We start from the raw sequence: 72089 nt of genomic DNA, 5'->3' as shown, positions 1-72089 counted from the left end.
TTGATGGCAAAGTAATGTCTCTACTTCTTAATATGCTGTCTAGGTTGGTCAGAAATTTTCTTCCAAGGAGCAAGCATCTTTTAATTTCATGGCTGCAATCACCATCTGCAGTGATTTTGGAGCCCAGAAAAATAAAGTCAGCCACTGTTTCCATTGTTTCCCCATCTATTTGCAATGAAGTGATGGGACAAGATGCCATGATCTTAGTTTTCTGAATGTTGAGCTTTGAGCCAACTTTTTCACTCTCCTTTCACTTTCATCAAGAGGCTCTTTAGTTCTTCTTTGCTTTCTGCCATAAGGATGTCATCTGCCTATCTGAGATTATTGATATTTCTCCTGGCAATCTTGATTCCAGCTTGTGCTTCATCCAGCCCAGCATTACTCATGATGTACTCTTCATATAAGTTAAATAAACGGGGTGACAATATACAGCCTTGATGTACTCCTTTTCCTATTTGGAACCAGTCTGTTGTTCCATGTCCAGTTCTAACTGTTGCTTCCTGACCTGCATACAGATTTCTCAAGAGGCAGGTCAGGTGATCTGGTATTCCCATCTGTTTAAGAATTTTCCACAGTTTGTGGTGATTCACACAATCAAAGGCTTTGGCATAATCAATAAAGCAGAAATAGATGCTTTACTGGAACTCTCTTGCTTTTTTGATGATCCAACAGATGTTGGCAATTTGATCTCTGGTTCTTCTGCCTTTTCTAAATCCAGCTTGAACATCTGGAAGTTCACGGTTCATGTACTGTTGAATCCTGGCTTGGAGAATTTTGAGCATTATTTTACTAGCATGTGAGATGAGTGCAGTTGTGCGCGTTCTTTGGCATTGCCTTTGTTTGGGATTGGAATGAAAACTGACCTTTTCCAGTCTTCTGGCCACTGCTGAGTTTTCCAAATTTGCTGATATATTGAGTGCAGCACTTTCACAGCATCATCTTTTAGGATTTGAAATAGTGTAGCTGCAATTCCATCACTTCCACTATCTTTGTTCATAGTGATGCTTCCTAATATCCACTTGATCCAAATGAAGAAGAGGAAACAAAGATTAATACAAAAATGAAGAGAATATCAGTAATTTCCAAGACAATATTAAGCATATAAAATGCATGAAATTAGACACCCAGGAGGAGAGAATGGGGTATACAATATTATTAATATAGTTATCTAAATATTTCTAAAATTAGTTAAAAATATGAAAGACAAATCACTTACAGATCCAGGAAGTTTAGCCAACACAAAATAGGATGAATTTAAAGAAAACCACATCTGAGCGTTTCATAGTCAAATTATGATAAACCAAAAATAAAGATATTATATTGAAGGCAACAAGGAAATAAGGCACATTACATAGAGCAAAAACCAATGAGATATTACCGTCAACTCCTCACCAAAAGCAATTGAAACCAAAAGAAAAAGCAACCACATCTTTAAAGTGCTGAAAAAAACTGTAAACCCAAAATTCAATATCCAGTGAAGATACTCTTCCAAATGAGGGTGATATAAAGGTATTTTAAGATAAACTGTTACCAGAATATCTAAGCTACAAGAAATGTTAAAGAAAATTCTTAAGAATGAGGAACTATGCCAGGTGGAAACTCAGATCTACAGGGAAAAATGAAAATCATCAGAAATGGTAAATATAAAGGTAAAATTTTAAAATATTATCTTTCTCCCATGTCTTAATATTTTTAAAAGATATTGACTGTTTAAAGGGAAAATATTGCATTGTTGAGTTTATAACTTATGTAAACATAAACCACATTATAATAATAACACAAAGAGTGATGGGTATATGAAATTCTGACTTTTAGGGTATTTATTTTTTACATGTATTTTTTACATACAATATTTACTCTAAATATACTGTGATAAGATTAAAATGCATAGTCTAATCCTTAGAACAGCTACCAAAATGACTTCAGAATGTATAATTAAAAATCTAATAAAAGAATTTAAAAATTAAAAAAAAAGAATTAACCCTAAGGAAAGCTTTTAATGAGAAGGTATTTCTTAGTCTATTTGCATTTCATGCAATATTGATACTTGTGCATGCATTCGGGCTGTCATGTCTGATTCTTTGTGACCCTTTGGTCTATAGCCTGCCAGGTTCCTCTATCCATGGGATTTTCTAGGCAAGAATAACGGAGTGGATTGCCATTTCATCCTTCAGGGGATCTTCTTGACTCAGGGATTGAATCTATGTATCCTGAATACTGATGCAGTTAGGTTTAAATCTGTATCTTGATAGTTCTTACATATATTTTTTTGTTTCTGTGATCTTCCTTATTGTCACCTTTTGAATTACTTCAATAATTCATACTAGATGAAAAAACAAGGCAGAACTTTATGTGGCCTTCAAGAACCACACTTAAATATAAAGATGTATGGTGGTGGTATAGTTGTTAAGTTGTGTCTGACTGTATCCTGCCAGGCTCCTCTGTCCATGTATATATATCAAAAGTAAAAGAATGTAAAATTTATACAGTGCAAATGGTAAGCATAAGAAAGCTGAAGTGATTATAGTAATATCAGACAAAATAGAATTCAAGAAAGAGAAATTATTGGTGAAAAAAGGGACATTTATCTTGGTTGAATATAGTAACATCCTCTGTCAGTTAAGTGAGAGAGAAACTAAATAAAACATCAGTTTTCTGAAAACATTATCAACTAACATGACTCTATTAATATTTTATAACACTTCACTCAAAAACTGAAGAAAACTCATTGTTTTCTTGTGCACATGGAACCTTAAGCAAGATAGACCATATGCTGGACCTTAAAATAAGTTTCAATAAATATAAAAATAGTTACATATTACAGAGAATTTTCTCCAAGCACAATAGTACTAAAATATAAATTAGTTTAAAAAAAGTATCTAGAAATATCTTTAAATGGTTTAAAATTAAGCAGCTTACTTGTAAATTATCCTAGAGCCAAAGAAGAAATTACCAGGGGATTTATAAAATAAATCCACTGGGCGATGGACACCCAGAACACCAACATGTTGTCAGTGATACCAGTGAAGGAGAAGAAACTCCTGGATGTCAAAATAGGGGAGCTGGATATTGATAGAAGATTTCTCCCCTAAAGTCGTTGTTGGAGCATTTCAAAGAAGTCATTACAAGTATGCCATTGAAAGAAAAGAAGCATCACTGCAGTTTCTATGGTGCTGGAAACTTATATGCTTTTCAGATGTGCCCTTCTTAGAAGGAACTCAAACATGAGTGGTCATGCAAGTATTAATACAACTGAAGAGAGCCCAGTGTAGAGTGCAACTCTGCATTCCTGACCATGACATTTTTTGCTTGGCACCCTTCCTTGAGCAACACAATGGTGTAAATCTTTTCACATGCTAATTGAGAATTAATGTCCATTAAAAAATGACTAGTACATGTAAAAGGAAAAAAAGAAAATAAATCTACCTGGAAGACAATGAAAACACGACAGAGCAACATATGTGGGAAGCGGCTAGTGTAGAGTGTACATGGAAATGTATAAATTTGAATATACAAGAAAAGAAAGTCTTTTTTATACAAAGAAGCAGAACTAAAAAATATTGATCTTAATTTTTACCTTATGAAGCTAAAAAAGAAGAGAAAATTAAACCTAAAGTAGAAGAAAGAAAATAATAAAGAGCAAAAATCAATAAAATAGCACAAACAGTAGAAAAACTTAAAAAAAATCTGATTCTTTGAAAAGTTTGATAAAATAGATAACTCTGTTGTAGATCAATGAACAAATAAAAGGTCAAATACAACTTATAAGTATCAGAAATGAAAGTAGGGATATTATTATAAACCCTGCACACATTAAAATGATACTCAAAGAATGTTATGAATAACTTTATGCTAATGAAACTGACAAGTTGGATGATATGAATTGAAAAAAAATTGCCAAAGCTGACATGAAAAGATATTTATGACTACATTTATAAAAGAAATTGAATGTATAATAAAAGTACTTCTTTGCAAAGAAAATTCCCAGATCACAAGTTCTTGTTGATGAATTCTGTGAAATATTTAAGAAGGAAATAGCATTAATCTCACAAAACTCTTCCAGAAAATGAAGGGAGAATCCTTCCTAATTTATTTTATGAGGCCAGAACAATCCAGTTTCCAAAATCTGACAAAGGCTCTATAAGAACAGAAAATAACAAACTAATATTCTTCATGAATACAGACCAAAAAAATTTTTTTGCCATGATATTACTAAACATAGCAATACAGATAGATAGATAGGTAGATAGATAGATAGATAGATAGATAAAGATAATACACCTCATTTTATTCTGCTTCACAGATGTGGGTATTTCTTTCTTTCTTTCTTTTTTTTTTTTTTTTACAAATTGAAGGTTTTAGGCAATTCTGCATTTTTCCCAACAGTATTAGTTCATTTCATGTCTCTGTGTCACACTTTGGTAATTTTCAAAATATTTCAAACTTTCTCATTATTTTTTGTTATCATGATTTGTGGTAAATGATCTTTGATGTTATTACAACTGTAAAATTCAAATGATGAAACAAAATTAGTACTCCCTTCATAAGAGCTTCCCTGATGGCTTACTCCTTGGAAGGAAAGTTATGACCAACCTAGAGAGCATATTAAAAAGCAGAGACATTACTTTGCAAACAAAGGTCCGTCTAGTCAAGGCTATGGTTTTTCCAGTAGTCATGTATGGATGTGAGAGTTGGACGGTGAAGAAAGCTGAGCACCAAAGAATTGATGCTTTTGAACTGTGGTGTTGGAGAAGACTCTTGAGAGTCCCTTGGACTGCAAGGAGATCCAACCAGTCCATCCTAAATGAGATCCGTCCTCGGTGTTCATTGGAAGGACCGACGTTGAAGCTGAAACTCCAATACTTTGGCCACCTCATGCGAAGAGGTGGAAAAGACCCTGATGCTGGGAAGGATTGGGGGTAGGAAGAGAAGGGGACGACAGAGGATGAGATGACTGGATGGCATCACCGACTCAATGGACATGAGTTTGGGTAAACTCCAGGAGCTGGTGATGGACAGGAAGGCCTGGTGTGCTGCAATTCATGGGGTCACAAAGAGTTGGACACAACTGAGTGACTGAAATGAACTGAACTGAACTGAACTGATAGCTCAGTTGGTAAAGAATCTGCCTGCAATGCAGGAGACCCCGGTTTGATTCCTGGGTCGGGAAGATCGGCTGGAGAAGGGATAGGCTACCCACTCCAGTATTCTTGGGCTTCCCTTGTGGCTCAGCTGGTAAAAAATCCACCTGCAGTGCGAGAGACCTGGGTTCGATCCCTGGGTTGGGAAGATCCTCTGAAGAAGGGAAAGGCTACCTACTCCAGTATTCTGACTTGGAGAATTCTATGGACTGTATAGCCCATAGGGTCACAAAGAGTCGGACACAACTGAATGACTTCCACTCACTCAAGAGATTAAATGAAATAATGCTTATGAAATACCTGGAATAGAGCCTGGCATATAATAAATGCTCAAAAAACATATTTTATCATCCTTTTGTCAGCTCTGAAATGGCTCTCCTTAGTTCATGCCCTAATAACCGAGTTTTGGTGTTCACATGTACATTTGCTCAAAATGCAGCTTTTATAGATTGGCTTTAATGAAAGACAAATAACAGAAGTTCTCTCTCTCCAGCCTGAGAGTTTTAAGTTTCTTTCCCAGGCAGTGACGAACCTGATATCTACATTCATAAATTAATTTTGTCTGTTCCAAACTTTAATAGAAATTTAAGTATACAGAATACAATCATTTTTGCCTGGCTACTTTCTGTTGGCATAATGTTTTTAAGATTCATTCATGTTATATGCACTTTTTGTTTGCTCCTTTTTGTTGCTGAATAGTATTCCATTTAGTAAAAATTATTATAATTTTTTACTTTCTTCTTTAAATGGATATTTTAGTTGTTTCCAGTTTGAGGCTATTGGAATAAAGCTGCAACGAACATTACTATAAAAATATAGTTTTGTTTCTCTTGGGTAAATATATAGAAGTGGAATTGCAAGTCATTGTGTAATTGTGTATTTGACTTTACAAAAAAATAGCCAAATAGTCACCTAAAGTGGTTGTAAAATGTTATGCTCCTACCTGCAATATATGAGAGATACAATCATTCTATGCCTTCACCAACATTTGGTATTTTCTTTTTACTTTTTTCTTTAACTTAAAGCACCATTCCGTTGTGGTTCTATTGTGAGCACAATGGTATATCAGAAAGTTTGAACCTTTAGGTGGTTTAAATTTGTGTTTCCCTGTTGACTCATGATGTTATGTACCTTTCCATGTGCAGGCTGGCCCCCCTTTTTTTCATTAATTTATTTTTTATCGAAGGATAATTGCTTTATGGAATTTTGTTGTTTTCTGTCAAACCTCAACATAAGTCACCCATAAGTATACATATATCCCCTCCCTTTTGAAACTCCCTCTCATTTCGCCCCATCCCACCCCTCTAGGTTTATACAGACCCCCTGTTTGAGTTTCCTGAGCCATACAGCAAATTCCCATTGGCTATTTTACATATGGTAATGAAAATTTCCTTGTTACTCTTTCCATACATCTCACCCTCTCCTCCCCTCTCCTCATGTCCGTAAGTCTATTCTTTATGTCTGTTTCTCCACTGTTGCCCTGTAAATAAATTCTTCAGTACCATTTCTCTAGATTCTGTATATATGTATTAGAATACGGTATTTATCTTTCTCTTTCTGACTCACTTCACTCTGTATAATAGGTTCTAGGTTCATCCACTTCATTAGAACTGACTCAAATGTGTTCCTTTTATGGTTGAGTAATATTCCATTGTATATATATACCACAACTTCTTTATCCTTTCATCTATCTATGGACATCTAGGTTGCTTCCATATTCTAGCTATCATAAATAGTGCTACAATGAACAATGGGATACATGTGTCTTTTTCAATTTTGATTTCCTTAGGGTATATGCCTAGGAGTGTGTCCTATGGTGGTTTTATTCCTAGTTTTTTAAGAAATCTCCATACAGTCTTCCATAGTGGCTGTTATCAATTTACATTCCCACCAACAGTGCAAGAGTGTTCCCTTTTCTCCATACCCTTTCCAGCATTTATTGTTTGTAGACTTTTTGATGAGGGTCATTCTGACTGGTGTGAGGTGATATCTCGTTGTAATTTTGATTTGCATTTCTCTAATAATGAGCGATATTGAGCATCTTTTCATGTGTTTGTTAGCCATCTGTATGTCTTCTTTGGAGAAGACACGTTCTTTCCCACGTTTTGATTGTTCGTTGTTTGTTTTTCCGGCACTGAGTTGTATGAGTTGTTTGTTTTTTTGTATGGATTGTTTGTTTTTCTGGCATTGAGTTGTATGAGCTGCTTGTATATTTTGGACATTAATCCTTCGTCAGTTGTTTCATTTGCTATTATTTTCTCCCATTCTGAGGGTTTTCTTTTCACCTCACTTATAGTTTCCTTTGCTGTGCAAAAGCTTTTAAGCTTAATCAGGTCCCACTTGTTTACTTTTGTTTTTATTTCCGTTACTCTAGGAGGTGCATCATAGAGGATCTTGTGTTGATTTATGTCATCGAGTGTTCTGCCTATGTTTTCCTCTAAGAGTTTTGTAGTTTCTGGTCTTACCTTTAGGTCTTCAATCCATGTTGAGTTTATCTTTGTGTATGGTGTTAGGAAGTGTTCTAGTTTCATTCTTTTACATGTAGCTGTCCAGTTTTCCCAGCACCACTTATTGAAGAGACTGTCTTTGTCCCACTGTATATTCTTGCCTCCTTTGTCAAAAATAGGTTATCCATAGGTGCATGGGTTTATTTCTGGGCTTTCTGTGTTCTTCCATTGGCCTATGTTTCTGTTTTTGTGCCAGTACCATACTGTTGATGACTGTAGCTTTGTAGTAAACATGAAGTTAGGAAGCTTGATTCCTCCAGCTCCATTCTTCTTTCTCAAGACTGCTTTGGCTATTCAGGGTCTTTTGTGTTTCCATATGAACTGTGCAAATTTTTGTTCTAGTTCTGTGAAAAATGCCATTGGTAATTTGATAGGGATAGCATTGAATCTGTAAATTGCGTTTGGCAGTATAGTCATTTTCAAAATATTGATTCTTCCTACCCAGGAACATGGAATATCTCTCTATCTGTTTAAGTATTTTTTTCATGAGTGTCTTATAATTTTCTGTGTACAATTCTTTTGTCTCCTTAGGTAAGTTTATTCCTAGATATCTAATTCTATTTGTTGCAATGGTGAATGGGATTGATTCCTTGATTTCTCTTTCTTATTTTTCATTGTTAGTATATAGAAATGTAAGTGATTTCTGTGTATTGATTTTGTATCCTGCAACTTTGCTAAATTCACTGATTAGCTCTAGTAATTTTCTGATACTATCTTTAGGGTTTTCTATGTACAGTATCATGTCATCTGCAAACAGTGAGAGCTTTACTTCTTCTGATCTGGATTCCTTTTATTTCCTTTTCTTCTCTGCTTGCTGTAGCTAGGACTTCCAGAACTATGCTGAATAATAGTTGTGAAAGTGGACAGCCTTTTCTTGTTCCTGATCTCAGAGGGAATGCTTTCAGTTTTTCACCATTAAGAATAATGTTTGCTGTAGGCTTCTAGTATATGGCGTTTACTATGTTGAGGTAGGTGCCTTCTAGGCCCATTTTTTGAAGAGTTTTAATCATTAATAGGTGCTGAATTTTGTCAAAGGCTTTTTCTGCATCTATTAAGATGATCATATGGTTTTTATCTTTCAATTTGTTGATATGGTGTATCACATTGATTGATTTCCATATATTGAAGAATCCGTGCATCCTGGTATAAACCCAACTTGGTCATGGTGTATGAGCTTTTTGATGTGTTGCTGAATTCTGTTTGCTAAAAATTTTGAGGATTTTTGGATCTATGTTCATCAGTGATATTGCCTGTAGTTTTCTTTTTTGTGTGTTGTCTTTGTCTGATTTTGGTATCAGGGTGAGGGTGGCCTTGTAGTATGAATTTGGAAGTGTTCCTTCCTCTGGAATTTTTTGAAAGAGTTTGAGAAGGATAGGCATTAGTTCATCTCTAAATGTTTGATAGAATTCTCCTGTGAAGCCATCTGGTCCTGGGCTTTTGTTTTTTGGGAGATTTTTGAACACAGCTCCAATTTCAGTGCTTGTGATTGGGTTATTCAAAATTTCTATTTCTTCTTGGTTCAGTCTTGGGAGATTAAACTTTTCTAAGAATCTGTCCATTTCTTCCAGGTTATCTATTTTATTGCCAAATAGTTATTTATAATAGTTTCTTATCATCCTTTGTATTTCTGCATTGTCTGTTGTAACCTCTCCTTTTCCATTTATAATTCTGTTGATTTGATTCTTCTCTCTTTTTTCTTGATGAGTCTGGCTAAGAGTTTGTCAATTTTGTTTATCTTCTCAAAGAACCAGATTTTACTTTTATTAATCTTTCATTTCTTTTTCATTTATTTCTGCTCAGATCTTTATGATTTCTTTCCTTCTACTAATTTTTTTTCCCCGCTTTCTCCAGCTGCTTTAGGTGTAAAGTTAGGTTGTCTATTCGATGTTTTTCTTGCTTCTTGGGGTAGGATTGTATTGTTATAAACTTCCCTCTTAGAACTGTTTTGCTGCATCTCATAGGTTTTGGGTTGTCATGTTTTCATTGTGATTTGTTTCTAGATATTTTTTGATTTCCCTTTTGATTTCTTCAGTAACCTGTTGGTTATTTAGAAATGTGTTGTTTAATCTCCATGTGTTTGAGTTTCTTTCAGTTTTTTTCTTGTAATTGATATCTAGTCTCATAGCATTGTGGTCGGAGAAGATGCTTGATATGATTTCAAGTTTCTTAAATTTACTACGGTTTGATTTGTGACACAAGATGTGGTCTATCCTGGAGAATGTTCCATGTGCACTTGAGAAGAAGGTGTATTCTTTTGAATTTGGATGGAATGTTCTGAAGATATCAATGAGATCCATCTCATCTAATGTGTCATTTAAGAATTGTGTTTCCTTATTAATTTTCTGTTTTGATGATCAGTCCATTGGTGTGAGTGGGGTGTTAAAGTCTCCTACTATTATTGTGTTACTGTCAGTTTCTCCTTTTATGTCTGTTAGTGTTTGTCTTATGTATTGAGGTGCTCCTATGTTGAGTACATAGATATTTACAATTGTTATGTCTTCCTCTTGGATTGATCCCTTGATCATTATGTAGTGTCCTTCCTTATTTCTTGTAATCTTCTTTATTTTAAAGTCTATTTTGTCTGATATGAGGATTACGACTTCAGCTTTCTTTTGTTTCCCATTTGCATGGAGTATATTTTTCCATCCTCTCACTTTCAGTTTATATGTGTCTTGAGGTCTGAAGTGGGTTTCTTGTAGACAGCATATATATGGGTCTTATTTTTTTGTATCCATTTAGCCAGTCTGTGTCTTTTGGTTGGAGCATTTAATCCATTTACATATAAAGTAATTATTGATGTATATGTTCCTATTGCCATTTTCTAATTGCTTGGGGTTGATTTTGTAGATCTTTTTTCTTCTTTTGTATTTCTTGACTATATACGTCCATTTAACATTTGTTGTAAAGCTGGTTTGGTGGTACTGAATTCTCTTAACTTTTGCTTGTTTGAAAAGCTTTTGATTTCTCCATCAATTTTGAATGAGATCCTTGCCAGGTACAGCAATCTTGGTTGTAGATTTTTCCCTTTCAATACTTGAAATATATCCTGCCATTCCCTTCTGGTCTGCAGAGTTTCTGCTGATAGATCAGCTGTTAAGTGCATGGGGTTTCCCTTGTATGTTACTTGTTGCTTCTCCCTTGTTGCTTTTAATATTCTTTCTTTGTGTTTAGTCTTTGTTAGTTTGATTAGTATGTGTCTTGCCATGTTTCTCCTTGGGTTTACCCTGTAAGGGACTCTTTGTGCCTCTTGGACTTGATTGGCTATTTCCTTTTCCATATTGCAAAAATTTTCAACTATAATCTCTTCAAAAATTTTCTCATACCCTTTATTTTTCTCTTCTTCTTCTGGGACCCCTATTTGAATGTTGATCCATCTGATTTTGTCCCAGAGGTTTCTGAGACTATCCTCAGCTCTTTTCATTCTTTTTACTTTATTCTGCTCTTTGGAAGTTGTTTCCAACATTTTATCTTCCAGTTCACTGATTCGTTCTTCTGCTTTAGATATTCTGCTATTGATTCCTTCTAGAGTATTTTTAATTTCAGTAATTGTGTTGTTTGTCTCTGTATGCTTATTCTTTAATTCTTCTAGGTCTTTGTTAATTGATTCTTGCATTTTCTCCATTTTGTTTTCAAAGTTTTTGATCATCTTTACTATCATTATTCTGAATTCTTTTTCAGGTAACTTTCCTATTTCCTCTTCCTTTATTTGGACTTCTGTGTTTCTAGTTTGTTCCTTCATTTGTTCAGTATTTCTCTGCTTTTTCATTTTTTTAAAAGTTATTGTGTTTGAGTTATCCTTTTCCCAGGCTTCAAGGAAAGTTGAATTATATCCTTGAAGAAGGATGAATTCTTTCTTCCTTTTGGTTTCTGCCCTCCTAAGGTTGATCCAATGGTTTGTGTGAGCTTCATATAGGGTGAGATTTGTGCTGAGTTTTTGTTTGTTTTTCCTCTGATGCACAAGGGTGAATGAGGTGGTATACTGTCTGCTGATGACTGAGTTTGTATTTTTGTTTTGTTTGTTGTTTAGATGAGGTGTCCCACACAGGGTGCTACTGGTGGTTGGATGATGCCAGGTCTTGTATTTAACTGGTTTCCTTTGTGTGAGTTCTCACTATTTGATACTCCCTGGAGTTAGTTCTCTGGTAGTCTAGGGTCTTGGATTCCGTGCTCCCACTCCGAAGGCTCAGGGTTTAATCTTTGGTCAGGAACAAAGATTCCACAAGTGGTTTGTTATGGCATTAAGGGAGAGTAAAACAAATATCCAAAAACGAGAAACCAAAGATGAACCCCAGACCAATGGCAGTTACTAAATCAGGCAAATAATAACTAAAATAATGGAATATATACATATACATATACGCCCATGAGCAAAGTGAAAACTGTCCAACAAAAATAAAGTACAGTAGATTGATCTGGCAAACAAAGGAAATCAAAAATTATATTTACCAGTTAAGAACAAAACTAACTTAAGCACAAACTGGAAAACAAAACTAAAGCAAGGTACCAAGTAGGGAGTAAAGCAATGAAAATAACAAATATGTTGAGAGGAAAGGAAAGAAAGAAAAGAAAGAAATAATACATATGCAAAGTTAAATAGAGGTAGACAATGAAGATTTATATACATTAAAGATTAAGAGCAAGGAGAAAAGAACAGTAGGGAAGGCAAACGTAAAAAATAAATGCAGGAAAAATATCATAGGTTTAAAAAAATTAAAATTATAGAAAAGAGAAAAAAATGGAAAAAGAAAGAAAAAAGTGAAAATAAACCAAAAAGAAAACTCCACAGAACTGAAAAAGCCCAATGTAGAGGCAGAGGTTTATAACAACAGTAAAAAGTGTGACTGAATATACACATATATGTATACACCCATAAGCAAAATCGAAACAAAAATTAAGTACAATAGATTGACCTGGAGAACAAAGGAAACCAAAAATTATATCTAGCAGAAGAAAACTAATTAAAGGACAAACTAGAAAGCAAAACTAAAGCAAGCTGCGAATAAAGCAATGAAAAGAAAACTAACAAATATTTTGAAATGAAAGGAGAAAGAAAAGAAAGAAAGAATAGACATGCAAAGTTAAATAGAGGTAAATAAAGAATATTTATATACATTAAAGATTAACTGCAAGGGAAAAAGAACAGTAGGAAAAGCAAACAAAGGAATAAATGTATAAAAAATAATAATAGGTTTAAAAAATTAAAATTAAATAAAACAGAAAAGAAAAAAACAGAGGAAAACTCCATAGAACTGCAAAAGCCCAACAATGAAGCAGAGGTTTATGACAACAATAAAAAATGTGACTGAGGAAAAAGAAAAAAAAAGTTCAATAGCTTAATTGGATTTCTTAGTGCCAATAAAATCATCAACTACAACAGGGGAAGGGGGAGGAAAAAAAGAATGAAAAAAATCCAAAAGAATCTACAGAACAAGTTATAAAATCAGAATAATAAATGCTTTTCTTGAGTCCTTGTTGTCAGAGCCCTTTTCCACGTTAGGAATCACAGTCCACCTTACCTCCCTAGGATGCCTTCCAACACTGTGCTGATCTCTGGACCTGCTGCAGGGGCAGCTCAGATTCTAATCTGGTCCTACTCCTGTGTGTTCTTGCCTCCAATGTTCACAGCTATCAGAGCTAGTGTGTTTTCTTTTGCGGTAGCTCTCAATGTCCTTTTATATATTCCATAGACACAGAGTCTGCCTAGTTGATCATGTGGATTTAATCTGCAGCTTGTACAGCTGGTTGGAAGGTTTTGGGTCTTCTTTCTTAGCCACACTGCCTCTGGGTTTCGATTGTGGTTTCATTTCCACTCTGCATGTGGATTGTCCACTGGGGTTTAGCTCCTGAGGCTGCCCTGGAGGGCTGGGTTTGCCCTTGTGAGGGCCAGGTGTGGAAGTGGTGCAGCTGCTTGAGTCACAGGGGTTCTGGCAGCACCAGGTACTCAGGGGGATTGGCGGCTAGGGTAGTAGGAAATACAGTGCTCTAGAAGGTATGGCAAGCAGTATTGGCCAATACACTCCAGTATTCTTGCCTGGAGAACCTTCTCTCTGACAGAGAAGCCTGGCAGGCCACAGTCTACAGGGTCACAGAGTCCGGACAGGACCAAAGCGACCCTGCGCGTGCATAAACACAAGATTTGTTTTGCCTGTGGCAGCTCCGCCCCAGTAAGAGCTGAGCTTTAAGGTGGCTCAGCTGCTTGGTTTGTGGGGACCTTGGTGGCTCCAAATGTGCAAGGACACAGACTGCCTCTGCGGCAGGGGTTATGGACCTATCATCGTCTTTTTTCAAGCGTCTTGTACCTGGTGATCAGAAGGCTTCTTTGCCCAGTCTTTCTCCGTAGCTCTGCTTGTTCAGGCATTTGGAGGGATCCCTTGCGGGGTCCTTCTCTGTTGTTCCACAAGTCAGGCACATAGAGGGGGCCCCCCTGCCTGGGATCCTACTGTGTAGATTGGCATATCAGGCACTTAAAGGGGCACCCTGGATGGGGTCCTACTCTGTAGTTTAGTGCGTCAGGCATTTGATGGGCCAAGCTCTCTATTGTTCAGCTGCTGATGCTGGTGTGTGGAGAGAGAGAGGCTATGGTGATGGCTCCACCCCCTACACGTGACTTAGCATTATCGCCTTGCTTCCATGGCTGCCTGGCTTTCCTTCACAGCATTTCCCACCACGATCTCCTCCCTCACATCCCCTCGATCTGTCTCTCCACAGTCAACAGTAGCCCTCGCCCTGGGATTGCTCCACAATCCCTAAACTCCAGCTCCTAGCTGCTGCTCCTTCCAGGAGACCTGCATTCCGGACTGTGGTATGTATGGCTGTGGCAAGGACTGTCAGATTCTCATTCCATTTGCTGCTGCTGCTGCTAAGTCACTTCAGTCTGTCTGACTCTGTGCGACTCTATGGACAGCAGCCCACCAGGCTCCTCTGTCCACGGGATTATCCAGGCAAGAATACTGGAGTGGGTTGCCATTTCCTTCTCTGCTCATTCCATTTAGGCTTCTACAGATCAGTTGTTTTACTCTCAGCCTTAAATGTTTCTCCTCTGACTCAGACAATTGCCCCGCTGTGGGGATCGGGCACCTGCTTCAGTTCCCCCACCCACCGAGGGCAGGTCCAGTCCTACTAACACTCCTGTTTTACCCCTAATTCCTTCAACCTACTGAGTTTTGCATGGTTCTATATATTCTTTTCCACTGGTAAGGTACTCCTGTCCACTCTCAGATGGTGTTCTGCATGCCCTTCTGTGTCTGAAGCTGTATTTCTGATGTATCTGTGGAGAGAGATGTACTCCACTTCCACCTACTCCTCTGCCATCTTGTTCTCCCCTCGTTTGCTGACCTTTGAATAACTTATTTTGTGAGGTAACTACGCAACTCTTTTGACATTTAATTTGGCTGTTTTCTTTTATTGTTGATTTTGGGCATTCATCATATATTCTGCATGATTCCTTTGTTAGCTATATGTATTTTTAATACTTTTCCCAGTCTCTCGCTGATATTTTCATTTTTATAAATTTTTATTAGTTCAACTAATGACTGCTTTTATTTTATGATTATTGCTTTTATGTCCTCTCTTAAGAAATCTTTGCCCATCTCAAAATTGTAAATATATTCTTCAATGTTTTCATTTAGAAGCTTTGTGGTTTTAGGTTTATGTCACATCTCTGTGCTCCTGGGCTATGGTTAGTCGCTCAGTCATGTCCAACTCTTTGCAGCCCCTTGGACTGTAGCCCACCCAGCTCATCTGTCCATAGGGGTTCTCCAGGCAAGAATACTGGAGGGGATTGCCATGCCCTCCTCCAGGGGATCTTCTCAACCCAAGGACTGAACCCAGGTCTCCTGCATTGCAAGCAGATTCTTTACAGTCTGAGCCACCAGGGAAGCCCAAAATACTGCAGTGGGTAGACTATCCCTTCTCCAGGGTATCTTCCCAACCCAGGAAGCAAACAGGGTCTCCTACATTGCAGATGGATTCTTTACCAGCTGAGCTACCAGGGAAATCCGTCACACCTCTGATCATCTACAATTAATCTGTGTGTATGTTGTGAGGTAGGGTTCAAGGTCAGTTGTTTATCCAATTGTTCCAGCACAGTTTGTTGAAAGGACTTTTTCCCCTCATTGAATTGCCTTGAAAATATTTTCAAAATTCAGTTGACATGTGAGTTTATTCTGGTTTTTCATCAGCTCATCTATCTTTATGCCAATGCTACATTTTCTTGATTACTGTAACTTTATAGGAGGGCTGCAGTCAATGAGTCTATACATCAACTTTTTTATTTTTAAAATTGTTTTGGTTTTTTTTTTTTTTTTTTTTTTTTTTTTTTTTATATTTTATTTTTTTTATTTTTTTTTATTTTTTATTTTTTTATAAATTTATTTATTTTACTTGGGGGCTAATTACTTTACAATATTGTAATAGTTTTTGCCATACATTGACAAGAATCAGCCATGGGTTTACATGTGTTCCCCTTCCCGAACCCCCCACCCACCTCCCTCCCCCTCCCATCCCTCTGGATCATCCCACTGCCCCGGCCCCAAGCCCTTGTCACATGCATCGAACATGGAATGGTGCTCTGTTTCACATATGACAATACACACGTTTTTATAGCTCATTTTTATTACCATAATTTCAGAATCCAAATGCTAATTTCTAATAAAGTGGAATTTTTAGTGGGATTGCATTGTTTTTAGATCAAGTTGGGAATTGTTGACATGTTAACAATAATGAGGCTTTCAATCTTTGAATATGATGTATACCTCAATTTATTTAGGTCTGTCATTATTTTTGAAAAATTCTCAGCTTCAAATGGACTTCCCAGGTGGCACTAGTGGTAAAGAACCCACTTGCCAGTGCAAGAGACATAAGAGACACAGGTTCTATCCCTGAGTGGGGAGGATCCCCTGGAGAAGGAAATGGCAACCTACTCCAGTATGCTTGCTTGGAAAATCCCATGGACAGAGGAGCCTGGTGGGCTAAAGTTCATGGGGTTGCAAAGGGTTGGACACGACTGAAGTGACTTAGCACATACAGCATACACTTCAAATATTTCTTCTGTTCCTTTCTCTCTTTCTTCCCCTTCTGTTGTTCCTGCTGTATGTATGTTACTTCTTTCATAATTGGTTCTTGAATAATATGTTTCCTTCCTTCTTTCTTTCTTTCTTTTTTTAATTGTTGTTCTTTTTCCCTTTGACTTTTCAGTTTTGGAAATTTCTATTGACATATCTGCAGTCTCACTGATTTTTTTCTTTGACATTTTGTGGTCTAATGATGAGCCCATCAGAAACATAATTCCTTTATTTTATGGTATTTTTTATTTTTAGCATTTCCTTTGATTCTTTCCATGATTTTCCATCTCTGTGCTTACATTATCCATGCATTCTTGTGCACTGCTCACTTTTTCCATGAAAGCTCTAAGCATATTAATTATTGTTATTTCAAATTCTTGTTCTGATAATTCAAAAATCCCTATCATGACTGAGTCTTGTTCTGGTGCATGCTTTGCCATTTCATATTGTGTTTTTTTGCATTTTAGCATGCCTTATCAATTTTTGTTGATAGATGTGATGAATTGAGATAAATTGTCCCTGTAAGATTTATGTTTATTTGGATAGGAATTAGGCTGCGTTCACTGTTACGTAGCTGTAGATGTTAGAAGCTAAATTTTCCTCTAGTGTCCTTGATTTTTGTCTCCTTTGTTGCCTTTGGGTTTCTCTAGAGACTCCTTTTTAAATAGAGTCTGAGACTCACAATTTTTTCAGCTGTAATCTTCTGTTGTTATATAAGAGTCCAATTGATGTGGTTGTAAGATGATGGTGGGGTGGGGGGAGGGAGGCATATAGTTCTATGATTAGGTCTCAGCTTTTTAGTGAGCCTACGTTCTTTGGTGATGACCTCCATAAGTGCTTTTCAGCTTGTTTTTCCTCCTTAGGTGAGACAAGAAGACTAGAGGTGTCTAGAGTTGGATATTTTCCCCTTCTGCCAGGTAAGTTACACTCTCATAAAACTCACGCTCATTAGGCTCTGAGAAAATAATTTTCTTTGAGGGCAGGCTTTTAATAGGGAGAACAGAATTCTCTGGGTGCTTCCTTCCCTTCTGACAAAAGCATGAAGGAATTGTTCTTCCATCTTCACTCTACAAACCTAGTGGGGCTTCTGGATAAAACTTTTAAAATGTCAGGGCATCCCTAAGACTGGGCCACCCGTTTTTTTAATTCTCAAGCTCATCCACATTGAGCCTCTAGCAGTTTGCCAGCAACAGTCTAAGTGTTTAAAGTCTAACCAGTACTGGCTCCAGGAGCAGACTTCTGCTTCTGTTAAGCTGTGTTTGCCTGTCTTTACATTTTTCAGGTTGGCAGCTTGCCCCATGACCTCAATTCTCTGATGGATCTAATAAGAGTTGTTGATTTTCAGTTTATTCAGCTTTTTGCTTGTTGTGATGACTTCTAAGCTTTTTATGTTTTGGATCAGAACCCAAAAGTTTTTTTTCATTTGCCTAGAAATATTTAAATTTAAATTTATCTTACAATACTTTGAACTTTTCAGGGTAGGTGTCTTGCACATATCTTGTTCAATTTGTTCCTAAATAATTTATGTTTTTGATATTTTTAAAATTCATTTCCAATTGCATACTCTGGTACACTAAAGCACAGTTATTTTTAAAAATTTTGAATCTTGATCTTGTAACTTGAGACTTTAATAAATTGACTTTTTACTTCTAGTAGTTAATTTGTGCATTCCTTCCAATTTTCTAAATATATAATCATGCCTTCCTTAATGAGAAAGTTTTAATTTTTCCCTTCCAACTTTTAATTTTTTGGTTTCTTTCTGTTGACTTACTAAACTGACTAGGACATCCAGTATAATATTGAAGGAAAATACTGATAGATTACATTTTGTCTAATTTCTACCCTTAGGGCTAAAGCATCCAATAATTCATTGTTAAGAATAATGTTAGCTACAAGATTTTTGTAGATCCTTTTTATTAAATTAAGTTACCTCCCTAATTACTGAGAATATCTTGTTTTTAAATCATGAATAAATTTGGAATTTGTCAAACTATTCTTTGCATTTTTGAAATGATATTATGATTTTTCTTCTTTATTCCCTTAAAGTGATGCATTACATTGATTGATTGTGAATGGTAAACCAATCTTGAAATCCTGGGATAAACCCTACTTACTCATCATGTACAGGCAGACCTCAGAGATATGGCAGGTTAAGTTCCACAGAACAGCAATGTAGCGAATATTGCAATAAGAAAAGTCACAGGAATTTTTTGGTTTCCCAGAGCATATAAAAGTTACATTTACACTGTACTGTAGGCTATTAAGTGTGCAGTAGCATTATGTCTGAAAAACAATGTACACACATTAGTTAAAAAATAAATTATAACTGCTGCTGCTGTTGCTAAGTCGCTTCAGTCATATCCGACTCTGTGAGACCCCATAGACGGCAGCCCACCAGGCTCCCCTGTCCCTGGGATTCTCCAGGCAAGAAAACTGGAGTGGGTTGCCATTTCCTTCTCCAATGCATGAAAGTGAAAAGTGAAAATGAAGTCGTTCAGTCGTGTCTGACTCTTAGTGATCCCATGGACTGCAGCCTACCAGGCTCCTCCATCCATGGGAGTTTCCAGGCAAGAGTACTGGAGTGGGTTGCCATTGCCTTCTCCAAAATTATCACTAAAAAATGCTAATCATCATCTAAAGAGAAGAGAATATCTAAAAACTACACTGACTAATAAATTTCACAAGTTCTTCAAGGAGAAGATACTAGATACCAGATATCAGAGGAGCTGAATTAGGTTTGTAGTTACATCAGTGCTTTTGATACTAGTTTTCAATAACTGCTATAACAAATTGCCACAATATACCAGCTTAAAATAACAATTATTTATTATTTCATGGTTTGTGTAGGTCTGAAGTCCAGGTGGGCTAAACTAGGTTCTCTATTTAGGTTTTCACAAGGTTGAAATCAAGGTGTCAGAAAGCTTGGGATCTTATCAGGAGATTCTGGGGGAGAATCTGATTCAAGGCTCATTTCAGGTTGTTGGCAGAATTCAGTTCCATACGGTTGTAAACTGAGGTCCCCAATTCGCAGCTGCCTGTTGTCTGGGATTGTTCTCAGTTTTTAGAGTTCATTTCTACATTCCCTCCTTCATGGCTTCCACCATCTTTGAAACCAGCAAGCAGTCTTGTGTTGATTCCTTCTTGTGTGTTGAATCTCTCTGACATCCTCCTGTGACTTCCTCTTCTGTTATCACTCAGGAAGCCTCTCCACTTTAGAAACTATTATCTTATTGGGTCATGTCCAACAGATAATCTCCCAATCTTAAGGTCAAATAACTTGAAACTGTAATTACATCAGCAAAATCCTTCACAGCAGTACTGTATCTAGGTTAGTGTCTAATTACCAGTGAACAGAAACCTTGGAACAGTGTCTTTAGAATTCTGCCTGCCATACTTTTGGTTCTGGTCACTTAAATATTTCTGCACAAGGTAAAGTAGAGGAGATGGAAATCATTATAGAAATAAGGGCAGTGCTGACTACATTTAACACTCAATTTTGGTTTTCATTTTTTAAAACATTCTCTTGCCAAATATAGAGAGCAATCACAAGGAAAGGGATATTTTAATTAAACATCCTTTGAGATGGGCACTTTTTCCTTCTCTTTTTCATGACTCTCCTTTTTAACATGTGTGCTAAGTTGTTTCAGTCGTGTCTGACTCTGTGTGACCCTATGGACTGTACCCCACCAGGCTCCTCTGTCCATGGGGATTCTCCAAGCAAGAAATCTGGAGTGGGTTGCCATGCCCTCCTCCAGGGGATCTCCCCAACCCAGAGATTGAACCCATGTCTCTTATGTCTCCTGCATTGGCAGGTGGGTTCTTGACCACTGGAGCCACCTGGGAAGCTATAATTGACATATAACATTGTGCAAGTTTAAAGTGCATAACATATTGATTTGGTGCCTTTATATTGCAATATGGTTGCCACTGTAGCTTAGCTAAAGCCTCTATTACTTCATATAATTATCATTTCTTCTAACTGTGGGAAAAACTAATATCTAGTCTCTTAACGAGTTTAACATTTATAATACAGTTTTGTTTTCTGTAATTTCTGTACTGTGTATTAGACCTCCAGGGCTAGTTGCAGATATATATCCTTAAACCATGTCTTTCTCAGTCCTCTATCCCCTAACCTTTAGTAAACACTATTCTGTTCTCTGTTTTTTAATTTTGTGTTTTAGTTTCCACATATAGGTCATATCGTGTAGTATTTATCTTTCTGTGACTTATTTCACTTAGCATAATGTCCTTGAGGTCCATCCATGTTGTCACAATGGCAGTATTTACTTTTATTTCCCTTGGCTGAATAATATTATATTGTATGCATACATACCACATTTTCTTTATCCATCCATCCACTGATGGACACTTAGGTTGACTCCTTTAATACTAATTACACAGGTTTTCAATATAGCCAACTTGAATCACTAATTCAATCAGTATTCAAATTTTATTGCAAACTCTAATCTCTCTGTATATACACTGTGATGGCTGCAGTACACAGGGCCTAGCAAGCTGTGATAAATGCCTCATTGTTTTCTGCTCAGAGTCTCACAGGCTCAAGTTTATTGTGCTTTCTGGCCTCACTTCACATGTGAAGGTTCTGAGGAAGTGTTTGTTTCCAAGCTCATTAATATTGGCTAAATGCAGTTCCTTGTGGCTGTAAGACTGAGATCCCTATTTCTTTTGGGGATGTAGCCAGGAACTTGTCTCAGATGTCATCATTTTGCTCCATCCATCTTCAAACCAATGATGGTGCATTAAATCCTTCTCAGGCTTCAAATTTTTCTGACTTTCTGTTGCATTTCTTGACTCTAGCTAGACAAAGTGCTTTGTATTGAAAGGTTTATGGGATTGGGCCCAACCAGATAATCCATGATAATCCTTCTATTTTAAGTCTATAATCTTAATAATTTAAATCTCTTTTGCTATGTACCATAACACAGTTGCAGGGTCCAGGTGTTAAGGCATGAACATTTGGGAAAGTGATGAAAAATGAAGCTGGCAAGAAAACTTGAGGTGTGAAGCATAAATGTCTTGCTAAGAAGTCTACAAGTTATTCTCTAGACTAGGCAGTACTATGTCATTGAAGGATTTTGATCTCTAAGAAAAATTACTTGGGGTACTATGTAGAGGTTAGATTGGGGGAAAACTAGAGACAGGGATCCAGTTTGCAAATTATTGCATAATTCAGTTAAGAAAAGCTAAAGATTTGGACCATTTCTTTTGAGGGGCAAGGGCCTTGTTTACTTTCTACCTGGTACATTTCTCAGTCAAGCTTCAGATCTCACAGTCAATATAATATCCTTAAGGAAAATTCTTTAAGGGCGCCCAGGTGTCCTCTCCATTAATCCTTTACATTAGTACTCTCCACTCTTTATGGCAATTACTTATTTAATTATTTAGCTGTGTATCTTTCTTGCTAGGTATCCTTTTTCTGTCTTCCATGCTTCTCTTTTAGGTCTGAGAAAGCAGGTGTTGATTCTGACCCATTCTCTTCTGATTGGCACTCAGTTTTACATATATGTGTATATGAAGTTATTAATTAATTTGATTTTCAGCTTGGGCATCTGGGTATAGCCTAGATCATGAACTGTGGCAGAAAATATACTCATGTTATGCTTCATCCTTCCTCCTAATAGATAACATTGGGTTTCCCTTAATTTCATTGCCTAAACACGTCTGAACTTTGCACAAACTTTCAAACCATCTAAAAACTACATGTCCCAAGTGATGATATTAACCTCTATGATGTACTTTTTTTCCCATCTAGCATATATCTTTTTAAATCAGTTGCCTTTTGACATGGTGTGTGTGTGTGTGTAAGACCATCATATTGTTTTATGTGAAATGAGTTGGTGCACATTAATGAAGAGTTTAACAGTAGGACTCAACATTTGTATATATTTCCAATGATAACATCTGACTTGGAAGGTTTATCTCATGACAGGAAGGCTTTTATGGCCCTATAAATGTTTAATTTAGTATAGTTGTTCAGGTGGCATTTTTAAGCTGACATTACTCAGGGAAGGACCTCTCACTTTGTAACTATCAGATATGGGCCTGACCAGCTGGCAAAAAGAATAACAATCAAAGAATGTATTGATTTCCTTTAGCAAGTTTAAGACATTGCCATCATTAGTTCTAAGGCTTCAAATCATTTCAGAAGGTTTGGTCTCCTTGAACAAGTTCCCTATAACTCCCTTCAGTTTGTCACTTTATTAACAAAGTTTTGCTTTTATTTTTGAACTGTAAGATCATCTATATAATCTAATATAAATGTTTTATGAAATAGTATTGTCAGTCACTGATGTTTTCTAGAAATGTGCACTGGGTGGTATAATTAAAGTTTGAAATGTGCTCAACAGAACTCTGTTTTAATAAGCATTTCAGAAGTTGAATAGGCTGAAGTTCAAAGGACAAATGCTTTTTAAGAAAAGTTATTCATTTCATTTCCTATGCTTGAAATGATTAGTTTAAAGATTTTATTCAAGCTAAAAAGAATTTCCTTTGTCTTAATTGTTAATACAATTAACTACTGCATAATATCTACTGGTTTGAACAATAATACTACACGTTAATGAGGTTTATGCTAATTTTTATCCTCAGACATCAATTTCCTAGATAAAAGCAACATAAAAATTTTGCATTTTCCATTACTTTAAATTCACACTAATATTTGTTTAGTTTGCTTATCATCCATATTAACTAACATATGAATACATTAAAATCAGGTTTTATTGCTTTCATTGGACCTCAGTTTATTTCATGATCAACATGGGGACACTGAGCAGTGCAGTAATTTTTGAGCAAGGTCAATGGTATTCCTTCTAGTTTATGACAGTTACTTAGAATATATGCTATGATGAACTATGTGTTTCTTTGGAAATATATATCTCTTAGGTAAAGTTTGAGATAGCCTCAGGAAAACAAAGTGGAGGAAGCCAGCAAAATAGTCCTAGAGTTTGGATAGAAAGGAAATGAATGAGACTCATCGATGCTAAGGTTTCCCTGCATTGATTTTTGTATTAAAAAATAGAAAATCTCTCTTTAAAACATGCTAACAAACCTTCTTGCAAATCAGCTTAAAATTTTAACACAAATAAGTTAAATGCAATCAAGCTGAGACTTGATGAGATGGTACTCGATGGAAAATTGCAATTAAAGGTAATAATCTCTTCAAAAATATATATAATTGGAGAAATAGAATCAGATATTGCAAAAATACAGAGTGGGGGGAAATTATGACTTTAGAGGCAGAAACATGGTGAGGATAAATACCAAAATAATGGTGGGAATCTTATATGAACTGTTTAATCAAATGAAGGGCATGGATGATATTTTATAATAGTTGTCACACAACTGGCATTGGCAAAAAAAAATCTTAAAATAAGACTTTCAAATCCAGGAAATATTCCTTAAGTTTTAGTGTTCTGAAAATAGAGCATGTGATGAATTCTTGACTTGTCAAACAATTTTACCCCATAGCACTTGAAAAAGCAATGAAGGAAAGGAGTTCTTTGAAATTAGGATTGACAGGAACATGCACTGCATCTAAGGTATTTTGATTTCAGCAAAATGTACAGCAAAAATATTCTGTGATTATTTTGTGAATTAAATGCTAAAATATAGATATAATCATCCTGTAAACATGGGTCTACATTCATAACCTGTTGAATAACTGAACCCAAAGTCTTTTTTATTGAAATATGGTTGATTTTCAATGTTGCATTATATTCTGTTGTACAGCAAAGTAATTCAGTTATACATACATACATATATATATATATATATATACATTCTTTTTAATATTATTTTCCATTATGCTTTATCACAGGATATTGAATATATAGTTCTCTGTGCTATACAGTAGGACCTTATTGTTTGTCCATTCTATATATGATAGTCTGCATCTGCTCACTCCAAAATCTATCCTTCTCCCACCCTCCCTGAACTCAAAGTCTTGATTGGTGAGTCTTTGTTAACCTGATTCCTGTCTCCTGTACAATGTCACAAACTTCCATCCATAGTTCATCAGGCATTCTGTCTATCAGACCTAGTCCTTTAAATCTATTTCTCACTTCTACTGTGTAGTCATAAGAGATTTGATTTAGGTCATAACTGAATGGCCTAGTGGTTTTCTCCACTTTCTCCAATTTTAGTCTGACTTTGGCAATAAGGAGTTCATGATCTGAGCCACACTCAGCTTCCGGTCTAGTTTTTGCTGACTGAATAGAGCTTCTCCATCTTTGGCTGCAAAGAATATAATAATCTGCTTTCAGTGTCGACTATCTGGTGAAGACCATCCCGAAGAAAAATGAATGCAAAAAAGCAAAATGGCTGTCTGAGGAGGCCTTACAAATAGCTGTGAAAAGATGGGAAGTGAAAAGCAAAGGAGAAAAGGAAAGATATACCCATTTGAATTCAGAGTTCCAAAAAATAGCAAGGAGAGATAAGAAAGCCTTACTCAGCGATCAATGCGAAAAAACAGAGGAAACAAATAAAATGGGAAAAACTAGACATCTCTTCAAGAAAATTAGAGATACCAAGGGAATATTTCATGCAAAGATGGGCTCAATAAAGGACAGAAATGGTAGAGACCTAACAGAAGCAGAAGATATTAAGAAGAGGTGGCAAGAATACATGGAAGAATTGCACACACAAAAAGATCTTCACGACCCAGATAACCATGATGGTGTGATCACTCACCTAGAGCCAGACATCCTGGAATGTGAAGTCAAGTGGGCCTTAGGAAGCATCACTACAAACAAAGCTAGTGGAGGTGATGGAATTCCAGTTGAGCTATTTCAAATCCTGAAAAATGACGCTGTGAGAGTGCTGCACTCAATATGCCAGCAAATTTGGAAAACTCAGCAGTGGCCACAGGACTGGAAAAGGTCAGTTTTCATTCCAGTCCCAAAGAAAGGCAATGCTAAAGAATGCTCAAACTATGACACAATTGCACTCATCTCACATGCTAGTAAAGTAATGCTTAAAATTCTCCAAGCCAGGCTTCAGCAATACGTGAACCGTGAACTTCCAGGTGTTCAAGCTGGTTTTAGAAAAGGCAGAGAAACCAGAGATCAAATTGCCAACATCTGATGGATCATTGAAAAAGCAAGACAGTTCCATAAAAATATCTAATTCTGCTTTATTGACTATGCAAAACCCTTTGAATGTGTGGATCGCAATAAACTGTGGAAAATTCTTCAAGAGATGGGAATACCAGACCACCTGACCTGCCTCTTGATAAATTTGTATTCAGGTCAGGAAGCAACAGTTAGAACTGGACATGGAACAACAGACTGGTTCCAAATAGGGAAAGGAGTACATCAAGGCTGTATATTGTCACCCTGCTTATTTAACTTATATGCAGAGTACATCATGAGAAACGCTGGGCTGGATGAAGCACAAGCTGGAATCAAGATTGCCGGGAGAAATATGAATAATCTCAGATACGCATATGACACCACCCTTACGTCAGAAAGTGAAGAACAACTAAAGAGCCTCTTGATGAACGTGAAAGAGGAGAGTGAAAAAGTTGGCTTAAAGCTCAACATTCAGAAAACTAAGATCATGGCATCCGGTCCCATCACTTCATGGGAAATAGATGGAGAAACAGTGGAAACAGTGAGAGACTTTATTTTTATGGGCTCCAAAATCACTGCAGATGGTGATGCAGCCATGAAATTAAAAGACGCTTACTCCTTGGAAGGAAAGTTTTGACCAACCTAGACAGCATATTACAAAGCAGAGACATTACTTTGCCAACGAAGGTCCGTCTAATCAAGGCTATGGTTTTTCCAGTGGTCGTGTATGGATGTGAGAGTTGGACGGTGAAGAAAGCTGAGCACTGAAGAATTGATGCTTTTGAACTGTGGTGTTGGAGAAGACTCTTGAGAGTCCCTTGGACTGCAAGGAGATCCAACCAGTCCATCCTAAAGGAGATCAGTCCTGGGTGTTCATTGGAAGGACTGATATTGAAGCTGAAACTCCAATACTTTGGCCACCTGATGCGAAGAGCTGACTCATTTGAAAAGACCCTGATGCTGGGAAAGATTGGGGGCAGGAGGAGAAGGGGACGACAGAGGATGAGATGGCTGGTTGGCATCACCGACACGATGGACATCTGTTTGGGTATTCTCAGGGAGTTGGTGATGGACAGGGAGGCCTGGCGTGCTGTGGTTCATGGAGTCTCAAAGAGTCGGACACAACTGAGCGACTGAACTACTATTGAACTATTGTTAACCTGAGGAAAGGTCTTAAGTGCCTTGCCACAGACTCTGCATTTGTTTCTCTCCCTTGCAAAATATTGAGCTGTTTATTATGTTATAATAGTCTAACTTGTAGAGTTTGCTGATGACTCTGTTCTGAGCTGGATTAGGTAAGAGGGAGCAAAAACTCAAAATTCAAACTTATTTATAAGCTGGGATAATGCCCCTGAAGCAATGAGAAGAAATTTAATGAGGGTAATTATGAAGTTCTTTATATTAATTTAAAAATAAAAACATTTGTAAAATTTCTACTCTACAGTTCATAACCAGGAATGGCTTAGTATCATAGCATTATTATTAAAAAGAGTGTAGGCTTTGTATTATACTGCCAACTCTACAAGTTTCAACGGTATGGCTGCTAGAAAAGCAAATGATAATCTTGGGTTGCATTAAAAGAAGTATGAAGTGTAGGAAAAGGAAGTCATATCATTCCTAAAACACTTTGGTAAGTTTTATGTGTCTTTTATTTTTGTTGATGAACTACTCCTGTCCAGAGGGCAAGGCCTTAATATCATGTGAGAAATGATGGAAGCAAATAGGGCTGTATACTCTAGAAGAGAAGAAACTTAAAAAGGGTACAATATCTGCCATTATTTATTTTACAAACTATCTCATGGAAAAAGGATTCAACTTCCTCTGTAACTTTAGTACCTAGCACAGCCTAGTATATAATAGCTACTCAAAAAATATTTCTTAAAATAATTTCATTGAACAATTATTTGCTGAAAATCCCATGTGTGCCAGGTATAATTTTAGTGCTGAGAATACAACATTGAACAAAGTAAACATAGTGCCTGCCTTGTGGAACTTGCATTTCAGTGGGAGGAGTGATAATGAACTGAATAGCTAGATAATGCCAGTTAGAGAGGCAATGGAGGGTATAGTGGTTAAAAAGCAGGCTCTAGAACTAGACTGACTGGCTTCAAATCCTTACCCACTTACTGGCTCTATGATATATAAGTTAGTTATTCTTTTTGTGCTTCAGTTTTCTTATATGTAAAATGGGCATATTTTTATTTTAAAATTTATTTTATTGAAGAACAGTTGATTTACAATGTTGTGTTAATTTCTGCTGTACAGGAAAGTGATTCAGTTATACATATATTCTTTTTCACATTCTTTCCCATTATGGTTTTGTTTTGTTTTTTTTTTACAGGATTTTGAATATGGTTCCTTGTGTTATACAATAGGACCTTACAGTTTATCCATTCTATTCTACTAATCTGCATCTGCTAACCCTAAGCTCCTACTCCATCCCTCCCCTACCTCTCTCCTCCTTGGTAACAAGTCTGTTTCCTATATCTGTGAGTTTGTTTCTAATTCTTGGTTCAGTTTATTTGTGCCATATTTTAGATTACAAATATAAATGATATGGTATATGTCTTTCTCTGTTTGACTTACTTCACTTAGTATGATAATCTCTAGGTCCATCTATGCTGCTGCAAATGGCACTATTTCATTCTTTTTGTGGCTGAGTAATATTCCATTGTACATATATACCACACCTTGTTTATCCATTTCTCTGCCAGTGGACTTTAGGTTGCTTTCATGTCTTGGCTATTGAAGATAGTGCTGTTATGAACATATGGGTGCTTGTATATTTTTGAATTAGTTTTTTCCAGACATATGCCTAGAAGGTAAAATAGGCATATTAATAGTTCCTACATCAAAGAGTTTTGTAAGGCTGAATGAGTCATTCCAAAAAAGTTCTGTGGATAGTGCCTGTCATATAATAAATATCCAATGATTAACAGCCATTATTGTTATAGTAGTAAGTGTTCTGAGGGAATATAAAGCAGGTAGGGTGACAGATGAAGAAACGTAAAAATAAACATCAGTCCAGAGAGTGATATGTAGAAAGTACAAGAAGGCAGATGTTAACTGTGATGTGTTCTAGCTGGATACTTTTCCACATGCTCATCTGCCCCCACTGTCTTCCTCTCTTTTGTGTTCCTGGATGATCTCTGTTTATTGTTTGCAACCTATCTTAGTAACTCACCCACCTGAAAGGCTGAACAGATCCTCTTTGCTAGTACAGTTGGCTGTCCTCTTCTCTGCACTATTTATATTTTTTAAATTTGTTTCGATGTACTATATTCAAATGTATGAGAAAGTCTAAGGCATGATGATTAAGATCTCAGGTTTTGAAGTCAGGTAGACTGATTTTGATTTACCAGTCTGTCACTTACTGGCTATTTTACCTTGAATAATCACAGATTCTCTCTAGTCTTTAGTTTCTTCATTTGTAAATTGTAGATAAATAATACATACTTTGTAAGGGATTTCTGGGTTTCCCTGGTGGTTTGGTGGTAAAGAATCCACCTGCTAATGCAGGGGATGTGGGTTTGACCCCTGGGTCAGAAAGATTCACTGGAGAAGGGAATGGCAACCCAATCCAGTATTCTTGCCTGGAAAATCCCATGGAGAGAGGAGTCTGGCAGGCTACCGTCCATCGGATTGGGGTCGCAAATGAGTCAGACACAACTTAGCAACTGAACAGTAACAACAAGGGATTTTTAGAAATTAAACAAGAAAATGTATGCCAGAAGCAGTATAAGATTTCAATCCCAGTTCTATCACATAGTTATGTGAATTTGGGCAAACCATTTGGTATCTCAGAGCTTCATTTTCCCAATCTGCAAAGGAGAACAACAGGACCATTTTTGATGGCTCTAACTGTGAGAATTAGAAATAATGTATGTAAAGTGCCCGGAACATAGTAGGCTTTCTACATATGGTTGCCAAACTGAATTTGGTTAGCAATTAAAGTTTTTAAAAAGTGAAGTGTTTTACCTTTTGATGCCATAAGTTCCTTTCTATTGGATGTGTTTATAGTAGATGGCAATATACCAGAGGCATTATAGAAGGGATTCCTGCAATAGCATAGAGAATGGATGACAAAGTCAAGGCTTCCCAAACTTTGATCCATGAACCCCTGCCCCATCCACATCAAGTCTAATTTAATAGGTCTAGGAGGATAACCACCAATCTAGGGGACCACTATATTGCCTCCAACTCAAAGGTTAATGATTCTGTAAATCAGAGTTCAGTTCATAAGCCATACACTTGTTTAATTCCATCAAAGGGCTCCCATCTGCATCCTTCTCTACCCAGGCTTCCACTGTTTGCACCCACACATATTATTAAATGGTTTCTTAAGTATAATAAATCCAAGAAAAATGATTTTAATTCATCTTCATTTATGTATTTGTCCATTAAGTTTAAGTAGAGTCAAGCTATTAAGATATATCCAAGAATCATAATTTCTTACTATGTCAGAGAATTTAAGTTTCCCCTGATTAAATATGCTTATTTTTTAACTTAATGTTATGTTGAAATTATCAAAGTTTTTCTGTGACATCTTCTAAAGTCTGAAGTTGCAGAATTAGAAGCTGTCAAAGTAAACCATGACATACCAGGTTTAGAAGGTAAGAACATATATATCACATGATTTTGGGCAAGAATGCTTTTCCTGCCACGTGTCAACTTCCCTACCAACAAAATTAAGAGGAAAACATGAATAACTTATTACTTGTAAAACATTTTAAATGAGTGTTATCACTTACTTTGTGGTTTTCATTAATTTTGACATTCTATATTTTTTTTCTGAAAGATATTTGTCATTTATGGATTCATTTATGGTTTTAAAGATTTATATATGTTTCATTTTTACAGGGCTTAAACAACAAGGAAGTTTAATGCATAGTAGCAGTTTACTTGTGCTTGGGACTTGATGTGAGATGAGTGCAATAGTGTGGTAGTTTGAGCATTATTTGGCACTGCCTTTCTTTGGGATTGGAATGAAAACTGACTTTTTCCAGGCCTGTGGCCACTGCTGAGTTTTCCAAATTTCCAGATGTTCAAGCTGGTTCTAGAAAAGACAGAGGAACCAGAGATCAAACTGCCAACATCCATTGGATCATTGAAAAAGCAAGAGAGTTCCAGAAAAACATCTCTTTTTGTTCTATTGATTATGCCAAACCCTTTGACTGTGTGGATCACCACAAAATGTGGAAAATTCTTAAAGAGATGGGACTACCAGACCACCTGACCTGCCCCTTGAGAAATCTGTATGCAGCTCAGGAAGCAACAGTTAGAACTGAACATGGAACAACAGACTGGTTCCAAATAGGAAAAGGAGTACATCAAGGCTGTATATTGTCACCCTGCTTATTTAACTTATATGCAGAGTACATCATAAGAAACGCTGGGCTGGATGAAGCACAAGCTGGAATCAAGAATGCTGGGAGAAATATCAATAACTTCAGATATGCAGATGATCCCACCTTTATGGCAGAAAGTAAAGAACTAAAGAACCTTTTGATGAAAATGAAAGAGGAGAGTGAAAAAGTTGGCTTAAAGCTCAACATTCAGAAAACTAAGATCATGGAGTCTGTTCCCATCACTTCATGGCAAATAGATGGAGAACCGGTGGAAACAGTAAAAGACTTTATTTTTCTGGGGCTCCAAAATCACTGCAGATGGTGATTGCAGCCATAAAATTAAAAGATGCATACTCCTTGGAAGAAAACTTATGACCAACCTAGACAGCATGGTAAAAAGCAGAGACATTACTTTGCCAACAAAGATCTGTCTAGTCAAGGCTATGGTTTTTCCAGTAGTCATGTATGGATGTGAGAGTTGGACTATAAAGAAAGCTGAGTGCCAAAGAATTGATGCTTTTGAACTGTGGTGTTGCATAAGACTTTTGAGAGTCCCTTGGACTACAAGGAGATCCAGCCAGTCAATCCTAAAGGAAATCAGTCCTGAATATTCATTGTAAGGACTGATGCTGAAGCTGAAACTCCAATACTTTGGCCACCTGATGCGAAGAGCTGACTCATTTGAAAATACCCTGATGCTGGGAAAGATTGAAGGCAGGAGGAGAAGGGGATGACAGAGGATGAGATGGTTGGATGACATCACCGACTCAATGGACATGAGTTTGAGTAAACTCCAGGAGTTGGTGATGGACAGGGAGGCCTGGCGTGCTGCAGTCCATGAGGTTGCAAAGGGTCGGACACGACTGAGCGACTGAACTGAACTGGGACTTGATGTATAAAAGACATATGAAAGGAGTACACTTTGGGAATCTGGAAAAAGGAGAGGGAAGTGGATCATGATAGAATTATTCCGGGAAAAGAAATTCTCTATCCATCAGCATGGAAATTCTCGTTGAGAATATTGAGGTGGTAAGCTAATGTTTTGAGCTCTTCTCCTTGAGAAATTGTTTTGGAAATACATCCTTCTGATTCTTAGGTATTTTGGGGAACATGGCTTCTTACAGCCTTTTATCTTTTCCTTTCAATATGGACATGTATGCGCCAATTATGAAAAATACAGATCTTATCAGGTCTTAGAGAGTCTATTCTGAAGGATTTCAAAGCACGCTTATGAAAAACATTTCTTTATGTTTCCTTTAAGAATCTTAGTAAAAAATGACTTGAGAATTAAGAAATACTTGGGTTTTAAAAAGAGTTATAAACATACTGCTTTTTATTATAACACACATATCCTAGCACCTTTTTATAACTCTCCCAACTCTTATTTCTTTCCACTTTAAGTTTTAGTATTTCTTTGTCCTATAGGAAAGAGACTCTTGGTTAAACTCTGACAAGTCTCTCTGTCTTCTCATTTTTTCTGCATTATTTAGTTGCAGAGGGCAGATAAAATTCAACAAGTTTAAGAGGGATAATCATTTGCTAAAAGTAACTAATTCTGCAGCATTTTCCATTAAGCTAAGAATTGAGTGAAACAGTAAATCAGAATTTTTCTACACTGTGGAAGAGGCACTTAATTTTAACTGAATGTCAAATCGTTAAAGGTAACAAAGATGGAGTATATGCAGAAGCACTTGTAAAAGAATTATGATTCTATTCTAATTATACCAATTTATTTTTTTAATGAAAGTATTATCCTGTAATTATTTTGATAAATTCTCTTCAAAATCTCCTCCTTCTCTGCTCTGCAGTTAGTATCCCACTGGTAGCTAGTGTAGGCAGTTGCCAGAATTATCTTTATATTCAGTCAATAAAAATATTTTGCCAGTGACTATATAAAGGATGATGAGCACATCCCCAAATCTCTTGAAGAGTTAGGCTAGTTGCTTGCCTTTAAAGTTATTTGACCAATAGGAGGTTGCAAAGGGAACACCCACAGAATTCTCTGCATATCCGACAGCCTTCTAACTAGTTCTTTGCTGCTGGATTTCATTTGCTTACACTTACACCCCTGTCCTTTGAGTTTGTTTGTTGAAGCCTACTTTTTAAAGAGTGGCCTACTTAGTTGAAATAGTCATCATGTTACTTAGCGTTGTGTTTTCTAAGTATAAAAAGTTATTTGTTTATGAATTTAAGTGTTTCTGAAACTCATATGACTTGTGGCTGTTTAGGGGACTAAAAGGTAACTGTTCTCTCCCCCAGAAAAAAAGTGTCACCTTGAATCAATACAACACTTTTGCTTAGTGTCTTGCTCAGTGCTCTCCAAAACCACATAGAGAGCAGAATCCAGATTCATATTTTGCTATCATATCCATAAAATAATCATGGGACATTTTTGTTAGAATTTTTGCTGAAATCAAAATACATTACATGTGACCAATGCATGTTCTTGACAATCCTAGTTCTCCAGAAGCCTTTTCCTTCATAGCTTCTTTGAGTGCCTATGAGGTTAGTTCTTAGGGCTTCTCAGATGGCTCAGGGGTAAAGAATCTGCCTGCCGATGCTGAAGATGCGGGTTCGATCCCTGGGTGGAGAAGATCCCCTGGAGGAGGGCATGGCAACCCACTCCAGTATTCTTGCCTGGAGAATCCCACGGACAGAGGAGCCTGGTGGGCTATAGTCCATGGGGTCACAGAGAGTCAGAGGCAACGGAACGCATGTGCGAGGTTAGTTGTTAAAGCAAGTCAAGAATTTACCATATACTTCGCTTTTAGAACATGGGGACTTGAAGCATATTTCTTAAATTATAGTCTTCCTGAAGGTTTTGTTTTTTGCGCCAATGTGTCAGCCATATGATAATAATTAAGAAGTGTTGTACATATCCTCCATGTTGTCAAGGAGGTTGTATGGGACTCTCACAATCATATTTTGTTACTTCTCAACATGCTTCTGCCTCTAGATTCATGATTATTTTTCCCACTCCATTTCTTTGCAACATCTAATGCTCTTTCTCCTGTTAAGTCTATTTATGAAGAGACTATTACATTTCATTGCAATTGTTACTGTTCAGGGCTTCTCTGGTGGCTCAGATGGTAAAGGATCTGCCTACAATGCAGGAGACCTGGGTTTGATCCCTGGGTTGGGAAGATCCCCTGGAGAAGGAAATGGCAATCCACTCCAGTATTCTTGCCTGGAGAATTCCATGGACAGAGGAGCCTGGCAGACTACAGTCCATGGGGTTGCAAAGAGTTAGACATGATTGAGCAATTCACACTTTCACTTTTACCATCCTATACCAGCCTCAGGAACACTTACTCAATTCTATTTAATCTCTTTCTGTGAGAATTTGAAGCTGCTTTCGTTTATGGTCCGTACTCTCACCACTGGTATAAGACACTATGGCTCCCAAATATCTTCATAAGAATGACTGAGATCCTTTTCCAAGTGCTTTTCTTGCTTTGTCCTAGGCACTATCATACACTGGATTTTCTCACTCTTTGTATAGTTTCATTTTAAAGACTTCTTAGTAAGATAGGAAAACCTCCTTACAAATGTTTCCCCCCAGGTTTTCCTGAGATGAATGCTATTGCTTACATGCTCAAGAAAATACCATTCGTGTCATTGATGCTTCTCTTCTTTTCCTCTGTGCTTTCATCCTCCCTAATTATCTGTGGCACAGGGAGGTATTTCTTAAACCCTTTCTCCCTCTCCTTCAGGAGATCACATTACATATACATTGGTAACTGGTGGACTCCGCAGTCAGAAATACAGACTTAAAACATGCTCCACAGGTCAATGAAACACTAATACACTAAGCATTCTTACCTTCTGGGCTTCAAGTTGAACTATTCTTCTTTATGGTTTCCTTCTGGGGTACTCTCCCTTGTGTAAATTGCTCATAAAAACTGCGGTAACAATTGTGCAAATTATCATGCCTATTTGACAGGTAGGTCCCTGGCAATGAATGCTACTTTTGGGGTAAATATTATATAATTTTTCAATTTCATTCACATTTTCTACCACAATCCTTTATGACAACCTGAAAGTTTCAATATTCCATCCTAGGTCATGCAATCACGGAGTTGGAAGGTATTTGTGTAGCTCATTCAGTTATCACTTTTGCTCCAGAATGAGGCAGATGGCAACAATTACCAAATATGGCATTTTATTGTATCTACCTACTGATTTGATTGAAAGGGAGTTTTGCCTAGAAGTATCTAAGATGATGCCAGAGTGGGAGATGTTTGTATTAGAACTGATTTGCATCATGTATTTATTCTTTCTGTATTCAGCAAGTATTTATTGAGTACCCAGTACAATAGAAGCATTGTGAAGGGTGCAGGAATACCATGATGAACAAGGCAGACATGATCTCTGCTGTCACAGAGATCCAGACTGTTAGAGTGACACATACTCATCAAACACTCATGGTTATTTTAGATTAAGATAAGTGTTAGCAGACTCATATTAGGAAGCAGTTGAGGATGGAAAGGGAAAAGGCACAGGAAAATTCTTTTACCCTTTTCATCTTCAATACCCCAAGCACTGGACTGACTAGATTTCTGGACTTTGGGAAACTGCATGGCAACAATAGTATCCAGGTACTTGAAGGTCATTAAAGCTTTACATAACAACAATCTTTTATTGGAGAATAAGAGGAATGACTCTTTTCTTAAGGAATGCCACCTATGCATTTTAGTAAAAGCAGTAGATTCAATGTAACTGAATATTTGTAAATGCCTCATCTCTTCTCAAGGTCTTAAGGTCCTTACAAGCAGTGCCATGTCTGTTTTGGCTCCCAGTTTACAATACAGTTCCTTGTGCCATGTAGACACACAATGCATCACTGGTGGATTAAAATAAAAGACTACTGAATGACAGGAGAAGGGAAAAATGTTCTCAAGGCTATTTTGAGCACAAGAAAGGAGATCTGAGAATCATTATGGACCTTTTAAGCTAATACAAAGAAGCTTTCTCTTGGGCTGGTGACTATATAAACAACATACTATTTTTATTAGAAGAGGTGTGTGTGCGTGTGTGTTTGTGTTCATGCACATGGTTAATAGAATCTCTTTATTTTTCCGTAAAGCTGTCAGCTTTAAATTTTGCCAGTCTTGGCAATGGTTCTCACACAGCTGTATCTGCTTTTTATTTGCAAGATATAAACGGAAACAACAGCAATAGGAAATTTTGTTTTGAAACCTAAATGGAAGAGGTGCTTATTACTAAGGTGTCATTTTTTAATGAATAAGAATTTAAGCATGCTCATTCTACCAATGGCACCCCACTCCAGTACTCTTGCCTGGAAAATCCCATGAACGGAGGAGCCTGGCGAGCTGCAGTCCATGGGGTCACTGAGTTGGACACGACTGAGCGACTCCACTTTCACTTTTCACTTTCATGCCCTGGAGAAGGAAATGGCAACCCACTCCAGTACTCTTGCCTGGAGAATCCCAGGGACGGGGGAGCCTGGTGGGCTGCTGTCTATGGGGTCGCACAGAGTCGGACACGGCTGACGCGACTTAGCAGCAGCAGCAGCAGCATACTACCAAAAGACAAACAATTTTAGTCACACTGTGGCTACATTGTGTATGCACATCAACATTTATATTGGGAACAACAGCAACAGCTCTTGTAATTTTTTTTTTTAACTTTTTCCACACTCATGTTGTGATGTCCAAATCAGAGTTTGAAGAATGCAGAGGGAAAATGGTCACTAAACAGGGGCTATTGGCTCCAAGTTTTGATGCAACTCGTTAGGTATTTGAGATATTTCAGGCTCGCTACTGACATCTCACAAGGCTTAGAATTTAACAACACACACCCATGCACACATACATGCACACACACGGACACATACAGAAAATGGTCTAGGGGAGAATTTTCATGGAGGCAGGTGGTCTTTTTTTTTTTTTGAGGTTTTCTCTGCAGTGTTATTGACACATAATTGACATACATCACTGTACAGGTTTAAGGTATGCACCATGATGGTTTGATTTACATGTATTGTGAAATGATTACCACCATAAGTTTAGTTAACATTCCTCATCTCATATAGTTACAACAAAAAGAAAAAAAAGTCTCCTTGTGATGAAAACTCTTAGGATCTACTCTTTCAACAACTTTCCTATATATCACACAACAGTGTTAACTGTAGTTATCATGTTATATGTTTCACCCTTAGTACTTATTTACTTATAACTGGAAGTTTGTCCCATTTGACTCAGTTCAGTTCAGTTACTCAGTCATGTCTGACTCCTTGCAACCCCATGGGCTGCATTTTCCCTATTTGACTACCTTTTTCCAATTTCCCTGCCTCCCCCCTCACCTTTAGTAACTACAAATCTGATTTTTTTCTATAAATTTGGTGTTTGTGTGTGTTTTAATTCCATATACAAGGGAGATTATATAGTATTGTCTTTCTATGTCTGACTTATTTTATTAGCATAATGTCTTCAAGGGTCATTTATGTTGTCACAAATGGTACAATTTCCTCATTTTTGTGGCTAAATAATACTCTATTACATATCTCTGTATCCATATATCTATATATATCACATTTTCTTTATCTGTTCATCCATCAGTGAACATTTAGGTTTTCAGCTATTGTAAATAATGCTGCTATGAGCATGTGGGCAGAAATATATTTTGGGGTTAGTATTTCTGTTTTCTTTGGATGTATTTTCAGAAGTGGGATTTCTGAATTACAGGGTAGTTCTATTATAAATTTAGTGAGGAAATTTTATTGTTTTCCATACTGGCTATACCAATTGGCAATGTCAGCAACTGCACAATGGTTCTTTTTTTCTCCACATCCACACCAGCATTTGTTATCTCTTATTTTTTCCATGATGGCCATGGAGGCAGTTTTAGTATCAGTGATGTCTCTTCCATTCAGTCATGATGTCTCATTTGCCGCACCATCGAAGAGAACCAAGTTGAGGTTGATGATCCTTCCGGATATGGGTCCTACTTTATCTTCCTCTGATATAAAGAAGGACTGTTGATATAGAGAACAAACTAGAGGGCTAGGGGAGAGGGGAGGACTTTGCAGGGCACCAGTCTGGAATTCTGGTAAAATCCCCTTTACTCTGACTCAGGAAAAACCAATTCTCCAAAATATGTTATGAATAGTTGCTAACTTAGTGCATTTGCTGAACTAGAGGTTTCCAGCTCTGCAACTTTATTTTCAAAGTACTCAAGAGGCACCCCCAGCATCACGGCTCTTGTATGTGGCACAGTGGGCTAGTGCCCAGTATAGGCAGCATATGGATACTCCTGCTTTTTTCTCAGTGGAAGGAGTTTTCAGGCAAAGTCAGAAGGAAAAACATTTCTTATGCCAAATGGCCTTCCCTTTATTCTCCTTGGTAGCAACAAGAAATTAGATGTAGATTTGTAGGGGAAAAGGCCATCCAAGTCTGCACCTGCAACAGAAACGTGATTTCTCTGCTTTCCAATTGATTTTACTCCTTTTGAGCTGATACTGTTTGTGACCCTGCTGGATTTGGAACTCTTACACAAAAGCAACAACAACAGTAAGCCCAAAAGCTCTCCCTCAATTCACTGTAAAACCAGGCATAGGAATAAGCTTTACCAGTGAGAAATGCAGTTACGAGTCTATGCTAAGGTGTTCCCACACAGCTTTGAAGCCTTTCACCATAAATCACGTTCACAAGTTTCATGTCTGTCTACAGCATGCATATGGAGTTGCTCCACTACCGTTGGACTTGGAATAAAAATCTGTTCTTGTGGAGGTGATCATAGTACACAAAGGTTTTTCTGCCACCAACAGGAAAGTAAGCATGCTAAAAGCACATGAGCTGTCAAATTGGTGAACTTGCCGTGACCTGGAACATCAGAAATACACTGACTGCAGTGAGAAAAAGAGCATTTCGAATTGTGTTTCTTTTCTATTATAGGCAACATTGCATAGCGTTGGAAGAGTGAGACTGCAGGAAACACTTTTGAAATGAGACCAGGTAAGCTCTAATGTCTCTTTCAGTCTTAAAATTATCTAGGCCAAGAAGAGTGACAATCTCAAAGGCTGTCTGGTGCCAAGGGTGTGATACAGCCAGTTTGAGGGCAATAGAAAGAGGTACTACCTGAGGAATATTGGAGAGTGTTCCCCACCAAAAAGGATTCATATGAAAACATAATAAAACATATATGTTGTGAACTAGTATGAACTGCATTAGTTATCCTAACTGGTGGTGGTTTAGTCGCTAAGTAAGGGTTTAGTCACTAAGTCGTGTCTGACTCTTGCGACCCCATGGACCGTTCATGGCTCCTCTGTCCATGGTATTCTCCAGGCAAGAATACTGGAGTGGGTTGCCATTTCCTACTCCAGAGGATCTTCCCAACCCAGAGATCGAACCCAGATCTCCTGCACTGGGGGCAGATTCTTTACCAACTGAGCTATGAGGGAAACCCAATTATCCTAATTGGTTCCATAATATTCTGAAATGAAATTCCATTTTATCAATCAAAAGAAAATCCCATAATGAAACAAAACAAAACTCTCTGCTACCCCCTCCAAAAACGTAAAATATCTCCAAGCAAAATCCAACCCTTGGACTACTACTAATTTTTAATTCCTCTTCAAAATTTCACTCTATATTTTTTTTGTCAAAATTCAGGTGAGACTTCAAAATGAAAAGCTCACCGTTTTATCAATGAGAGCTATTTGATTTTCTCATTTTTTTCCTTAGAAAGACATATATATATATATACATATACGTATGTATTATATGTATGTATAATATACATATATATATATACATACATGTGTATAATGTGCATACTACATGTTACATTATAAAATATATGTTATGTTATGTTATATATTATATGTATGCTAGGATTATATTTTATATTGAAAAGTGAAAGTGTTAGTCACTCATTTATGTCCAACTCTTTGCAACCCCATGGACTATAGCCTGCCAGGCTCCTCTGTCCATGGGATTCTCCAGGCAAGAATACTGGCTGCTGCTGCTGCTAAGTCGCCTCAGTCTTGTCCGACTCTGTGTGACCCCATAGACGGCAGCCCACCAGGCTCCGCCATCCCTGGGATTCTCCAGGCAGGAATACTGGAGTGGGTTGCCATTTCCTTCTCCAGTGCATGAAAGGGAAAAGTGAAAGTGAAGTCGCTCAGTCGTGTCTGACTCTTAGTGACCCCATGGACTGTAGCCTAGCAGGCTCCTCTGTCCATGGGATTTTCCAGGCAAGAGTACTGGAGTGGGGTGCCATTGCCTTCTCCAGAGGATCTTCCCAACCCAGGGGTTGAACCCCCATCTCCTGCTTGGCAGGCAGATTCTTTACCATCTGAGACACTAAGGAAGCTTATCATTATATAAATATTAAAATTTACAAAACTCTTTCAAAGGAACATTTGGAAATTTCTCATACTTATTTCTATGTAGTTACAGATTTTTCAGTTTTGTCAAGGTACTTGTTTTCAGTGACTAGTTGGATTTTCCTTTATATATCCTCATCCTGGATCAGATGGTTATGATGATGGTTCACCAAGAAACTCAGAACAATTAGGGAGTGAGAGCTGAGGGAGGCAGCAGAATGACAGGTGGATTGCATGATGGAACGCAAAGAGCTAGGCATCAATGGAAGGCAGTGGAGAGGGTGGTCTGTGGCAGTCACTGAGAAATTCCACTCTCTAGGAAGGAGGAGGATACAGATTTCAAGGAATTCAGTTGACTTCACCTGCCCTTTGGCCTTCTCCTTCCCTTTCTCCATGAGCTACTTGCTTCTTACCTGCAGCAAGAAGAGAAAGTCACCGCAGGGCGTTCTCCAGAATCTCATTATGAATCTTCCATTTCTTGTAATGCTTTTAAATTAAGGCAAGAATTTATTCTGTATGACACCTGAACTCCTCTCTTTACTAAAAAAGATGGTCTGTTAAGAACAGTTTGGGCACAGTGGGAGGAAGTTGGACTGCAGCTCCCTAGGTTCACCATTAATGGATAAGTTGAATGCTTCCATTTGGGGTGAGTAAGACAGGGAGTATGTGGCATCTTTTTGTTAGAAATACATTTAAATGAAAGATCTTCAAATGACTGGATTTCTCTTCTTTGTGTGCACACTGAGTGGCAGGTGTTCCATAGAGTTTCAGGTCCCTCCAGAGTAACGTGCAATTGTGTGTGACTCACGTACTTCTCTACCATCTCTTTCTGATGTATGCAGCCAAAGGGGACTCTAAGGGGGGACTGGAGAAGATGGTGAACAGCAAGGAGGACATATTTCCACTGTCCAGACACACGAGAAAGAGTGAAGGCAAAGGTCATTGACAGAGCACTCACATTGAACTAGAAGTCACTTGTTAGGTCATCAAGGAACCTCTGCCACATTTCTTTAAAGGACTGAAGAGAAGCATTGTGAATTTACACAGTATTTTTATGCATGCTTTATCTTGCTGTCAGACAGCATTTTTTTCAAGATAAAAATTCAATCCTAAAAGCTTCAAAGCTCCAACCTCCCAGCTCAAGTCCAGGTTTTATTATTTTCTTAAGAAGCAGTTTTATATATCATCAGTGTTAATGAAAACATTATGTTCAATTCTTCAGTCAAATTGCAGATTTGATATATGAAGTTCTCAGAACCATATGCTCATGTTCAAAACGGATGTCTTGGTAGCTGTGACTATTCAGGGCACGGAGATGTATAAGAGTAAACGTGCATTTGAATGTGCAGGTTATACTTGATCATTAAGTGTGATTATTTATAGCAGCAGAGAAGGCAGAGCGCTGTCAACATGGTTTTAAATAAAACAAACAAGTCAATGCAAGAAGGTACGGTTTGCAGCAGGAATACTAGCCATAATCAGGATCCTTTATCCTTCATAGAAAGAGCCAGCTGAGGCTGCCCCTGTAAGCAAAGCACTTTGGAGCAGCTGGACAAAATGCTAGAGGAGAGAAGCAGCTGGGCCTTTCCTCTCTGGAGAGGAAGACAGATCCCTTGGAGGTAGACTCAGCTGGTTATGAAACCTCCTATGGTGAGCAGGCTCAGTTCTCCCTGTTAGCCACAGAGCATTTTTCTGAAATTATATTTTTTAATAGCCTTGAATAATATTAGCTTTCTAAAGTGCTGGAAAATAAAATAATCTGCTCTGAGAAAAGAGCAGCAAATGACTTTTATGTCTGTATTAAACATATAGCTCAGATTTTTTTTTTTTTTTATGAGTAAAGGTGATTTGTGCAGCAGACAGTAGGGCAGTGTTCTAGTTACAAAGAATCTAGGCACTGCCACTTCTTGCATGCTAAGTCACTTCGGTCGTGTCCAACTCTTTGCGACCCTATGGACTGCAGCCTGCCAGGCTCCTCCATCCATCCTTCTCCAGGCCAGAATATTGGAGTGGATTGTTATAGCCCTCCTCCAGGGGATCTTCTCCACCCAGGGGTTGAAACTTTGTCTCAGGCCAGAATATTGGAGTGGATTGTTATAGCCCTCCTCCAGGGGATCTTCTCCACCCAGAGGTTGAAACTTTGTCTCAGGCATCTCCTGCATTGGCAGGTGGGTTCTTTACCTCTAGCGCCTCCTGGTTAGGCATGTGAATTTGAGGAGGGCATGCCACTTCTTAGCCATGAGAATTTGTCTGGTGTCTTCATTTCATTGAGCCCTAGTTTCTTTGTCTGTAAAACGGTGATAATAAAGACATTTTCACTGATTTTCAGTGAAACAGTCTTTTACAAAGGGCCAGGCTTTCCCCCATGTTTAGAGAAAATTCCCTCCATATATTTGTGGCCAGTGATGCTATCATTTTATTTATTATAGAGCTTGTAAGGTGTTCTCAAACTCTTCAGTCTTCTAGGGAAGCTACTTGTGAAGGGTCCAGGTTTAACTGTCATATGTTTAGACACTGTGAACCACTGTGTTTCACTCTTCACTTTCCCTTTGAGTTTTGTACCTGGCAATCTGTAATTATCAAAATGTTTTTGTTGACCCAGTTCTCTTAATTTGTTAACCAAGACTTCACTGGTTATATATTCTTCTATGATCTAATTCCAGGAGATCCTGTTCTCTTTATTGTCAAAGACATTTTTGGCCTGATTAAGGATTCTTTGACCTTATTTTAAACCCATAATACTGGCTATAATTACATATAAATTATTTTCATACTTGACAGGGAATTCTAGCTGCCTAACTAATATAAATTTTCTCTTGCTTAGTTAATAATAGAAATCAATTTTATTGGATTTACCATTCTCAGCTTTGAATTGCATACCTTGAAATGTCTTTCGTGTCAGAAAAAAAAAATTTTAGTCTTGTATAAGCTCCTGTTTTTTAGGTTTCTGATGCTGTTTCTAGATGACACAGCCCATTTTACTGACCATGTGTTCTGTGAGCACAATCAACCTAGTAGTGGTTATATTGGTCCCATGTAAAAAAGGTATTCTAAGTATCATTGGATCCTTACGGATGATGGAGTTTATTTTTTTCAGTGTAAATACCACACTCCTTTCCCCAGAAGCATTGAAATTCAAACGAAAAAAATGCTCTGAATTTAGGCTTCAGGTTTTTTATTGAGACAATTTCTCTAGACAAGTGTTAATTGATCAGGGTCAGAAATGGAAAGACTTTATGTTATTAGTCTACATTTTGATGACGTCCCCCAATGACACCAAGACAAAACTTTAAAAAGCAGAAATTCAGGGATTGAAATGAATGCATAATTTTGAACTGAAGATTTGTTCAAATGGAATAAGATATAAATCTCAAAATTGAGATTAACAAAAGATCTCTTACCCTGCTAAATGATTGTCTATGTTCTCCCACCCCACCCCCACTAGTGTTTTTCAAACTTTTAAACTTATCTTTTTGAAATAAATACAGATTCACTGGAAGTTGCAAAGATAGCATAGAAAAGTCCCATGTACTCTTCACCCAGTTTCCCACAATGGTTACATCTTAAGTAATTGGAGTTCAAAATCAGAAAATCGACTTTGTTAAATATATGTGTGTACTAGTCAGAATTTTTCAGAAAAATAGAACCACAATAAATCATGTTTATTATGAGGCATGGGCTTATGTGCTTATAGAGTGAGTTAAGTCCCATGATATGCTGTTGGCAAGCTGAAGACCTGGGAAAACCAGTAATATAATTCCATGAATTAAAAAGCCTAAGAACCAGGGGAACTGATGGTGTAAATCCCAGTCTGAGAGCCAGAGACTATCAATCAGTGAGGTAGGAAAAAGGGGAAAAATCTACCTTCCTCTGCCTTTTGTTTGCTTCAGGCCCTGTTCAGTAGATTGGAAGAGGCCCATCTACATTAGGGAGGACAATCTATATACAATTGAAATGCTGATCTTATCCAAAGCAACCTCACAGCCACATCCCAAAATAATGTTTAATCTGGGCACTCTGTGACCAGCCAAACTGACACATGAACCATCACAATTTGTAGAGTTCTGTCAGTTTATGACAAGTAAATTTGTGTAACCAGCAGCACACTCAAGATACAAGACTGTCTCCTTACCACGAAGATCTCCTTCATTCTGCTCCTTTATAGCCATACTTATCCCTCCTCCATATTATTTCTAACTCCTCAAAAGCAGTAATCTGTTTTTCATCTCTATAATTTTGTCATTTTGAGAATATTGCATATATGACCTTTCAAGATTGGCTTTGTTTTTTACATAGCATAATACCCTTTAGATTCATCCAGGATATTGTGTATATCAATAATTTGTTCCTTTTCGTGACTGAGTAGTATTCCATGGTATGGATGTGCCACAGTTCATTTAACCATTCACATGTTGAAGCATATCTGTATTGCTGCTAGTTTTGGGTTAGCTATTACAAGTAAAGATACTATGAACAATGGCATACAGGTTTTTGTCCAGACATAGCTTCTCATTTCTCTGGGACAAATGTCCAGAAGTGCAATTGCTGGAATGGTAATTGCATGTCTACTTTTTAAAGCAATTTCTGAATTCTTTTCCAGAATGGATATACCACTTTACATTACCATCAGTGGTCTCTTAAACAACTGTTATTTTTTTGTTGTTGAGTCTTAAGTTTTCATTTTCTCTGCCTTTCAGGGTCTCCTTAAGTCTGTTTCATATATAATTGTCAAGATTTGCTAGCTATATTTAGGAAGAAGAATAGGGGAAAATACATATACTCTGTCTTCCCAGAAGCAGAAGTCTTCTGTATTTTTTTCTGTTGAACACAAAAATCTCATATTCTCTTTCAATGTTATGACATTTCAAAATAGAATAATTCATAGTTTAAAAAATAAACAACAACAACAACATTGAAGGAAATTTTTATTTTGTTTTCAAACTAATAAACTTCTTCCTTCACTACTCTTTCTTCTGCTATTTATATATGTTCTCCCACTTCACTGAGACTCCTTACTTGCATGTTTTCAGAGTTCTGACAGTTTTAATTTCTAATCCCCCTACATGTGTTTCCAGCCATATCTTCACTTCCTAGTTAGGCTGTTCTTTTGATACTTGTGACCTATTATGAACCAAAACATCAAAATCAGTATCAGATTTTTGGCCTGTTTTTTAGAACAAAGATGTTCAATTTCAGATAAGTTTGGATAAGCATCAGATAAGCATCCACACTCTTAATCAATGCTTAGTTGAACCAGCTTTCAACAAACTTTGAGGCCTGCCCATCAAAAGAGATTTGCTTTTATCAGTATTTGACTTGATTCAAGCTAACCTACTTATCTTTTTGCTTTGTGAAAAAAATGAATCAGTTTGGAATCATCAGGCTTGGAATGAGTGCATGGGCTCCTCAAATATAGTTTGGGAGTATTTAACACACAATATCATAAGCCAAATGTAATTATAAAGGGCTGTTAGATGAGGTTCAATTTTAGCATAGATGTACATAAAGGAGACAAGATTACTTTTCTTCCCCCTCTTCTTTAGGAGATAGATAAATTTACATATTCCCTAAAATTTATTTGTTTTTCCTGTGGAAAATTTGAGATCATGATATTAATATTTAACTTCAGTGGAAACATGAAACCTTTCATGTGTGTTGTTTTCATCATAAGAGGTGTAACTATATACACACATCATTTATGCATATAATTTTTTATTGTTTTTATGGTTAGTTGGTTTTAAAGTATAGCAAATATAGCAGTGGTAAAGAATGTTGCCAATGCAGGAGACGCAGGAGATGCAAGTTCAATCCCTGGGTCAGGAAGGTCCCCTGGAGGAGGAAATGTCAACCTGCTCCAGTATTCTTGCTTGGAACATCCCATTGGACAGAGGAATCTGTTGGGCTACAGTCCATAGGGTTGCAAAGAGTTCCTGAGTTACTCTGAGTTACTGAGCATATACATGACTGTGTTACTGAGCATATACACATGCAAGAAAATACTATATTGGAGACATTCAGATAAAAGAGGATAGAAAGTCAACCAATTTTCTGATAGCTAATTTATTAGATTTTGTTTAATTATTAAATTCATCCTCATTTTATAGATGAAAATAGTTACTTAAAGTTTGCTGTATTTTTATGTATTTATTTTTATTGTAAATTTTTTGGTGAATTTTTTGGCATTGTTTTTTATAGAGGAAGTGGGTGTCAAGACAGTCATATGAATTATAAGAGGGAGCTTTCTCTTTGTACTGTCACTTTCAACCATTTACATTTTGGTTTGTTTAGGATGTAGGTTTTTAAATTTAATTTTGTTTTTGTCTTGGAACTTTAGATTTTTGTTCTGAGCATTTGTTAGTGTTTTCCTTAAAATGATGGTAATAACTAAAAACAATCAAAAAGTTAAAAAGTATCTTTTTTTCTTTCCTTTTCTTTTTCCTTTACATATCCTGTGGTCCATTAGTAGACAGAACTTCAGTTAGTTTTATGAAATGCAATATTTAGTACCCTTTCCCCTGTCCCAGTTTTATTTAAGGGGAAAAGATAAACTTCAATGACTTGAAATTGAGAATGTGGATACAGCTTCTCTCAGTCACACTCAGACTGTATAGTATTCTTCATTTCCTTTTACCCTGAATGTTTAACAGTGCTGGGTGACAAAGGTACACAAATCCAACTCCATCATCATCGTCATCAGTAGCATCGGTTCAAGCTGCTTTTTATGACAAAGTACATAGCTGATCCCAAGCTCTGCTCTCTGGGAAAATCAGTCATTCCACTCAGCACCACCTGAAATACCAAAAAGCAAATTGTAGCATTCCTTAGGAAGAAATAACCTCCATTTCTTCTCCTTCTCTTTGCCCTTCCCCTTTCCCTTCCTATTTCCCCCTTCTTCCTCTTCCCTTCCCCCAATTAACTAAACCCATTATGTCTTTTTTTTTTTTCCAAAATGGCTCCTACAGTAGCCATTAGAATGGTTTTCTCTGATATCAGTGTTTACATAGCTAATCAACAGTCCAACTTCTAATAGCTGCTCCTTCTGTGGTAGGATTTTCAATGTGGTATATTTTCAGCATCTGTGAAACACTCCTTGCTTTTAGGTTTTTCAAAAGATTGCACATTTCCAGTGATGGTCTTGTGTTTCATCCCAATGGCTACAAATTGACCTTGGTTCTTTAATTTCCTCAGTTATTTTGCTGTCCATTGAATATGGTCTTGCTTTGCTAGTTTTGAATCTCTGTTCCTTAGTTAACACTTCAAGAATCATCAGCTAACTGCTGTTAATTTCATTACATTCTTCCCAAATGCTGTAAATAAGTTCCTTATTGGCTCAGCAGCACCAGTACCTAATATTCCTTGAATGATTCTCAAGTCTAGCAGTGTAGGTGAAGAAAGGTAAATTAACTCTATTTTTGGTTGCATCAGCAGTATATCTGGGTGTGCATCACCCTTAATCCTTGTTCCTTTAATCCTTGATAGTGACAGAATAGGCTTCCAAGTGGTCTTCCTTAGCTCATTCAGATAATCCACCATGCCATGCTCTGATTTATTCAACTTGGATTGGCAAGTTTGCTGAAATGTGTTCAATACTACCTCTAGGTATTTGTTCAACTCTCCACCAACAACAAAGGCAATATCACCAAACACAGAATCTGTGGCTTCACAGACCTGTGGACATTCTCATTTCCCAAGTTCTCTGTCAACAAAAACTAAGATATTGGATTTCAAGGTGTGACATAACTTTTCCACTTATCTCACAGTCTCCAATAAAACCTTGCACTCAGTATAATTTTCAATGAAATACCCATACTCAGGACAACTTAGAGGCCTTTATATACTTTAGGAATTCACCAATCAACATTTCCTCTGATGTATTAACTGCCATTGAGTCACCCTTTTGCATCCCCCAGATCCAACTGTTCTTTGAAAAATCCTTAACAAGGAGTCCATCGTCTCACCCTGATGCTGCACTTTTCAGAGAATATTTTGAAGAGCTGTGTGGAGTAAAGACTGAAGGCCACTGAACTGGATCTTATCAGAAGTGCTTTTGTACATGACTGTATCTCTATCAATACATTTTTTGCAGTTAGAATTGCCAGTGTCAAATTGTGAACTAAAGGGTAATAGTACTTGTTACTCTTTTTCACAATTTTCATCAAAGCTTCACATGAAGCACTTCTCAGATTATTTTAGTGGCCATGAGGCCGGTCTGCGATCTCTAGGAGCTTCTGTAATATGAAGATCAGCAGTAAGTAGCTGTTTCTTCCTGATCATCACTCACGGAGGTTTCAGACACAGCTTCAGCTAGATAGGAGAAAACTCAGAGCGCATTTAATGCCATGATGATCAGCACTCAGGCCTTCTATCAGACACTGTAGCAAGGGAACCCAGTAGACATCACTTAAGGCAGCTTCATGGAGCAACTTGCAAAATCTGGCCCTGGTCTATATACTTATATATCAAACAACTTCCACAGGAGTCTTTGATAAATTATATTGAGATAAGCATTGGCTGTATAACTAAAGAGTTTGAGCTTATTGGATTTATTTTCTTCTAAGATACAGGCAAAAGTCTTCACAATCATATCCTGGTATCAGTAATCAGAGTTCTTGATCTGTTCTGTACAAGAGAGGACAGGTGAGACAATGTCATCTTCACATCAGTTGGTCAGGAGAATCATCATTTGCACCATTTTTTCTAGTGATGTGTGAGAATTGGAACCTCAGTTACAGTGTTTCCTTAGCATAGATCTTGCTGTGTGCCCTGGGACCTTCTTTGTTCTGCTGCCTCTTTAACTTCAATGGCCAAATCTATTTTGACATCACAGACATTAGACTAGAATGTTATTCCTTACAGAGCCACTTCATCAAAGTCACTGTTTTACTTCAATTGTGATCACAAAATGAGCAGCACTTGTATGTGCCTCCACTATTGACAATACAAGGGCATTTTCTTCACCAGATTCTGTAATGTAGTCATTAACACCTTATAATCTTGATAACTGGCTGCCTCATTGGCTATCTGGAAAAGAAATTGTCTTTTAGATTCTTTGTCAAAGTTCTCTTTGATGAACTCCAATACTTCAGGAGTGTCTTCGTAGTCCTTAACTTCACTTTACTATTAGAATCTTCTTTCAACTTCCCCAGGATTATGGCAGTCAGAATTTCATTGGATGGACCTTGCAGCTGCTCTGTGCCAATATCTTGACAGATACAACAAATTGCATCCAATGTCGACTCTTTCATGTGCTCTATGCTGTTGGAGTTTATGACACTGTCTACTAGCTGAAGAAGGAATCCTGACCGCTGATTTACTGGGTTCTCTGTACAAACAATTTCAGCCATCATTGTGAGGCAGAGTTAAGCAGGTAGGTTTCTGTGCCCAAAGTATGAGGAATAGTTCTTAGCTTCTCAATCAAACATTAACATTAATGGAAAGCCATTCTGCTGTTGTTGTGCCTTGACGTTTGGATCCTCAGATGGCAAAGAGTTCTTGATCTGGTAGCTCAGACGGTAAAGCGTCTGCCTACAATGCGGGAAACCCGGGTTCAATCCCTGGGTTGGAAAGATCCTCTGGAGAAGGAAATGGCAACCCACTCCAGTACTCTTGCCTGGAAAATCCCATGGATGGGGGATCTTGGTAGGCTGCAGTCTATGGGGTCGCAAAGATTCGGACACGACTGAGCGACTTCACTTTCACTTTCACTTTCTTGATCTGTAGACCAGCTGCACCCTGCCAGTCTGGCTGTTTACTGAATTTTCTGGCACTCTGGACAATTCCAGAAGGACCTGCGACAAGTTTCACCACCCTTGGCTCCAGGAATGTCTACATAGTTTCTAGTTCAAGCAGAGGTGGAAACAGTTATCTCAAGGCTGTAATCAGCTCCAAAGTGAAGGTGATGGCAGTTGCTTCCCTTCAGATAATGCTTGCTGCTCAGGTGACAGCACTGACTGGAGACAAGGGTTAGGAGTTGAGTGGCACTTAAGGGTTTGAAGGGGGTCAGACTCACCACAAGTTTGTTCATCTGTTCCTTCTTTATAATACTCTGTCATACTTTCCTTCTCACTTCCTCCCTCCCACTTACCTTCTTTGCTGTTAGCAGTGGCAGCTGCTCCTCTGGTGGAGGTGGTGGAGAAAGCCTAGAGGCATCTCAGAACATGACTGGAGCTTAGTTGGCGAGGAGAGAAAGGAGAAAGGGAGGTAGCGAGTGAACAGAAATCAGTAGGGAGAGAAAACTTTGCTACACTTTAAATTGCATGTGTGCCTGCTAAGTCGCTTCAGTTGTGTCCAACTATTTGTGACCCAATGGACTATAGCCCGCCAGGGTCCTCTGTCCATGGGATTCTCCAGGCATGAATACTGGAGTGGGTTGCCATGCCTTCTTCCAGGGGATCTTCCCAACCCAAGGATCAAACACACATCTCTTATGTCTCCTGTATTGGCATACATGTTCTTTATTATCAGCACCACTTGGGAAGGCCACAGTTTAAATTACAGAAACTAAAAGTTAAATCATAAGCATCAAAGGCCATTGAAATTACTTACACTATTTGTGAGGTGGCTTAGTGGTAAAGGAGCTGCCTGCCAAGCAGAAGACACAGGTTCAATCCCTGGGTCGGGAAGATCCCCTGGAGGAGGAAATGGCAACCCACTCCATATTCTTGCCTGAGAAATCCCATGGACAGAGGAGCCTGGCAGGCTACAGTCCATGGAGTCGCAAGAGTCAGACACGACTTAGTGACTAAACAATAACAATATGTGTATGAATATCAGTAATCAGTTAATTGTCCTGGCCAAGTGCTCAAATAGGTAGTGATATTTTTTAATTTTATTTTTGATTGGCAGATAATTAATTTACAATATTGTGATGGTTTCTGCCATACATCAATATGAATCAGCCACAGGTATACAAATATCCCTTCCCTCTTGAACCCCCTCCCTGTCCCACCCCTCTAGGTTGTCACAGAGCATCGGCTTTGGATTCCTTGTGTCAAAAAGCAAATTCCCACTGGCCATCTATTTTACATATGGTAATGCATATATTTCAATGCTATTCTCTCAAATCACCCCATAATGATATCTTATAGCCCTAATGATTTCCTTAAAGGAAGTTAGTTACATTATAAAAGAACTTTCAGCCTGACATTTAGCTAAAGTTTCTTCATCCCAGCCTATGTGAAAAAAAATAAATAAAATTTTCATTATTGATTAAGCACTTTGGGATTCAGACTGGTGACAGGAACTTTAAGAAACTGCTGTTTATATGGTACTAACGGACCACATATTAGACTTTTCAGCCAAAATTGCACAAGTGTGCAACCCTACTATCATCAGTAGTATCATCTGCATTGTGTGGAAATAAAAGGGCTTACTGGTTCTTTGCCAAATCTTAGACTCATCCAGTATAGCTCTGCAAGACTAGGGTAGTAACTAAGTGCATCAAAATGTCATGTTAACATGCACCTCAAATCGAGTTCAAGGTTGCAAGGGCAGGAGATCTCTAGGAGCAAGAAGAAAACAATTTTAGTTTGCTTTCAAACTGTCAAAATTAAGTGCCTATTTGTTCCTATATATCAGTTTGGTACAGTCATATGGGAATGGAAATAATCTGGTAGGTAAAGATGGATGAAATTATAGTTCAAGGGTTTTATCCTAGAAGGGGCAGGTGCCTGAAATAGACAAGAGATAAAAGTCAGGAAACATGTTTCAAAGATACTTCCTGGAGGAAACCTTCGGAAAATTGGGAAGGACTAGACAGGGAAGAGATTTGGGGCAATCGAGCTAGGAACTTGTTCTACACTAAGCATAGGCAAGCACATACACACCTAGCTTTATATTTTGTTGAGTTTAGACAGAAATGTCTTAGAAGGTTTGTGCTGAAAGGAGAGGAACAAAGACTTTATGCAAAAATTGTCCAATTTGTAGTTTCATCTAATGGTGGTAAAGAAGTTACATTTATTTATTATCAAAGACATGCAAATTATTCTCCCTAGCTTTGGCAAGAATGTTTGTGAAGCTGGTGAGTGCTTTCTATAAGGTAGAATTTCATTAAATATTAGTGGATTTGTGCCATCTGCCCCATATTTTCACAGAGTACCAGATGTCTATCTGGAAAATCACAAACTAAACAAGAAGTATGCAGTCTGAAAGTATTAATTACTCCATTGCTGTGATTCTCAACCCAATACCTCCTTTATTTCCTAAAACCTACTTTGAAATTCTTAAATAAAATTTATATATACTATAACCTACCGATACACAGTACCAAAGAAAAAATAATAATATTATGTCTTAGCTATAATATGAAGGGTAAATGAAAGTAATTTATAATAAAATGCATTTGCCTATGCAAATGCACAGGCAAAGCCAGTCCCACAGACATACTATAATAGATGCTTGCAACTGTAGGTAAAATCATTATGATATGACAGCTACCAGTGTTGACTTTGTATCTACCCAATGCTCAAATACTCAAATATGTGTCAGTGCTTTTTTTGACAAGATGCCCCCAAAAGATGATAAATGCTTATGAAGAGTCAAATAAAGCAAGGAATAACATTTCCTCAAATTATAGCATATAAAAAAGATTTTTCAACTACATGTGTATTGGGACACTTGAAAGTCACCCAACAAAAAGGATTAAACACCATGTGAGAGACAGTTCTAGGTACTTGGAATACAATGGTGAACGAACCAGGAAAACAGCTCTGGTCTCATGGAGCTTACAGATTAGTTGGGGGTGGGGTTGAGGGGGATGGAGATAGACAGTAAACATGGGAAACAAATTAAATAGCATGTTATAAGGTAGCAGTTTCTTGGGGGGGAAATGGAGTGAGGTAATTGCATTGAGATTGCCAGGGACTGGTAAGTGGTTTGAATTTGAAATAGGTGTGGTTGTGGTAGGCTTCACTGAGAAAGCGATATCTGCACAAAATCTGGGAGGAGCTTAGGGAGTTAACCATGCAGATGTCTGGTGAAAAGCATTCCAGGAAGAGGGAACAGCCAGTGAAAAGGCTCTAATGATGATGCATGCCTGGTATTTTCAAGGCACAGAAAAGAAGCCAATATAGATAAAGTCAAATAGGTAAGGAGAGAAGTAGCAGGACATGAGCTTCAGGGAGTTAATGGGAAGAGAGCACTTAGTAAGACACTCTAAGAACTTCAGACTTTGAATAAGGTGGGAAGACATTGCAAGATTTTGAGCAAAAGAATGACATGATATCTGACTTAGTTGCTATGTTGGCATTCTCTGGCAAGAGGGGTGGGAGGGAAGAGAAGAAAGAGTGGAATCAAGGAGTCCAGTTGGATATTGTAGTAATCCAGGCAAGAAATGCTTGTGGCTAGACCAGGGTTTTAGCTCTAGAGATGGTGAGGAGTGGTTGGGTTTTGGATAAGTTTTAAAGAGTCAAGTTGATTTCTTGATGATCTGGATATGGAGTATGAGATAAATAGAGGGATGCAAAGTAATTTCCAACTTTTTAGCCTGAGCTCCTGTATGTTAAAATTTGCCATTTACCAAGAAGGAAAGACTTCAACGTTTGAAGGGTGGAAGAAGGATAGCAAGTTCAGTTTTGAAGATGTTAAGTTTGAACTGTCTATTAGACATCTATGTGGAGATGTTGATAGGCAATTGGAAATAGAGGTATGGTATTCAAAAGAGATGTATGAGCTAAAGTTAGTAACTTGAGAGTCTTAGCCATATATATGGTACTTAGAGCCATGTTATTGGATGACCTCACCATCACTAGGGGTAAAAAGGGGACTTGCATATTTGGCACAACACCTGGCTTCTGCAGAAGGCATTTTCAACTCCACGAATATGAGTCAACGGGAGTCAACACAAATCTTCAAAAATAATTATATTCCTTCTCCAGAAGGAATTAATAGTGGACTTCATGCACTGGAACTAAGGTCACAGCTTTTCAGGATTTCTGTCCCATCCTCAGAGTTCAATAGGGGGCTTAAGTATCAGGAATAACTTACAGCGTCTCCAGGTATTCTCAACACCATTAATGGTTGGAGAGAGAAACCTCATACTGGGACTAAGACACTACTTTCTCTAGACATTCTATCCTCCATAATCAGGAATCAAGCTGGGTTCTGGAAGTAACACCTGGCTTCCTCAGTAATAATTCCATAGACACTGTCATCTACTAGTTCTTGTCATTACTAATAACTTCATCTCTTCCATAATTTCTGTATCATTGTAATGACTCATTTACATATTCATGCAACTCTCATGTCATGGAACAGTTTTTTTTTTTTTTTTAGTGCAGGATTATGTCATACATTGCAAGATGTCTAACATTCCTGATTTCTGTTCAGTAAATGCCACTAGGGCCCCCCTAAACATTATGACAACAAAAATGTCCCTATATATTTCTAGATGCCCCATGAGGAGGCCATAATTTCTTTGTTGAGAATTACTGTTCTATTTTAGACAAAATACCATAGTTGCTAAAGTGCTGAGTGAAATAGCATTCTTTTACCCAGAGTAACATTAAAATTTCCTGAATCTTCCCTCCTGGGTAGCAATGTCTATAAAGTTATCTCCATTTTTACATTTTAATTGTGACAGTTCTCTCAAATAACCTATAAAATCACTGCTAGTTATTTTCAGACTTAGCTCTTCCAAAGTGGGAATTCCAATTCTTAGAGTACCTCTTAGATAATGATGCTGGAACAATGAAAATGCTAGACAATACACTTGAACTCATTAAAATATAAAACATTACCTAACTCCTATTAGTTATTGTTTTGAGACAAAACTGGAAAATACACTGAGTGTAAATAAGGAAGATGGGGAGATGGTGACTTTATTAAGTTTATAAAAATCCCCCAATATTAGTTTTCTTATCTAAAGAATAGCTCTACTGCAGAAATACTTTTCAGTCTCATTTGGAAGCAAAATATGGTCATCATCCACATTGGAGACTACAGAGGCTCAAAGGGCATTTGCCAAACTGACTGAGTTTTGACCAGATTCAGGGGAGCATTTTGCAAAATGCACAGCTCTTCAACTAAAACAGATTTTTACATTGTCTTAAGCCCAAAGTGCCATAATCATTAGCATCTTACTATTTCTGGAGTGCCCATTGGGTGCCTAGTACTGTGCTAAATTTTAAAGTATTTTCACAGTCTTTATGGATGTAATCTCACAGCTGAGACATTCACTTATAAGTGTAAAAAATCATCCCTCTAAAAAAGAATCATTGTTCTGTGCTGTTATGAAAGGTAGGAGAATTGTGGCTTTATAGTAAGAAATGTTAAATAGATGTAATGAAAGGACCCCTGGGCACAGATCTTCTGCCAACTAAGAACCCTCCCTACAGGATATCTGCTTGAATGAACCTCTGGTCCTTGGAGTCAGAGAAAGATCTTTATGGTCATTAAATTGAATTGACAGACACTGCCTTGAGACAATGGCAGGGGTTTCTGCCGAGCACCTACAGATCATAATGTAGTGAGAAGTGAATATTCTTTTTTTTTTTTTTTTTTTATTTTATTTTATTTTTTTTATTTATAAATTTATTTATTTTACTTGGGGGCTAATTACTTTACAATATTGTAATAGTTTTTGCCATACATTGACAAGAATCAGCCATGGGTTTACATGTGTTCCCCTTCCCGAACCCCCCACCCACCTCCCTCCCCCTCCCATCCCTCTGGATCATCCCACTGCCCCGGCCCCGAGCCCTTGTCACATGCATCGAACATGGAATGGTGCTCTGTTTCACATATGACAATACACATGTCTCAATGCCATTCTCCCAGAACGACCCACCCTCACCTTCTCCCTCAGAGTCCATAAAATTGTTCCATGCATCTGTGTCTCTCATTTATACAAGGATATCATTTCCAAAACTTGACACTGTATTTGCATAATAGACATGTGTAGTTAATTTAAAAAAATATGTGAAGATGTAATCCAGTTGTGAAATAATTCCCCCATCCAACTCCAGAACATTATCTGTGCTGTCTCTATGACTGCATAATGCAGGAAAAGGTTATTTCTGAGCAGCTTCAGAGTCACATGATTACATAAGCTGCACCCCAACATTTTGGCTTCAATTACAGTGCATTTTGAAAGGCCAAATGCAAAGTCTGACTGCTGGCAAGTCTTAATACTTCTGCCAGTAAATGCTGCTGAATCTCTCAAGCAGCAATGTGTTATTTTAATCTCTTTCCACTGCCCCTCAATTCTTCTCTGTCCTCTGGCACTAAAAGATAATCACTTCTGGAAGCAATTAATCCACTTAGAGACTTTCTTTAAATTTACTGTATTTGTTATGACAAAATGTACAACTAAAAATAATAAGAATAAATGAAAACAGCCTTGATTTACATGTCAGATGAGCTGGAGTATAGATTGAATAGATGTTAAAGAACACTATCATTTCATTTCTGACCTGAAGTGGATACCCTTTTTCTCAATTGTTAATCTTCATTATGAGTCTCTCTGGATTCTGGGTAGCACAGCTACCTGAGCTATATTTTATGAATACACAGTTACTTCCTTTTAAAAGCACTTCATATTACTCTTGAGCTGTTTTTAGCCATTCCTTTTTCTTTTTTTGAAAGAGCTTCATTGTGATGGCTTTTTGCCTTCTTTGCCATAACCTGCAAAAATACGAGCATCTGGTGGAATCTTCTTCGATAGCAGCCAAGCATTCTGCTAGTGACTGTTTGCATCCACCCCAAATTCAAATGTTGAAACCTAAATCCCAGTGTGGTGCTATTATGAGGTAGGGAGTCTGAGAAGTGATTAGTTCCTTAGGGCAGAGCCCTCATGATTGGGATTAGTGCCCTTACAAAAGAGACTTCCAGAGAGCTCCTTTGTGCCTTCCACCATGTGAGGGCACAGCAAAAAGATAGCCATCTATGAATCATGAAGTGAGTTTTCACAAGACCTTAATCTGCTGGTGCCTTGATCTTGAAATTCCAGCCTCCAGAGCTGTGAGAAATAAATTTCTGTTGTTTATAAGCCACTTAGTCTGCAGTATTTTGTTATAGCAGCCTGACTGGACTAAGACATATATGGATTCCAGGTTCTGTCTTCTGTGATGCAAACAATTAACTGTCTGCGTTACTAATGTGTGTTTTCAGGTGGAAACCTTTCCCTCTTTCAAATGCAAAATGTATCTGAAGAATTTATTTAGTTTACCTCATCCCAGAGCCTACAGTTACTTTATCCATGATGCAGAAAGTTACACAGAGAGTAACCACTTGGGTGAATGTTGGGAGAGTGCTTGGTAGATGATCCACACACTAGCAGTTTGAAGTATTGTTTGATTAAAAGTAGCATCTGCTTGAGTCACCTTAGCAGACATATTTGGAAACCATGATCATTCTGTAGCTGAAGTAAAAATTTTTTAAAAGGCTGACTCTTCGTCTTACTTCTAAGGGGGAATTTGTTTCCAAAAACAGGACATTATTAGAATGTGGGATGCAGAGTAAAAGTGGGTTAAGGATGAGGGAGCTAGTAAGAATGAAAACAGTATGACATTCTTAAATGAAATTTGTGATAAAGCCAGATATTCCAGTTAAGCCAACAGAATGTCAGATAAATCAAGCAAAATGAAACCTGGCAACATTACAAATATTGTTTCAACATTTCAGTGTGGAAAGAGACATCTCTAAGTACATTTATAGTATTCCTTCATAGTTATGCACATTGTGTATTTGCTGATGTTCTTTCATTTATTTATTTATTTTTCACTTAAGTTTTTGGAAATCAAACCAGTTAATCCTAAAGGAAATCAACTCTGAATATTTACTGGAAGGACTGATGCTGAAGTAGAAGCTCCAATACTTTGGTCACCTGATGCAAAGAGCTGACTCAGTGAAAAAGACCCTGATACTGGGAAAGATTGAAGGCAGGAGGAGAAGGGGGCGACAGAGGATGAGATGATTGGATATCATCATCGACTTAATGGATATGAGTTTGAGCAATCTCAGGGAGATAGTGAAGGACAGAGGAGCCTGGCATGCTGTAGTCCATGGGGTTACAAAGAGTCAGACACGCTCAGTGGTGTCTGACACTTTGCAACCCTATGAACTGTAGCCTACCAGACAACTCTGTCCGTGGAATTCTTCTGGCAAAAATACTAGAGTGGGTTGCCATTTCCTCCTCCAGACTTAGCAACTGAACAACAAAAACAACAAAGAACACAATGTGAGATCTACCCTCTTAACAAAACTTTTAAGTGCACAATACAGCATTTTTAACTCTAGGCACAATGTTGTACAACTGAGATCTGCTGATCTCTAGAAATTTTTCATCTTGCAAAACTGAAACTTTATACCTGTTGATTAGTAACTATCTGTTCCTCCCCCCCTCGCCTGCCCCCCCCGCCAGCATTCATGGCCAGTCCCTGGCAACCATTTTACCTACTCTATACTTCTATGAATTTGACTCTTTGAGATACCTCATATAAGTGGAATCGTGTAGTATTTGTCCTTTTGTGACTGGCTTATTTTACTAGGCATTGATGTCCTCCTGGTTCATCCATGATGTTGCATGCAACGGCATTTTCTTCTTTTTCAAGACCAAATAACTTTTCATTGTTTATATATACCACATTTTCTTTATCCATTCATCCATTGGTGGGCATTATATTATCTTCAAAAAATACTAATAGTTTTCCAAGATAGCAATTAGAAATAGGGCCTCATGTTAGAAGGAGACATCTTAATATTTGATGACCTCCCACATTAACTGTTACATAGGTTTTTCTACTTCTTATGGTTCCTAAAACCTTCAGCATGGAAGAAAATGATATCTAGCCAAGTTAAAAATATAAGGCTTGATCCATCCAGCTAGTCAACCAGTCATTGAATAAATGTGCATTAACTGCTACATATTAAACATTATCAAAAGTACAAAGATGAAACAATCATTGATCCCATACTAAATAAAATGAGAAATAGAGACAGTAAGATATGGAGATTAATAGAAAATAATGAGACTATTAGTTAAGTTAAACTAATTTGGAACCCACGTCTATGGTTTATTCCCACGTCTATTGGAACTGAGAGGGCTTATAGCATAACAAGTACAATAGGATTGTAAACTAGAAAAACAAACCACAAACCAAGGGAAAATGGGGATGAGTGTATGCTAATTATGAAGATAAATAGAATCATTATAATTGAACTGCCATAGTGGCTCTGAGTTTCTTGGAAGCCAGAAAAAAACAAATTACAAAGTTATGAAAACTAGGACAGATATCAAATCCATATCAGTTCCTCAAGAGAGGTAAAGTCTCCCATGGCCCTAGATACTATCATGCAGTTCATTGACTGGTGCAATGAAAAATGAATACTGTTAAGGTAAATGTAGAACATCTCTCTCTCTCTCTCTTTTTTTTTTTTTTTTTTACAAAAGCTGAAAAGGTAATATACAGGAGTAACATGAAGAGAATTCTAAGAGAGACTAAGTTACAGTAGTTGAAAAACAGTTTTCTGTAGTCTCGGTAATAGAAGTATCAAACTTAAGGCAATGATTCCAAGATACTGGTCTCTGGACTGGTGACTATTCATGGCTCTGTTTTTACTAGTACATGGCAAATGAGAAAAATAGGAAAATATAGTTAGTTTTTAACAAAGCTTAATTTGTTTAATTTAATGGCCTTAGAACAAATCAGGGCCCAGCTGGGCCTTCTTAGGGACAGACCCTCCGTCCCCTGACTCTTGTTTGTAGAAAAGCTTGACTCCTATGCTTCCTTGAGTTCCAAAGAGCAAATTTAATCAGAGAAGCAAGAAAATGTATAAACAAAGTAAAGCAATCAAGCAAGACAAAATAATAATTGTTTAGCCACAAAGTCAAGAACTTTTAGTTTCTTCTTGAGGGCTATAGACAATATCTTGAGCCATATCTTTGAGTTGTTCTGCAGATACTAACCCCACTCCCCAGGTGGAAGAAATTAATTACATGTTGACTATCAGCATGTAGATCCTAGACCAGTTGGAACCAGAAAACTGATCCTTGAGATTTGTGAATTAACACTCCATTACCTCACCATCAACCAGAGAATTATGCCTGAGCTTATCACATACTCCATGATCCTCTCCTTCACACTGTCTTTAAAAATCCTTCCTTGACAGCCACCAGGGAATTTGGGTCTTTTGAGCATTAGCTGCCCAGTCTCCTTGCATGGTGCCCTACAACAAACTTTGTACTTTCTTTCACTGCAAACAGATGTCAATAGATTGGCTTTGCTGTGTGTCAGGCAAATGGACTAAAGCATGGTTCACTAACAGTCTTATTCTGAGATAATTTCCTTTTCTATCATGCATTGCTGAATAATCTACTTTTTAAAAGTAAAATGAAGAGGTAAAATGAAAAAGATAGGTTGAGATTATACTTAAAATAGAAGACAATGATTAGAACATAAATATGGATTTAAAAAATGTAACTCATGTATCCTAGGCTTCATTAGTTTGGAACTAACAAAAGATATTTTCTATACCTAAATTATAATGTCATGATAGATTTAAGGGACTAGATCTGATAGACAGAGTGCCTGAAGAACTACGGACAGAGGTTCATGGCATTGTACAGGAGAGAGAAATCAAGACCAGACCCAAGAAAAGGAAATGCAAAAAAGCAACATGCCTGTCTGAGGAGACCTGACAAATAGCTGTGAAAAGAAGGGAAGTGAAAAGCAAAGGAGAAAAGAGAAAATATACCCATTTGAATGCACAGTTCCAAAGAATAGCAAGGAGAGATAAGAAAGCCTTCTTCAGCAATCAGTATAAAGAAATAGAGGAAAACAATAGAATGGGAAAGACGAGAGATCTCTTCAAGAAAATTAGAGATACCAAGGGAACATTTCGTGCAAAGATGGGCTCAATAAAGAACAGAAATGGTAGGGACCTAACAGAAGCAGAAGATATTAAGAAGAGGTGGCAAGAGTACACAGAAGAACAGTACAAAAAAAAAGATCTTCATGTCCCAGATAATCACGATGGTGTGATCACTCACCTAGAGCCAGACATCCTGGAATGTGAAGTCAAGTGGGCCTTAGGAAGCATCACTACGAACAAAGCTAGTGGAGGTGATGGAATTACAGTTGAGCTATTTCAAATCCTAGAAGATGATGCTGTGAAAGTGCTGCACTCAATATGCCAGCAAATTTGGGAAACTCAGCAGTGACCACAGGACTGGAAAAGGTCAGTTTACATTCCAATCCAAAAGAAAGGCAATGCCAAAGAGTGCTCGAACTACTGCATTATTGCACTCATCTCACACGCTAGCAAAGTAATGCTCAAAATTCACCAAGCAAAGTTTCAGCAGTACGTGAACCATGAAATTCCAGATGTTCAAGCTGGATTTAGAAAAGGCAGAGGAGCCAGAGATCAAATTGCTAACATCGACTGGATCATCGAAAAAGCAAGAGAGCTCCAGAAAAACATCTATTTCTGCTTTGTTGACTGTGCCAAAGCCTTTGACTGTGTGGATCGCAATAAACTGTGGAAAATTCTTCAAGAGATGGGAATACCAGACCACCTGACCTGCCTCTTGAGAAATCTGTATTCAGGTCAGGAAGCAACAGTTAGAACTGGACATGGAACAACAGACTGGTTCCAAATAAGAAAAGGAGTATGTCAAGGCTGTATATTGTCACCCTGCTTATTTAACTTCTATGCATAGTACATCATGAGAAACGCTGGGCCAGATGAAGCACAAGCTGGAATCGATATTGCCGGGAGAAATATCAATAACCTCATATATGCAGATGACACCACCCTTATGGCAGAAAGTGAAGAAGAACTAAAGGGTCTCTTGATGAACGTGAAAGAGGAGAGTGAAAAAGTTGGCTTAAAGCTCAACGTTCAGAAAACTAAGATCATGGCATCTGGTCCCATGACTTCATGGCAGATAGATGGGGAAACAGTGGAAACAGTCAGAGACTTTATTTTTCTGGGCTCCAAAATTACTGCAGATGGTGATTGCAGCCATGAAATTAAAAGATGCTTACTTCCTGGAAGGAAAGTTTTGACCAACCTAGACAGCATATTAAAAAGCAGAGACATTTCTTTGCCAACAAAGGTCTGTCTAGTCAAGGCTATGGTTTTTCCAGTGGTCATGTATGGATGTGAGAGTTGGACTATAAAGAAAGCTGAGAGCAGAACAATTGATGCTTTTGAACTGTGGTGTTGGAGAAGACTTTTGAGAGTCCCTTGGACTGCAAGGAGATCCAACTAGTCCATCCTAAAGGAGGTCAGTCCTAGTTGTTCATTGGAAGGACTGATGTTGAAGCTGAAACTCCAATACTTTGGCCACCTGATGGGAAGAGCTGACTCATAGTAAGCACTCAATAAATGGTAGTGACAGTTATATTTGTCCCTTGCCTTTGCAAGCATGGTCCTTATGGTAGATAATATTGTTCCCAATTACAGTTGACCCTTGAACAACATGGATTTGAACTACTATAGTTCTATACAACCCACAGTTGGTTGAATCTCTGGATGCAGAACTGTGCACATAAAGCTAAAATGTTAAGCTCTACATAGATTTTCAACTACATGAGCATTGGTGTCCCTAATCCCTAACTTGTTCAAGGGTCAGTTGTACTCATTCTTCCTATAGGGCAAATATATATTCTTGTCTGTGGCCATGTGACTTGGAGTGTTTCCATATGGAGCATAAGCCCTCCCTCACTGATTTTCATTTTGGCCTTGTGACTTAGTCAGTGAACTCTGAATGAAATTATATGTGCCCATCTGAGCTGAAGCTTTAAGGGACTGAAATAGGGGCTGTTCTTAATGAAAAAGCATAAATTCCAGAGCCAGAGCTGATCCAGTCACTGACTGGAAATATGAGAGAGAAAAGACTATTATTGGTTGTTGTTAAAAAAAAATCTTGGTATTATTGCAAACATCAACTGATATATCTTCATATATATCTTTAGTTACTGTAAATATACTATATTTTCAGTTACTATGAATGTTTCTGTTCCTGTCTCATATCATCAATTACTGTAAGTTCACCAGCCCTGATTGTTCATTCAATATTTTTACTCTCGCTTTGTGCTTCCTTCTCACATTTAATTCGTTTTAGACTACTGCATCTAAACTATTATTTAACTTAAAATTTTCCTAAGTGTGGAATGCATATGACTGGTGGGACACAGGCACATAATCATTAACACCTCTCAAACAGTTGTTAATGTCCATTTAAAAGAAATACAAATGTGATCTTCAAGCAAGGAGACTAAGACTAACAAGAGTATTCAGTTAGAAGTTAAAAATATTGTTTAAACCACATTGTTATTACATCTATTAATAAATGATAATGATCCAGCAATAACAAAAGAGCTACTTTTTTTTCTTAATAAATTTATTTATTTTAGTTAGGGGCTAATTACTTTACAATATTGTAGTAGTTTTTGCCATACATTGACATGAAATAGCTACTTTTTAAAATAAATATATTTATTTGATTTAAAAACCTGTTTTAAATAAAATGCAAAGTGATGAAATGTGGGAGACTGTTCCATCTAAATGTCTTGCTTTCCTCTTCAGTAGTAGGAATATATCTGTCCAGATCTCAGCATCTCGTAGGTTTGTTCTCTTTCATGTTTACTTCAAGTCTGCCTCTTATTTATTTATTTTTTTTATCATCATTTTTACTTATTTATTTAGTTGTGTCAGATCTCAGTTGTGGCACGTGGACTTCTTTCTAGTTGTGGCATGCAGGCTCCAGAGGGGCGAGCGGAGTAGTTTCAATATGCAGGCTTTTCTGCCTAGTGGCAAGTGGGATTCTAGTTCCACAACTAGGGATCAAACTCTGCATTGGAAGGTGGATTCTAAACCACTCCAGGAAGTCCTAAGTCTGGCTCTTAGATTTACACCCTTTACCTCTTGCCCCAGTGCAAGTTTCTGGGGTTGATACTTTAAAATGTAAGTCCTGCTTGTATTTTTAAATTTCATTGGAAAAGACAAATTTCATTGGAAAGACAAATCTATTGTGTCTTACATCTACCTTCCTGTGGACTTCAATAGTTTCAAAGAATATATACTGCTCTAATTTTGTTGCTGATTCTCGTACATACACAGCAGCTAAACACCACTCGGACCATTTTTACTGTGACCCCCTTCTTGGCTTCACATACAGACCACTACTCAAAGCTGAGTCTTGGATCCCTAGTGTAGAAGGGATCTATTGCTTCTAGTAATAGCTTTTCCTTTCCTCTTATTAATTCCCTCAATAATCTTAAAGGCTTTGGGGAACAGACTGCTACACACACTAACTTGATTGAGCTATTTACAATAACTCATGGGTGTTTTCCTTAGAGAATGCTTCAACTAGAGTCCAATTAATGCTTCTCAGAAAGCTGAGCTGTTTTTCCTATTTTATATATATATATATATATCTTTTATATATATATATATTTTATATATATATATATATATATATATAAATAATTTATTTTAATTGGAGGATAATTGCTTGCCTTACAATATTGTGGTGGTTTTTGCCATACATCAACATGAATCAGCCATAGGTATACATGTGCCTGCCCCATCCTGGATCCCCTCTCACCTCCCTCCCCACCCCATCCCTCTGGGTTGTCCCAGAGCACCAACTTTGGGTGTCCTGCTTCACACATCAGACTTGCACTGGCCACCTATTTTACATATGATAATGTATATGATTCAATGCTATTCTTTCAAATCATCCCACCCTCTCCTTCTCCTACTGAGTCCAAAAGTCTGTTCTTTACATCTGTGTCTCCTTTGCTGCCCTGCATGTAGGATTGCTGGTACCGTCTTTCTAAATTCCATATATATGCATTAATATATCATATTTGCCTTTCTCTTTTTGACTTACTTTAATCTCTATAATAGGCTCCAGGTTCATCCACCTCATTAGAACTGACTCAAATGTGTTCCTTTTTATAGCTGAGTAATATTCCACTGTGTATATGTACCAAAACTTACTTATCCATTCATCTGCCAATTGACATTTAGATTGTATCCTTGTTCTAGCTATTGTAAATAGTGCTGCAATGAATACTGGGGTATGTGTGTCTCTTTTCAGTTCTCGTGTCCTCGGGGTGCATTCCCAACAGTGGGATTACTGGGTCATATGGCAGTTCTTATTAATATAAATGACTGTTACAGCATATTGTTAAGTTTCCCAAGAAGTTAACTTTGTTTGAAATTAATAAATTTTGTGCCCCTCCTTACATAATAATAAAGGTTTGCTTGCTTTGTATTTGTTAATATGCTGAGCTGCTGTCAGGAACTGGCACAGTCTCAAAAGTGGGCATGATGAGAGGGGTTGAACCAAGGGCTACTGACAAGCCCTTGTCAGTATTGGGCAACCACTATTTAGATCAAACAAGTTGAAAAATGAGTTTGCACTGAGGTCTTCCATTTTCTGTTGCTACTAATTATATCATTACAGTTGTCTCCATGTAATGAGATTTCTCCACAGATACCCTAATAGAGAACCAAAGAATAGTTTTAATATTACTGCATCCTCCAGCTTCCAGCAGGAGCTACAGCATGATACCCTATTGCCCCTATGCCTATGTGAGATGGACACCAGAGGTGTGTATATGACACCTCCTGTCCTGAAGGAGGTGGATACTATAGATTTTTTTCATCCAGATTTACCTCTAATCGAGCACCTTGAACTTGTGATTTCCTAGTTTAGAATTATGTTTTTTTTTATTTTTCAAAGTATTTAATTACTCATCTGTAATAATAATAGTGTAACAATTTATTGAGTACCTACTCTGCTCCAAGTATCTTACAGTTTTTCTTAGTCAACAATTATTGAGATCTTACTATGTTTTCTATGCACTTTTTTGGGCACTATGGCACATCAGTGAATGAAATAAATATTCAATCTCCTAGAAATAATAATATACCAAGGGAGATGGAAAGTAAACAGATAGTAATAATCAATAAACTTGATATAGTCTATGAATAATATAAAGTTGTACATGAGGAGATGCAGAGTGTGAAGGCAGAGATTGCTAATTTCTAGAGGGAATGACATTCTGATAAATTGACACTTGAACAAAGCCTTAAGTAAGGAGTACTCCACTAATGCTCAGATTTCATTTCCTACCACTTCCCCCTCATCACATCCCAGACACTTTGTTTCAGACACATTGACCTCCTGGCTATTCATTGAGAATATCCTTGCCATCTCCACTTTTTGGAATGTTCTATTCTTTACTTATATAGCTCTTTCTCTTGCTTCATTCAGAGAGGTAAAATCAATGTGAATAGGCAAATAGTTGCATGTGGGAATCCAAAAAATGGCAGGAATAAAGGACATCCACATTTAGGCCTTGGGCAACTGGATATAAGGTGATATAAAGAACTCAGAATGGGAAAGGTCAGGTTTGATGAGGCAGGTGATGAACTCTGTTGTGAACAGTCAGATACACATCTGACAATTAGGGAAGAGATATGATCTCACAATATGCACTGTTTCATTTTTGAATAAATCAATAAATAATAGATTTTGGAGTCAATAGCTCATACGTAGTAGTGGTTGACCATAAGACTGAGTGAGATCACACAGGGAGAGGGTGCACACTGCAAGAGAAGAGGGTTTAATACAACGTAATGAAAGACAGCTGAGGAGGGCAAGATGCACTCCTGAAGGATACTAGGAAAGAATAGCCATAGAGAAATGGAAATCCAGAGAACACAGAGACATGAAGCCGAGGGATAGAGATCTTACAGTGAGTAATGCTGTTGTAAAATCAAAAAGTATGAGAACCGAGTATCTATCAGACTTATCAATGAAGAAGGTGACTAATAAAAAGCACATTTAAGATAGTAGTCAGTATGAAAGACAGATTGCTGTGTGTTGACAGGTGAGTGTGTGGATAACAATGAGTAAAATGTGAATTTATGCAACTCCTTCAAGGCATTTGGATGTGAAGAGGTGATGAGGGATAGAGGGACAGCTGGATTAAAACTTGATCTCATTTGATTCGCATAACAGCCTGATGAATCAAGAAGATATTGGTATTTTTCTCTATTGTAGAGTTGAGTCTCAGAATGGTTACAAACTTTCCTGGCACTGAATATTTACTAAATGGTAGTAGCAAAATTTTAAGCAAAGTCTTCTGTCTCTAAAGTTCTTTCTTCTCTAGTCCCCACCCCTACTTGTTGTAAATTACAAACCTTTCCTGGGATTCCCTGGTGGTTCATATGGTAAAAGAATCTGCCTGCAATATGGGAGACCCGGGTTTGATCCCTGGGTCTGGAAGATCCCCTGGAGAAGGGAATGGCTACCCACTCCAGTATTTATGCCTGGAGAATTCCATGGACAGAGGAGCCTGGCAGGCTACAGTCCATGGGGTTAAAAAGAGTTGGACATGACTGAACGACTTTCACTTTACAGGAGGAAAGCACAAAGTTGATTATAACAAAGTTAATAACATTTACTTTGGTTCTTCCTTTAGCGTGATAAATGCACTACAGAAATATAATGGGAAGTGCTACCTACTTTCTGGAGTTGCTGTAAATATTCTTCTGATGTCAAAATAAAAGTAGATCAAAATTTTTGATCTAATTAATTTTGATCACTAAATCAATTTTGGAGATGGAATGTATATAAAAAGACATGTATTAACTGGGGTTTTTGGTCAGCCCAGGATGCATTGTTCCTTGAGGTAAATATTGGTCTTGTATCAATACTTACCTAACAGGTTGATACGTGTGTGACTGACTTTAACACAAGTCAATATCTGCTTAATGTCTGCAATCTTCTTTTTTTTTTTAAATTTTAAATTAGTTTATTTATCTATTTTTTAACTTTACAATATTGTATTTGTTTTGCCATACATTGACATGAATCCACCATGGATGTACATGTGTTTCCCTTCTAGAACCCCCCTCCCACCTCCCTCCCCATCCCATCCCTCCAGGTCATCCCAGTGCACCAGCCCCGAGCACGCTGTATCATGCATCGAACCTGGACTGACGATTCATTTCGCATATGATAATTTACATACTTCAGTGCAATCTGCTTTTGAAACTTCCCTACAGCCCCAAAGAAGCTTGGAGATTTGTAGTGTCCTGGATCCCTATACATTCTTTACTGTCAATCAGCTTCTCTTTACTCAGACAGTAAAGAATCTGCCTGCAATGCAGGAAACCCAGGTTCGATCCCTGGGTCAGGGAGATCCCCTGGAGAAGAGCATGGCAACCCACTCCAGTATGCTTCCCTGGAGGATACTGTGGACAGAGGAGTCTGGTGGGCTACAGTCCATGGGGTCGCAAAGAGTCGGACACGACTGAGTGATTTCACTTTTTAAGCGACTAACACTATGCTATGCTATAAACAATAGAGCTCTGTGATATGACCGTGATTGCTACACAAAGAGTTCCTGAAGCACTTAGAAGCCCTAATGAGAAAAGATGGTTGAGTACATATTATGAATGACCAAGGTATTCACAGGGACAGCAGTTTAAAGAGGATTTTTTCAGGGAAATTTAGTGTGGAGAGATTTAGAATTCAAATCCATGTCCCCAGCTGTTTTATAAAACTTAAGCAGTTTACATATCTACATTTTCCAGAGTTGTCTGTGCTTGATTAATCCTAATTCATAAGTGAGACACTAGATTCTTTTAAACTGATTCTTAAGTCTACTATGCTTCTGGGTTTTGATTTTTCTAGCTTACAATGATCTTTTGCATATCTTCACAAGAAGTTTAGCTGACTTTCTAGCACATGGAATAAATCTAGGGTATATCTAGTATGAAAGATACATGTGTGTGTGCTCAGCCATATCTGACTCTTTGTGATCCCCATGGACTGCAGCCTGCCAGGCTCCTCTGTCCATGCAATTCTCCAAGCAAGAATACTGGAATGGTTTGCCATGCCCTTCTTCAGGGGATCTTCCCTACCCAGGGATCGAACCCACGTCTCCTATAGTTCCTGCATTAACAAGCAGATTCTTTACTACTGAGCCACCTGGGAAGCCCATGGAATAAGTCTAGATGTGCCCAGTGGTGGACTCTGTTTTGTTTACTTCTTTTCATACAGTGCACAATATGAACTAATAAAGTCAAATTGCTATGCACAAAACCCATGACTTTGACTGAGGTCATGATGATGTTGTTTGTATTATATTATATTTACCTTTTTTTTACCCTTTGGAACAGACCTTGCTAGAATCAAGCAGAACAGGAAAGTTGCTAAATAATGGAAACTAGTAGGGGATTAGCACCAAGGTTAGAATAACCAACACTAGTCAAAATATTTTTTGAATACTATGGAGTGGATTTTCATACTATAAAAAGAATATAGAGATATTGGAAGGTACAGAACCATATAGTAAAGAATTTCAAAGGGATGGAAAACAGACTAAAGAAAAGGTTAAAGGGAATGGAGTTACTTAATTTAGTAAAAAGAAGGCTAAGACATAAAAGATGTGATCTTAAAGTATATATGGGGATTATGTGATGAAACCACTAAGCAGTTTTTCTGTTTGTCAGTAGAAAACTGAACATGAGAAATGTGTGTTAAATTGAAATAGTCTTATTTGAAGAGTAGTTAGGCCAGACATAGATTTCACATAGATTTGGGGCACCAACATAACAGTTAAATTTTTGACACTAGGTAAGTTTAACTAAAAAGTTTGAAGAGAAGTATAAGAATACAGTGTGAGTACATAGAAATCAGTGTTATGGTTACCAAAAGGGAAGGGAGGAGTAGGGAAAATCAGGAGTTTAAAAATATGTATATATATATATACACACACACACATACTATATGTAAAATAGATAAACAAGGACCTATTGTATACCACAGAAAACTGTACTCAATCTTTTGTAATAACCTATAAGGGAAAATAATCTGAAAAAAAGAAAATTTTAAAAAGAGAATAAACTGGGAGCAAACATATGAATAGGAATTGGGAGGAGAAATTAAAGTCACTATGCTAAAAATTGTAGAAAGAGGACCAGGCAATACATCATCCAAGGAGAGAGATTATATTGAGTACTTACTATGTACCAGGCATTTACTATAGATGACCTCATTTAATCCTCATGATAACTATATGATTTGGGTACTATGGTGCTGTAATCACCCTCATTTTACAGATAAGGAAGCAGAGGCATAAAGAGGCTCATTAATTTACTCAAGACCACAGAACTCTAAGGTGGAAGGGTCAGGATTCAAATCCAGGCAGACTGGCTACAGTACTCACATAGCTCTACAATTCCCCTAACATAGACTTTCCATTGGTAGAAGAACAGGCAATTAGCATATACTAGAAAGAGGGCAAAAAGGATGAGGACTGATAAAAATGTTCCTGATTGGGAGATGAAAGATGACATTGGAAAGGGCAAGACCCGTGAAGAAGAAAGCCAGGCATTAATGGAGTATCAGGGAACAGCAGCACCAAGTATAGACCAGCATTCAAGGAAAGATAACAATAGTAACTTGAGGGAAGGGCAGGAAAAAGTGTGCTGTTATTTATTTATATATTTAAGGATAGAGGAGGCTCCGTGGTAAAGAATCCTCCTGCTAGTGCACGAGGCATGGGTTCGATCCTTGGGTTGGGAAGATCCCCTGGAGAAAGGAATGGCAACCCACTCCAGTATTCTTGCCTAGAGAATTCAATGGGCAAGGGAGTGTGATGGACTATAGCCACGGGGTCTCAAAGAGTTGGACATGACCGACTAGACAACAACAGAGGAGACATATATCTTTTTATTTACCTCTGAAGAAATGATAGTATCATTAATATACTTTTGAAAAAACTGAAGCCACACAATATGGGTTCCCTCAACTTGTTTCTCTCTCTCTCCAAATATGTCTGTATATGTGTACAATTGTGGTGAGTCAGCTTTCACAATTTACTCCCTCACCATCCTTCAGTTCAAAGTCAGAAAGAAAGACGGACTGTGTGGTTTCTTCACAATTAGGATGAAAAGAGAGGTTTAGGAAGAAAAAGTCATCTTACCACAGACCTCTCTGACAGAGATATTACAGGTATGAGCAGTTGAAAACTAAAGAATGATTTAAATGTCACCCCATTGATTCAATTGAGTGGTGTTTTTTTGGAAAAAATTAATCAATACTCAATATGATTATGGATACACACACACACATATATTTATTGTTTACCTGCCAATACCATTTGTGTATCAATTAATTGGCAGATCTCATTTCAGTTGCAGATTATTAAACTATGTGCATAGAAAATTATGTGTTGGAATGACAAAAATGACCATGAACTTTTGCATTAGCTCTGCAACCTATTACCTCCTCTATGACTTGGGAAGTCATTTAAACTCTTTTTTTTCTAATTTCCTACTTGTAATAAGAGGATAATATGTGGGGATGTTTCAAGGATTAAATAAAATAGTGTATATTTCAGATTTCATTAATGGCCTCAGTTCTTTACCACATCCTGTATCCATGCCCTTTGCCCAGTGACTTTGCAGTATCTCCCACTGAAGACGTATAGTGTATTTCCCCAACCCTTGACTTTGAGCTCGACCATTTGGCTTGTTTTAATCAATGGCAGGTTGTAGGACACAACATGACCAAAATATGTTAAGCTCTTACACCATTCAGCTTACCCTCTTGTTCTTTGC

General features: G+C 37.5%; 2 pseudogenes; both read right to left on the bottom strand.

The window, feature by feature from the left end:
* Positions 1 to 47762: 47762 nt before the first annotated feature.
* LOC145535653 (importin subunit beta-1 pseudogene) lies at positions 47763 to 49148 on the bottom strand (annotated as a pseudogene).
* Positions 49149 to 49235: 87 nt separating this feature from the next.
* LOC145535652 (importin subunit beta-1 pseudogene) lies at positions 49236 to 49741 on the bottom strand (annotated as a pseudogene).
* Between the last annotated feature and the right edge of the window lie 22348 nt (positions 49742 to 72089).

Source organism: Giraffa tippelskirchi, chromosome X (assembly GCF_054371585.1).
Source record: "Giraffa tippelskirchi isolate mGirTip1 chromosome X, T2T-mGirTip1v1.2.pri, whole genome shotgun sequence".
NCBI lineage: Eukaryota > Metazoa > Chordata > Mammalia > Artiodactyla > Giraffidae > Giraffa > Giraffa tippelskirchi.
Note: the sequence above shows the minus strand (reverse complement) of the source record. Positions and strands in the feature narration are given on the sequence as shown.